General features: G+C 37.1%; 2 protein-coding genes and 1 long non-coding RNA gene across 3 annotated transcripts; 2 read left to right on the top strand and 1 right to left on the bottom strand.

The window, feature by feature from the left end:
• Window positions 1-19927: 19927 nt before the first annotated feature.
• Window positions 19928-31386, top strand: LOC124209968. Its single transcript, XM_046608220.1, has 2 exons — window positions 19928-22154; window positions 31226-31386. The coding sequence occupies exons 1-2, from the start codon at window positions 19928-19930 to the stop codon at window positions 31384-31386; spliced, it is 2388 nt and encodes a 795-aa protein (XP_046464176.1).
• An 8545-nt stretch (window positions 31387-39931) lies between these two features.
• On the top strand, window positions 39932-42381 carry LOC124208838. The gene is made up of 3 exons (XM_046606714.1): window positions 39932-40150; window positions 40549-40733; window positions 40802-42381. The coding sequence occupies exons 2-3, from the start codon at window positions 40587-40589 to the stop codon at window positions 41528-41530; spliced, it is 876 nt and encodes a 291-aa protein (XP_046462670.1). The 5' UTR covers window positions 39932-40150; window positions 40549-40586; the 3' UTR covers window positions 41531-42381.
• Window positions 42382-45484: 3103 nt separating this feature from the next.
• On the bottom strand, window positions 45485-45732 carry LOC124208769. The gene is made up of 2 exons (XR_006880583.1): window positions 45681-45732; window positions 45485-45570 (listed from the first exon to the last, which is right to left on the bottom strand). It is a non-coding gene; the product is annotated as an uncharacterized LOC124208769 (long non-coding RNA).
• Between the last annotated feature and the right edge of the window lie 22272 nt (window positions 45733-68004).

Below are 68004 nucleotides of genomic sequence, written 5' to 3'. Positions count from 1 at the left end.
TGGAACCTCTGCAACACCACGAACCAGCTCGGCGAGGTAGAAGGCTGGCACTTCCTGGTCATAGTCGACCAGTTCAGTGGTTGGCCGTCCGTCACCATGTTCGCAGTCAAAAACAGAACCGCCCGGCGTCTCATCAACGCGTTCCGTGCATTCTTTATGGACAATGGGGGGGGGCAGTAAAGATCTGTGCTGACAATTTGGAGCAGCCGAACTCCAATCTTTCCTGCGAGACTGGGGCGTATCATTCGGATCTTCCTCCCCCCACTATCACCAATCCAACGGCAGGGCGGAAGCGGCCATCAAATCTATGAAAAAGCTTGTCATCGGCTCCAGAACCGGGGGCCAACCGGATCCGGACAAGCTGGCAAAGGCCATTTTGCTGTTTCGAAAGGCCCCGCGTTATGGCGCGGCCTCCCCGGTCCAGCTAGTGTTCAACCGGCCCATCCGTGACAGCTTGCCCGCCCACCGACGATCTTTCGCCCCCGAGTGGCAGAGAGCAGCCGAAGTTCTGGAACAGCGGATGCATCGAGCATTGACGCTAACAATATCCCGTTATAACTCCACCACTCATCATTTAGCCGCATTCCCGCTTGGCGCTCATGTTCTCGTGCAGCATCACGCGAAACAGCGATGGAACACCCTCGCCGTCGTCTTAGAGGTAGGCGAAAACCGCGACTACATCGGCAAAACGGCATCATGACGCCTATACCGCCGAAACCGCCGCCTACTCCGCCAACGCGTGGTGGTCATGCCGGGAATTGCAGTACCGACGAACGTCCCAGCCCAAATTGCCCCAGCTCCAGCCCTGGATCCAGACATTGAGCCGCGCCAAAGACAACAACGTCGACCCAGGATCTACGGCCCGACAACTCGACGTTCAGCCAGAACACACAGCGCCCCGCTTCGCTACCCAGCCTAGCGCCGGAACATGCGAGCCGCAACACGGGTTTTTAATTTTTTTTAGGCCCCTCCCGCTATTTTTCCCCCTTCGTCTCACCAAACCAGCATTCTCATTTCGGCTCTGTTTATTTTTCATGCCCCCCGCCTCAAACCTAGTATGGCTACCAGGCCATGTATGTATCCAAACGCTATGTGTCCCTCAAACCAGTCTCATCCGTTTCCCTCGCCAATTGAAGCCCCCCCAAAAAAATAACAAACAAACAAACACGGAAAGAAAGGGCATGTATTGACTCCGCAGACGACGCGTCAAGCAGACGACGCTGAGAGGAGCAAGGCAGTTAGTCTCGGCTAGCTAGCCTATTCATCACGTTGTGCTCTCGTCCCCTCCCGATTCGACTTAAGGTAATACACTGTTTACCCCCATTACGCTGGTCTAAACAGAAACAGCAGCCGATTAGGAGTAGGGGATTTTTCGAAGTACAGGAAGACGTGGGATTTATCATCAACAGATTCCTCCTGATGTTTGTTTCTCCAAAACCTGATGGTAAATTTTGTAAATGGGACTTTGTTGAGGGGAAAAGAATGAAGAGATCATCTTCTTCATTAACAGAGTTTTATCTTGCCAGATGACATTAGAGCAATTGCATCCTAATCCAAAATCCCTGACTTCTTCTCTTGCTCTTTTTGCGTTCTACGAATAAAGGAAAGAGTATATATAAAAAACACTTTACAAAACAAATAGAAAACAAAACTTGAATTTCAAGTATTTCCAAATAATTGAGGCAAAGTGTTCCTTAAGGAAAGGAACCAGCAGCTTTGGGGGACACTTGTGATTTGGGAGTTGACTGTAAGATTTGGGATGGCTAGAGCAGATTTTGATCTGGATTTTGATTGTGCAGGGCTGTTTCTGAGCATTGTATCTCGTGGTGTGCCTAACACTTTGATGACCTCTGTTAGAATTTTAAAAACATTAATTAGAAAGAGCATGTAATACAAGATAAATTTCAATGATAATGACCTCAGAAAGAAATTTCATGTCCAGCTCAGGTTTGAGTTCCAATAATCGGACCTGCTGCCCCTTTGAGCTTTCACCTGGAGTACTGTACTTGGGCCAACTAAACATATAAATTCTTTAAAAAACTTTTTGACACCAAGTTAAAATTTACCATTGTTTTAAAGCAGTCCTCTCCGAAATGAAATTCATAAGCATTCAAATCTTGTCTTGGAAGAGACCAAGAATGACGAATATTTAGGAACAGATATGGAATCGTCCATAGTCCGAATATCTAGCTCATTTTCCACTTTTTCTAACAACGTAAATTATAGGATTTATTGTTTTTCCCATAACAGATACCAGTAAAACAATTCCTAGGTCCTAAATAAACTAATTCCTCCTTCAAAAATAAAACTCGTAAGAATGATTACCATACCATGATAATGACAATGGAGGTTTCTGGAAATGGCTGAAAGCCAAAACATGAGAGCATTGCAAAGTAGTATTTCCAATTAATTTTTTTAAAAGTAAAAATCAACAAAGTATAAAATAAAATAACTGCAACATTTAAAATATAAAAAAAATGCGAACTTGAATTTGTAGAACTTAAATTGCCTGTAATAAAGGAAACTTCAACGACTGCTTGACAATTTTTTTTGTTTTCGATGATTGCTTAACGAGTTCTAACCTTGATAACCGTTTAAACTTTTAAAATCTCTTAGGATATTTAACGAAATTCTAATTTGGATGATTGTTTTGTAGAATTCCAAATCTGGATTCTTTTTTTGATTCAAGTTATACATTTGATTAGGTTTGTAACAACGGTTGCTTATCAAGATTCTACCGTATATGAAAAAATGGTCTTATCGAAAAACACGAGTAAAAGTTGAGACCCTGCTTTACATGAAGCTACTTAGGAATTTCCTTAACCTATACCAATGTATTATTTTCAATTTTTCACTTCGACCTTTAATAATCACAAACTAGTTTTGGTGTGTTGGAAAATAATTTTTTAAACAAAATATAGCTGTTCTAATGATTTTCAGCGAAGCAATCGGCGGTTTTATAGTCTACTTTCACCAAGTTATCAGCAGTTTTACTATCATTTGAGAGGAAGTAATGTCGTCAAATGAGAATCTTTATAATATGTACCAGATTTGACTATTATTAGGGCGATTACATCAATTTCTGAGCTGCAACTCCCGCTTAAGTTCAATGCCGTGTTAATTAACAAAATTAAAACTAAGAATTACCTCAGCCTCTTTTCAACTGGAGATCCGCAAGAAATATATTCTACAATATTTGTTTTTAACATTCAATGTCTTGCTTGAGGGAGTCTTAGAACACAGTATTGAATGCTCAAGTTGTTGAAACCTGAGGAAAATAATCAAACAGGTTCAAATGTTATATTCAACATGCAACGATGACCAAACTTGTTTAAATGTTATGTCCAACATGCGACACTGGCTGTGAAGGAGAAACGGAGGCCATTGTATTTCCTATACATCCATTACCATGTTTGAGGGAGAGTGTGTGAGATAATATTCAACCACAATATTGAATGTACGTGTTGTTGATTCCTGATGAGAAATATCAGGTTTGTTAAATTTTAAAGACCACCAGAAAGCGCTGGTGGCGAAACGAACGCCATTCCATCCCTTTCTTTAATATTGGGCCTGCTCTTTGATCCAGAAGAGGATGAAAAAATGAAAAAAAAAATACTTCTTGAGTTCCGAAGATCTACTTGAATGAATTCTATCCTTCGTAGGTTTGAGCCTTATGTCTTTTTTAATATTCATGGCATATATTCTCTGTTTTTTTTATTAGTTGCCATAGGAAAAGTTCCTATAATGAGTTCTTCAGCCACGAAATGTTCAACGAAACTATTTTTCTAAAGGAATGTAGTTTACCTCACGATGTAGAAGGAATGAGTTTAAGAAACAATAGAATTCAAAATAAAAAAGGTACCACTTTGTCTCTTGTGTAGAGTTGATCCCTCTTAACTTAACTTTTGATTTCACCTTTACTGTGGCAAAGAGTGGATAAATTTCAAAGTTCTGGATTGGACTTTTGTTAAGAATTTCAGTGTACGTATACATCCATTGATTTCCCTTTCATGTGTTTTTTCGTGAAACATTGTTTCACGAATCTTTCGTGAATATTTTCAGTAAATGGAAAAAAATCATGGTAGTTACCAACTAGAATACAAAGTAAATTACCGTAATCTATGGTTCTTTTTTTCATGTCTATTGTCATTCGTATTTTGCGATATTTTTGTTTTTCCCTACCTACCTGTCACATCAGTAAAAGTGTTATCATGAAACAAAAACGGTGTTGTAAACATTAGAAGAAATCACATGTCTTCCACTCATACAATTGTACTAGTTCAACCAATGTATAAAAAAAGTAGCTACCCTAGTACTGAAAAAGAGTATTTTGCCTTTGCCTGAAGTGAAATGGTTTTATTTTACAGATTTAAAAAGATTTATGAACTATTGCTTGATTTTAAGTACATTACGATCTGAAAGCGAATACTAGTCACCTAATTTATCTTACTGGAATTGTTACTCGAGAATAGTTTTGCTTTACATCAATCGAGATTTTCTTGGGATGACTTGTGTCCAACCTCATTTCCGTCCATATTGAACTGGAGAGAGAGACTTGTTTCTATAAGAGTAGAAAAACTGAGTGTTTTTAAATGAAAGTGTCAATAGGATTTGATTTTGGAGTCCACTTTCAATATCGAGGTGATTAACGAGATTAATCTCGAATTTAAAATAAATTACTTACAACAGTTGTTTTAAGGATTTTAACTCCGTTTTATTTCGTTGCAATTTAGACAAAAAATCTAATTTTTCTACAGATACAAATACCTAGTTTGTTTGCGGTTGTGTTCGGTAAAAACGATAAAATTTAACATGAAAATATCACATGAGAAAGATTTACGTTATAACCAATATTTTCAGAAAAATATTTGGTTGTCAAATACCGTGTTATGCCCGATTCAGTCAAAGAAGAGAACGGCTAAACATTTGCGAATGGCATTCGATTATGAATTTATAGTCTATGTGGAAATGTGTAAACAATTAGTTGGTATCGGTTATACCAATGGAATTGGGAAACACTTCATTGGGTTTTCCACACTGTAATTACTTCCGCTTTTAGACAAATGCCAGTGTCGATTAAAGCAAAAGCCTCTGTGTCAAAATTTACAATAAAAGGAGATACAATCGATAACAATCGTTAGCTGGTTTACTAGAAGTAAATATATGAATATATATTCTGAATTTTATTAATGAGAAGATTATAGACCAAATGCAATTTTCTAGACGTTGCTGATTTCAGCATCGCCAGCGAGGTAACAAGACATTTTAAAAAACTAAGGAAAACTTTGAACAAAAGGAACAAGAAAAAAAGGGATATTCTATGAAATGGCAAAAACTAGACTTTTGCAAAGTTTTTAGTATGCAGTTGTACTTATCCAGAATACGCAATGCGTACTTGGTCGCTGAATTTTTTTCTTCCTTCCCATTTTTTCCGATTGCTCTGCAGACTAGAACACCGCCAATTTGAATCTCATACTTTTTCCGTCTCCGAATTTTGTATCCGTATTCAATAACAAAATTCATTATGAGAAAAGCAAAAATAAAGACACTGGATCAATATGACATAACCTGAACTGTAAACAAATTGGGGTTTGCTATTTCGAAGTGGAATTTATAATATCCAAAGACTCAAAAAAAAAATGTAATTTTACAAATCCTGTTTCTTCATCACTAGTACGTTGTGACTGTAAAACAATAGGAATTAAATTTAGAAATTAAAAAGACAACACAATTCAGTCACAAATAAAATAACTTTGAATAATAAGCAAAATTGAAACATAAATGTGGATTGAAACTGAAAATCACCATTTACAACAAAGAGTGCAACACACAACCTGAGATGAAAATAGAGAGAAACCAATTTCATCCATATTCCTTTTCCAAATTTTCAAAAAAGTAACAAATCTCGACCTTGTACAAAATCCTACAGTATCCTGTCTGGTTTTGGCTGAAAGAAGTTTTGTTATGAATGAAATCTTAGCTTTTCTGACTTGACAGCTCTTCGAACCACCAAAAAACTACGGTGGTACCATAGGGCTATGATGCCAACGTAGTTTTTTCATCTTCTGTATTCAATTCAGTTTGACAGACCAAACTCCTATTCCGTGCCTCGTAGTGGGAGTGGCTCTCAAAATCCGTTTGACGTAGAGTATGAGTGTCTGATGATGAAGCACAAAGACTTGTGTTAACTCAAATTGTTCGGGAGAGGATCTCGATGGTTATCTTTTTTATTGGAATGTCCGCGAAAATGAAATTATAGATTTGATATATTTTAAAGATTGAACATAATTTTTTCGTCTTCAGTGTGAATGATTGAACAATTTATAGCGAATCAATTTACAGTGAAGAGCAAGTGCAAGTTCAACTGTTAAATAGTTATGTTGGAAATCTCTAGGTACTGTAAATAAGTAATATAAAAACTATTCAAGTCCCACCAACAAAAACAGATGTGGTTATCTGTCTTGAGTTAAATACGCGACTTTAAATGTAAACATAGTTTTTACACAGCAATTTTACGACGAATAAAAAGTCAATAAGTGTCATCGTAACGTTCACTAACTAAAGATTCACAAAATTCGTTTCATAAGAAAATATAATAATCTCTTTGGTCTTATTTATCTCTTTTTCTTTCTTTCCCCCTTTTTTGGGGGGTGAAATTGACGCCAACATGTCAAAATTCACGTTCACACCAAAAACGGACCGTCAATGTTCAATGTTCGAACTTTACATCAATCAACCAAGGGACCTGGAAAATCAATGGAAATGGTGGGACACGATTGTATACTCTCAGTCAAGGTGACGTTTAGGTATCAGCTACAGTAAATGAACCCAAAGTAACCTAAAGAAAGAGTACCGCAACGTCACATTAAAAAAGAAACTAAACGTGCCTGTCTCGTGGCCAATCTGCTGTCAGTCCCTGCTGCAACTGACCAAGGAACTACAGTCACTTTTTCCGAAACACCTGTCGTCTTTACTCAAGATCGAAAGACCTAGATGATCGGACAGCATCTCGGTGCTAAGCTCTACAGACTGGACTTGTAACTACTGTCAACTGACCAATCCGTACGACTAGCAGCCCAATTTTTCCCATCAACCGCCACTTCTCTCATCTTGTATTAGAGAATAGGTCACACCAACTATAAGAACATTATAAAGATGGACTCTCCTAACCTGGTGGACGGCTTTACCAGCCTAATCAAACCCAACATCATACCATCTACATCCTATCCTGGGTGTGCGTTTGGAAAAATGTACTTCTATTTCCCAAAGGACGAGCAGAGCCACCGCAGTAGGACGAATCACCCATTTATACCTATGCGGTCCCATGTAAGTTGCCAGCCTTGAAGGTGCTTTTTGTTTTTTTTTTATTTACAGACGACTTATGTAGCTGGAGATTTGTCGTTTCCCCATAACAGAAGTCGTAGGCTGCTGACCGTTTAAAGAATATGTCGCCCTACTCCAAAACGAGACAAGCAACAAGGTAAACACATTAAGGTCAGACAACGGAGGTAAGTACATCATCCGTAACTTCAAGGAGTGGCTGTCAGAGAGAAGCATCCGACACGAGATAACAGTTGCAGCTGTAAATTTTATGCTGATAGGCTCTGCCGTTACTGCTGAACAAATCAATTTAAATTTGCCTTAATTTTGATGTCTCGATAATTAAAAATTTTCTAATTTATTTCTTAGAAGCTGAGCTTGCATCTCTCGCTACCCAGAAATCACAGGACAAAAAACCATGGATTCTTCATTTCCTCCACAACCAATTACTGCTGCGGAATACATTGAGAAGATGCTAGGCTACCGTTTTAAAGACGAGAGTTGGTTGCATAAGATAATACAACAACCGACGGCCGATGTAAAAAACGCAGCCAAGGAGGCAGGAAAGTTGGAGATTATTGGCGATCGTGCTTTCGGTAATTTGTCGTAAGAGGTTAATTAGTTTTTCAGTGTATTATCTAGTAAGAAGTGTTGAGACCGAAGCGGCTGTTAGTAAAGCGCAACAGCCGCTTTGATCACTCACTCAACTCACCAGGTAATACACTGAAAACCATCTATGGGGGGATAAAATTAAATTTTAATTGTTTATTTTTTCTGTCTTTTTTTTATTTTTAAACTTAATAATAGAATAGTGAACGAATGCGAAGAGCGGAAGCCAGAGTATGGAGTGGGCCAATTGTCCACTGTCAAATTTGCTATTACATTTAACAACAAACACGTTAGCCGTTATCGCAATTGGAAAAAAAACTTGCATCTAGTTATGCATTAGAAATTTACAGCTAGACAAGAATCGATCTTGCAGACCTTCGTCGATCAACAAATTGGAAATGGGCGTATTTTCAGCCATCAAAAGGTATCTATCCAACACATATAGAGATCTTCGGAATCTGTTTTATTTAGCCGTTTTATCTGGCAAGTTGCCAGATAAAATTGCTTAGTAAAACAGACCCAGAAGATCCTTATATCCAAAGCACAAATATAACTCAGTTTTAATCAACTATTTTTTTTCAGTATGTACGAATGATTCCATGATTCGGTGATTTGAAATGGGAAATGGATTAACCGAAAGTATTTGCATATATTTTTGAGGTGTTCTTGACGCCTTATATAGTGAACGACTTGGAAACCACCCAATCAAAGTTGCCAAATTTCAACGTGACAATGTTTTTTTTAACCAATACAGACGAGAGTTTTCTAGTATTAAACGCCAGACCTTTTTCTCCCTTTCTTTTTTGACGAGAAAGAAGTAATGCTAACTATAATTTCATTTTCTTACAAGAAAAAAATAAGATGCTGCCACTGTTGGAACATCTCAATTGCAAAATATAAGGCCCTAATGGACAAGAATGACACATTACGGGAATTAACGCCAACAACAAAACAGTTTATGTTTTATAAGAATAGATGTAAGAAATTATTGCGAACAAATATCTTACCCATCCATGAAAGCTTCCCTCCACGAAGGGGAACAGCCATCTACGAAAAGTCCTATCCATCTACCACCATTTCCACATACTGTGTAAAGTTCTATTCTTCTACTACTATTTCCACATCCTGAAACCTTTCCATATCCTGACAACAAAACATTTTATGTTGTAAAAGATTAGATTTAAGAAATTATTGAAGTTTATTGGATCAATCAATAAAGAAGTACAAAGAACAGACGACAACGAGAAGAAGAACTGACCAATGTCTACACATCACAACAATCTCCTACAACAAGTATTAAAGAAAGATATTTCATCTACAGAGAGCTCCTTCAATAAAGGTACGGCGAAGGCTCCAGTATCCCTTACTGATATGGAAACATGTAGAATATATAAAAACTTCAAGATTCCAAATTTTTTTTTCCCCAAAATAATTTTTCCCAAATCTAATAATTCCCTTTAATAAGCAATAGCAGAATTCTGATAACAACAGTATATTTATTCATTAATTCATGGCTATTTCTGGCCTGTCTTCAAACTGTTCAAAAGCTTATGTTTAATGTTTCAAAAGTTTTTGAAATTCTATTGAATTTTCCAATCCGACCTCTTAAATAAACTAATAAAATTTCCTTGGAGTATATGTGTAAATAGTCACAAAAAGTATTGCTTCAGTAAAGTATTTATTCTTCGCGTGTTTGATGTGACCTTACAGTATGTTTCATTTCTCATAAAAGGGAATATTCTATCTTAAGAGACGTGAACTCTTTTCTCGACAATTTTTTTTAATCAAGTGGGGATTATTGCAGAAAAAAATATACAGTATTGCCAATTACATAATTGTAATGTATTGCCATCTACTGAGCACATTTAGTCGTTTTAATTTTTTTAAATTGAGGTCACTAGATGGCGCCATCTTTAATTTTTTCGCCATTGGTTTTAAAACATAGCATCAGTTTAAATTTTGCCCTTATAACAACATGTTCTGATAGATAAATAATCCAATCGATGCTTTGCAATTTGCTTAATTAAATTATAAAAATAAATATTCAAGCCTTCTTTTTAAAAATTCATATATTCGCGTCAGGCCGCCAGGCAAACGCACAACTTTTTTCAAAATCCTTTAAGGACATTTTTTTATCAATACGAGTGGAATAATCCTAGTGGCGATCAAATCCATCTAACACCATATAAAAAAGTTAAATCGACTTAATTTGTTCGGTAGATGGCATTCAAAGGTGGCGCTTCCTGGGGGAACTCAATTTAACAAAATCTTAAAACGAGTAAATTTGGTCAGCAGATGGCAATACATTAGAATTATGTAATTGGCAATGCTATAAGTTAATTTAAGGCATTTAACTCTCAAGCAAATGGCCTTGATTATTAGGAGAGATTGGTCACGTGGCCGCAAGCCATCCTCATTTTGCCTGGTTTTTTCGCTCAACTTGAGAGAAAAAGAGTAAAGGTCGTTGCTATGGTGACCAAAAATTAACTACACACGATTACTTTTCTTCTTATTCCAAGAAACATGATCCAACTCACAATTTAGTTGAATAACATATTCAATTTAATACATTTAACGCTTTCATGCCAATAAACAGCTGATTTCTTAGTAAATGAAAAGAGTTTCGTTTTGAGGCTAAATCAACGTCTATTTCCGAGACGTTGACGTTTCTTTATCACATTCACCATCACGACTTTCCTTTGGTTTACGAACCATGTAAATATGAATGCAATTGTTGTAACAACAACCGATTTACTTCATGGTCAACTAAATTTGTTAACTGCTCGAAGCTTTTTAAAAACATAAGTTTTAATCATTTTTCGATTGAAACCATGATGTCAATCAGAAATATTCTATTTATCTTAACGTCTGCGTAGTCTTTTAGTAAATCTGAGCATCTTTTGGTAATAAGATATTCAGTTTAAATAAAATAATTGATTACATTGCTGACCGTTAGATGATACTAATGGGAGAGCTTCCGCTAAGTAGTCTCCGCTTATGCTCAAAGCTCGCGTTTTTTTAATAGAGTGGTTTTTTGCTCGTCGCTTAGTGAAAATCATGGGCCAAATCTTTTTTTTGCAGAAGTGCAGAAAAGTGCAACAACAGCTCAAAATTACTGGTTTGGTTCTTTTCAGTTCAGCAGTCAGCCAGAGGGAAGAAAATAGGGGGAAGAAAGATTTTTTTTTTAACGGTTTCGTCTTTCTGATCTTTCCTCTGATATTAAACCGTCGACAGAACATTCCCTCACCGTATAGAACTCCACACAGTTTCATTGCCGCCCAAATTGTCCTTTAGGCGGTTCAAGTCTTCCTTCTTGGGTTGGGTTTGATTACGATTAGGATAGTATTGACGAGACCGAACAGTAGCATGAATAACTCAAAAGAAATGAGAACGAGACAGGGGGATTGATAAAAACACATATATTGGGGACACTACGCGGAAGTGGCCAAGTTTGAACCAAAGCCCTCCCTTACAAAGAAACACGAGGGATTAATAAAAACACATATATTTGGGACACTACGCGGAAGTGGCCAGGTGTAAACCAAAGCCCTCTTTTAGGGATCTGCTTACGAACGTAAGACTTACACACAACCTACAGATGACTAACTGGAGACGAGACGACCAACGAGAGACGGCGACTGACTCTACACATACGCTGGCTAGCTTACGACATTTCCCCCCTCTGATGGTACATCTACACAGGCCCTCTGGGCACCTACAACACAACAGTGGTACACACATACGCACATGGAGAGACGGGACAGACCTAATAAGGTGGGAGACAGAAGAGACGTCAACAACAAAGCTAAAAAGGAATCTGGATAAGTACAATACAAATTCAGTTGATTCGAGGCAATATAGTGGCCAACTAAACGACAGAAAAAGAATTAGAACTTTTTTATTTCAAAACGAGAATTTCGGAACCGTGCTGAACCCGAAAACCTAAGAAAGATATTTTCTGTAGTACCCCCTTTGATGACGTTGAATATTGTGATTCAGTGGATGGATTTTTCTAGCCTGAAACAAATTCACTTCGTTCAATCCACAATGGTCAAACAAACTGGCTGCATCTTCTGGCCTATTGAACTCCACGAAGAACAGTTTTGTCGCCATTTTCTTTCCTTTCTTAGGCTTCAAAATCGAGAAGTTCCTAATGGATCCAGAATTTATAAGAAATAAATAAACTGTACTGGGACTCTGCTGGGATTCTTTCCAAGAGAAAAAATTTTGCCCTTTCATCCATGGTCAACATATCCAGTATTGTTTCCGAGATCGGAAACTGTTCAATTTCTTCTGTTCAACTCCTCCATGAAGGTGGAAAATTAAAACCTTCGAGCGCGATCAAGATATATCTGTAGACGCATGTTGACCAACTTTAATCTGAATAACATAAAATTAAACGATTTTTTTTCATTAATTTAAAAATTGCACACTCTCTCTCAGACACTTCCCTCACTCTCAGAATCTCAGACACTTATTTGCATTCCAAGAAAGTAAGAGATCACTTTCTATTTTCTGAAAACAGTCAATAAGAAGTAAGAGACCATTTTCTAGATAATAGAAAGCGGTATTAAAAATCAGTAAAACGTTGGAGTTTGGTAAAACATTTCTGCTTTTTGCTTTTTGCAACAACCATTTCGTAGAACAGATATAGAGAGTTTTAATAAACCGTGTCATATTTTCATTGCATTAGCAATAGTAGTAGCACAAATGTGAAAAGGCTGTTACATTACTTTCACATACTTAAACTTTCATTTCATTGGTGATTTTACTGGTAAACAACCCAGTTTACCACTACATATGCAATTTCCCAGGATGTCAATCAAAGAAGAATAAACATTGCAAAGATTAAGATATTATTGTTTCCAATGAGACCAGAGTTAATGGACTTCGTCACTTTTGTATGCGATTTTAATTGCCTTTTATGCTAGCTGCAATATAACTGATTTCAATAATGTGGGACCACGGGACCATCATCCGGTGGGCATAATCATGAGAAGAAGTGGAAAGATTCTGTGAAGGCTTTAAAGGGACAGTCGTGTGCACTAAATCTTAACTTCAATTGCACACAATCAATCTTCAAGAAGATTATAGTCACACAGCATGATTTACACAATTGGGCCTTGGTAAGAGTAATATATATTCAATGACCAGTTGTTTAACTAATTAAACGAATTCTTTTTTAACTGTTTATGTTCTGTCATGCCTTTTTCACTCCCTAGAGAATAAGGATTTCAAAAACTGGTCACAAATCAAAATCAAAAGTTGCTCTCAATCTCAAGCTTTTATTTACTAACACTGCTACATTCTCGGGACATCAATATTATGTACAAACACATGGTAGGTAGAGGGATGATTCTGTCTGCTGTTTACTTTCGCCAATTCTCCGTAGACACCAATAATATACGGTATATTAATACATATATTATACACCCCGTACATAAAATATATACCTCATGCATATTTCTTACTGTTTTTTTTTTACTAATATTCATTGATGTATGTAATCTACCTCCCTTAACTGTATTCCTTCCATGTCCTATATTTAAAATGTTCTTATATTAATTTGGATCAACCTAAAAATTTACTCACAAGATGGTATGGCCTATTTCAACGAACTATAAATGTATAAACCAGAGGCTACAATGTCAATAATAAAATCGAAATAAAATTTAAACAAAAATTATTAGAAAACGCATTCCACGTCAGTACACGACATGAACACACATTGTTTTTTCAATCAAATTATTCCAGTTAAAACTGTTGGTCACACAACTTTATAAAAATAAAGTGGGAAGAAAACTTCAATCTTAATAAATGAGAAATAAAAGAGGAGCGATACTTTGTTCCCTTCTAACCATATCATAATCCACATCTTCACCACTCCGTCCAATGTCTGTTTCCAATTGTACGTTAACTAATTTTTATGGATTTTTATTGTAAAATATTTAGGAAAATGTTTTCCATTAAATTGGCTGTTATAGAAAGTCCTGAGCCATTTCCAACGGTAACTGAATGCTGTTCCCGAATTCCTTCGTTTTCCGCATGTAGAACAGGTGAGCAACGAATTCCCCGTCATCTTCTAAGGAGAGGAGAAGGGGGGGGGGGCGAATAAAGCGAAACAACACGAAAATTGGAGATCGGATTAGTTAATCAAGTTTTTTTCTGTTTTCTCGTGCTGTGTGCTTTTGCCTTGTGTCCTGTAATCAATGGTAGTAATTTTTTAATAGGATCTAATCCCAACATTCCTATCTGAATTCTCTCCAATGTATTTTAGTAATGCTACCTATGAATATGAAATACAAATATATATTCGGAAAAAATCTTGTAACAGAAATAATAATAAACTAGCAAATTTCTTTTGGAGATCAGATTATGCAAAAAGAATCTTTGTGGTTGCGCAAATACCGTGAGGCGTAACCACAATCTCTTCTTTGGCTATTGGATTTGCCGTCTGCAAATTCTGTGTCCATGTTTGTATTCCACATAAGTGAAATGTATGATCAACTCTGAAATAAAAATCTACTTCACATGGGAGTCTCAAAAGCTTATGGGCCCAGTGCACAAATCCGCATGCTAATACAAGTTGTCAAATTCGTCCCTGAGAAATGTTAGCTATTTGTTAAAAATTTATGGAAAGAAAATATGAATACTGGTTGCTACTCAAGAAACGCAATCTTACTCACAGTGGGGATGGAAGTGAAGTTATCCACATGAGGTAATAATTAGTTTATAATACTAATTTTCTATTCCAACAGATGTTAAAAGCATTATTAATTTTATGGTTAGTGAACAAAGATCAATAACCAATCAAGATGCAATATCAGCATGGTGTAACAAAGTCACAGCCAGAAACTTACTTTTAGTCACAATCAAAAGAGTTCAACATAGCCCACTGATCAATAAAACGACCGTGAATGACATGTGGGTCAGACTATCAACACAATGTCTGCACGATGCAGTCGAAGACCAACATGTCCTCTTGCAGAGATTTTTTGATTATAAGGTTCAACCAAAACATGCGCACATCATGGAGTCATGGAATTGGCGGTACACGACTATATGCTCTTGGTACAGAAGCATCAGGTTGGTGCAGTACTACAAATAATCTATTCAGACCTATGTGGACCCATGAAAGTTGGGAGGAGCCTTTTTTTTTGTTTTAGTGGTTGAAGAGTTGTCCATTTTTTCAACTAAAAGTCGGAAGCTTCTGACCGTATCAAAGAATACGTTTCCCTACTCCAAAACAAGACAATCAAGATGGTCACCACATTAATGTCAAACAATGGTTGCGAGTACACCAACCGTAACTTCAACGAGTGGCTGTCAGAGAGAGGCATCTGGCACGGTGTTAAGTGGTCCACACACACAACAAAAAATGGAGTCGCAGAAAGAACCAACAGAACCGCCAGGGAAACAGCACGTAAAAACGTAACGTAAACGTAACGTAACGTAACGTGGCACGTATCATGCTACACGAAAATAAACTACCTCTCTACCTCTGGGGGATGCTGTTGTTTGTGCGTTATATACGCTGAATCAAGTCAACAGCACTGCGTCACTAACAACGCCGTTCTCAGCCCTACAAAAAAGAAAACAAAATATATCACACCTGCGAGTAGGCTAATTAGGATCCTGGGCATATGTTCACATCCCAGCCATTGAACGTCAAAAAATGGACGCAAAAAATTAAGTTCATATTCTTAGGTTAATGTTAGATCCCGAAAGCATATAGTTTTTGGGACCTAGTCTCAAAAAAAGATCAAAATTAACCGCGACGTCATCTTTGATGGAACTCAATCGTCAAACACCACCACCTAAAACCCAAACGCCTCTCTCACCTCCAACGATGGTACATTATCAACAGAACACACCGGTTTACGGGATATACAACGCCCTTGGATTCTCGAATAAGCCTGAACCAGAATCGAATCCGTAAGACTTGGATCAGCCGGGATTATTATTCTTCCAACAGTAACAGAAAATACTCCGACTGATTAACATTCCCTACAGCACCAACCTTCTCTACCTGACGGAGTACCAGAGACAAGTTTGATTTCTTCACAGACAGTACAGATGCAGTTTCTCCGAATCAACAGGAGTTTGGACTATCAGCACGTCGTTGCCCACTACGAGTAGAGGAGCCCAAATTGCAATAGATACTTAAGACAAAAACGTCATGAGGAGTCAAATTCTATTAACCTGCCGTCGCTGCCTACGGACGCGATGTCTTCACCAGCCATTGGAGACGAGTAAAATTCGCTTATTAAAAAGAACATCTTGGACATAACGGAGTTGCCACATGGTCGGAAAATACGCGCCGCCAAGAGGCACTGTATCTTCAAAATCCAACCCAGTTCAAATGACGAGGCCCCACGCTACAATTCCAGAATGGTTGAAAAAGGTTTTACGCAGCGGCCTGGAGTTTACTTCAAAGGAACGTATGCTCCAGTCATAAAACTAAACTAACTAAGATCCGTTGTGTCTCTAGTCGTAGCACACAACCTATAAAATATACAACTACCTCACATGAGAGTCTAACGAGTAGACTTGTATCTCAATATTTGGTTCCATCGAAGTTATCGAAGTTTTCAAATGTGTTGGTTGTGATAAATTATAACCTTCCTCTTCTAGTGGGGTGCGGGATCTACTCGAATGAAATTTTTGCTGGAAAAAAGTTCTGTATATCATGTAATTCCTAAAGCGGAGTCGTAGTCGAAGTCGTAGCTCCAAAAAGTCAAGTGATTTATTTAAATGTGCAGCTTCTCGATACTCAGTTTGCTAAAGACAGACTCTAGTCAGAATGACAGTTCCTCTCTTAAGTTCATTCCACCTATTTAGTTAAAGTGCGAATTAAAGGTTGATTATTATTTAAAAATTTATGGTAGACGACTTGAAATTGGAAAAAGAAATAAGTAATCATTGGCAGAAGAGCTGCTTGAAGAAATGTCTCAACAACATTGTGTAATAATTTCTTCCATTTTCTCAGTACAATAGCACTACCTAGTCTGGAAAATTTACAAGCCCCACAGAAAGCCACGTGAATTTTACGCACTGACCGTTGCTAGAATGCAGATTTCAACGCCAATTGAGACCTCACTTCCACTCAGAGACCTCACCTCTATTCTAACTCAAGTATAAAATTGGCGGATACTTTGGTGGAAAATAATATTTTTTTTACAAGTTGAAGAAGACTCGTGTGATTGTTTTGAAATTCAATTTACATAAAATCAACTTCTGTAACATTGTGGATTAAACATTGGTATTTTCTCTAACCTTTGTTAAGTTTTACACCTAGAGCCACAGGTAAATTGTATAATCCCCCCTTTAGTTTTATCCTCAGATAAATATCCACCTGAGATGAGATGTGATATAAAAGCCATGGCTCTAGCAGTCTAGCTCTTGTTCGAGTTCATCAAAATCTATCTCAGCTGAAGAATTTGTGTAGTAAACTTAACGTCACAGACGCCTAGTGGCTGTTCTTGACCTAAGTTCAAAACGCATTCGAAAATATTCTAAATCCAATTTTTAATATAGGCCATGGTATAAAAGATCATTTAAAAATTAACTATGCCATATTTACTTGAACCCCTTTAATGGAAAGTTTATTGGTTCTTGGACACAGAACTTGCGCCTTGGGCAACTCTTAAGCCGAATATCTCTTGGGGCCCCTTCCCTTCTAGAACTTTTGCCACAAGTTTAGAGGATAGATCTTTCTGAAGTTTAAAACAAAAAACCGTGCGACAGGTCGACTAGTGCGCATCGGTTGTTGCTACGACTGTTGTCACCAATGTTTATTGATTCTTGGTTGACACTGTTCAACTCTGATTGGAAAAGATTATAAAGTTCTGCTGATTCCTGTTCTGCTGATTCCTGAAACTCCCGATGTTGAAATGACTTGACGTGAAACTTTCGTCCTTACTAGGACTATATCTCCATACTAGTTGCTAAACTTACAATTCCTCCTGTTTTGAGCGAGGGAAACGCATCCGACGCATCCCCTAAATTCAATGTTGATATTGCGTCAGCTTTATCGTCCGTTTATAGAAATAACACAGACATTTTTTTTTACTTTGTAGAAATAAATCTTTATTGACTTAAAGTAACGATTATAAAGTAAAGTTAAGGAAAAATAAGGAACGACTGTGTCTTCTTCTTTTTAGATGCAAAATACCTATCAGTGTGTAAACGATATACACAATACAACACAAACAACAAGAACGACTAAGAATAAGGTACGCAGAGCAACACATACGTTGAATAACGTTTGTATAGAAATAGGCAAACGTTGTTTACAATGGACAAGACAATGAATCTTTTGTTGTTGTGTGTTTTAATGTATTCTGCAAGTGCTCGTTAAATTCTTGTTTTGACTATAGAGTTTGATTACATAATTTCATAGTTGATATTGCCCTACCAATCGTTTCACATTAATATGTGTTGAATTTATTTTTCTTAAGTTGTCTAAGTCACAGCTTTCGGTTCTTTTTGCAATCCATGTCTATTAATAAATTTATGATAATGTCAATAACAAAAAAAGTACTATATTTGAATTTGTTTAACCATTACCTGGCTTATTGTAATGGTGTATACTCTTCTTCCTCTTTTTGAATGCTTTGTGTTTCTTAAGGCCTTCCAGTAACTTCTCCTATCTCGTTACCAAATCAAATGCCTTGGTTGGTGAAGTGACCAGTGTTCTATTCGCACAAATTAGTTTTGTTGTTTTTTCTAATGCTCCCAGCTGTTGGTCCCACAGGAGTCCAAGATTTTTCTTTTACTATTCGATTTCTACTTGTATCTTGTGAAGCTTATCGAGGTCTGTCTTTGCTCCTCTACTTGAGCCTCTGATTCAAGAGTCTATTTTCAAACTTCCTTTGGCATGCCTTTTCTTCTTCCAGCTTACACAATTCTTCCCTCTCTTATATACTTTGTACTACTTGTCCCTAGACTTTGATTAGAGGAGTTTTATAGTTAAGTTTTCAATTCTTATTGTTATACTTACGTAGAGGTATCAATTTTGGTGTTTAAATTTCAGTTCTCTTAATAATAATTTATTTTTCTTTTAATAATAATTTCACATTCCAGCAACCATAAAGAACATGGACACAATTCAGCCGCAAAAAATTAAATTTTCTCTCTTCGTTGGCGTGTCAGCGTCGAAGCGTCATTGCGCCATTTAGCTAATGCTACCGCCAAGCCGGTGTGTCAAAAAAGGCTATGCCTACAACTCAAGAGTGATCTTCTACATTCATGCTTCCCAAATACACTTCAACTACAAATATAAATCCCGCAGCTATACAACCAAACAAGAGTATTCAAATTAAAACATCTGAAAATTAAAAATTTACATTAAGTGAGATATTGCAAGGGACGGTAGCTACATCAATTTAACATAAAACTGTATGGCTGGATATAAACTTATCCCTGCTCTTTATTATACGAATAAACATGCTTCAATTTTAAGTAAGGGGACTTGTTCTTGATGACGATGACATCTGGTGGCGCCACTTCTGGCTGCACCTCTTCACAGTCTCTGCTTTTAGTCACAGTTTTTAAAGTTTTTCTTCATCTTTCGTCTTTGTGTTTGTGTGGACTTGACTAAACTTGTTGTCGTGCATTCGCTGAACCAAGTTTCAAATTTTTATGTGCTGTGTGAGTTTTTCTATGAGTGATAGTCTTTCTCCCTGTAGCTGCCATGCCCATTGTTTACAGTCGGTCTGAGATACTTGCTTGTCGCCCGCGGCAATGCCCTAAGTTATCTCTATCTCTTCACAGCTATCGACTTCTTCGGCTTCGTTGTCTCCTGACTCGACTTCGTACATCTCGTTTAGTGAAACGTAGGCGTCGAGTTGGCACTCGTTTCTGTCTCATCAATACTGGCTCTGTAGTCAACAAACTCGAGTCTTTCACCACCGTTTTCAGTGATCATTCTCCTGATGTCGTTGCACTTACGGAAACCTGGCTCACTCATGACAATGGGGACCATATTCTTTCAACGATGGTTCCTGGTGGATTTTCGTTCATCCAGGTACCTCGACCTAGCTCCCGGCGCGGTGGTGGTGTCGCTGTCGTCTTCAAGTCAACTACTGCTGCCACTCTTGTTGCCGACTCGCAGGCTTACGATTCGTTCGAGCATATGGACGTTCGTCTCAAGTTTGGCACTCGAACCCTACGCCTGTTAGTTGTCTACCGTCCACCGAGGTGCTCGGAAAGTGATTTCCTCCGTGATTTCTCCCTTGTTCTAGAGATACTCTTAGTTACCCGCGATGACGTGCTGATTGTTGGTGATTTCAATCTTCACGTTGACGATGAACATGACCAGTATGGTCGTTCGTTCATGTCTCTCATTGACTCATGTGGTCTGCAACAGCACGTTGTTGGCCCCACCCATGAGCGCAGTGCCACGCACAAGCGCCACACTCTTGATCTCGTCCTCTCTCGTCAGCGCAATCATCTTGTCTCCAAAGTGTGTGTTGGTCCCCGCGTTATCAGTGATCACCATCCAGTGTTGTGTGTCCTCGACCTTCATCCTCCTCGGTGGCTTACCAAGAAGCTCCTGACTCGCTCGCTGAAATCTATCGATTGGGATAAATTTGCTACTGCGATCGCCAACCTGCCTCTTCTCTCTGCGCCTTCCGACAACCTCGACGGACTTGTTGAGCAATACAATAATGGTTTACGTGCAGTGCTTGATCTTCATGCTCCTGTCCGGACCCGAATTGTAACTCTTCGGCCTGTCAACCGCTGGATGACGTCTGAGATTCTTGACGCTAAGACGAAGCTTCGTCATTTGGAGCGCTGTTGGCGTTCTCGTCAGCTGGCGATTGATTTTGAAATTTTCCAGACTCATCTGCTCACCTACTCGGAGATGCTCAAGGCTGCTCGAACTCTTTTTTTCTCCACTGAAGTCCGTCAGTGTCGAGGTGACATGCGCGCATTATATCGTCTCGTCGGTGACCTCATGGGATCAACGACCAAGCCATCACTTCCCACTCGCTCGAGTGATCAAGAAGTTGCAGACGACCTGAACCAGTTTTTCTGCTCCAAGGTCTCTGCTCTCACATCGCGCTTTCACTCCGACACCGATTCTCCTCGTTGCTCACCACGACCAGCTACCAGCTCCTTCGTCTCCACTCATGGACACGACATGCAGCTGCTCCGCTTTTTCCCGGTTTCGAGCGACGATGTTACTAAACTCATCAACTCTTCCAAAACGACGTCCTGCAGCCTTGATCCTCTTCCCACACAACTGGTGAAAAAATTTGTCCACCTTCTCGCTGGTCCGATCTCTCTCATCATCAACTTATCCATCACTACTGGCTGCTTTCCTTCCACCTTGAAGCATGCTGTCATCACACCCCTCATCAAGAAGCCTGGACTTGACCCTGAGGATCTCGCCAACCATCGGCCGATTGCTGGACTCTCCTTTCTTTCGAAGCTGATTGAACGTGTAGTCCACCGCCAACTCTCTACTCATCTCGGGGCTTTCAACCTTCTTCCTGATCGTCAGTCTGCCTATCGCACAAATTACTCCACTGAGACTGCGCTTCTTGGACTCTACAATGACCTTCTCTGCACTGTCGACGCCGGTCAGGCCACTGCCGTTTGCTTCCTTGATCTGACAGCTGCCTTTGATAACATCGATCACACCATTCTTCTCGACTCTCTTTCAACTCGTTGTGGCGTTGCAGCTGATGCCTTACTCTGGTTTGCATCTTACCTTTCTGGTCGCACCCAGTGTGTTCGTGTTGGTGACTGCTTCTCCTCGAGTGTTCCAGTTCCTTATGGTGTTCCTCAAGGCTCTGTCAATGGTGCAATCCTTTTTATTCTTCTAGTCTCTGCCCTTCCTGACCAAACCGAAACCGATGGTGTCATCATTGATCAATATTCTGATGACACAAATGGCCGAATCACTTTCCAACTACACTCTAAAACCAACCATTCTGGCCAACAGGCTGCTATTGCAAACCTTAGTCACTGGACTTGTCGCACTGATCGATGGCTTTTTGATCAACACGTCATCCTCAACCTTTCTAAGTGTCTCTTCTTTTACGCCGTCTCCCCTCATCAAGACCACAAACTTGCCCCTCTACCGTTGGAAATGGGCTCCAGCATTCTTCAACCGTCCGCTGAAGTCAAACACCTTGGCGTCACTTTTGATTCTCATCTTTTGATGTCCTCCCACATTCGCAATGTTTGTCGGTCCTCCTTCTTTCACTTGTGGCGTATTGGCAAAGTTCGGCGCTTTCTCGATCCTCTTACTACTAAGTGCCTTGTTCAGTCTCTCGTCCTCTCTCGTGTTGACTATGCCTGTTCTCTCTTCGTTGGTCTTCCTAGCACTTTGCTCTCTAAGCTGCAGCGCGTGATAAACGCTTCCGCTCGTCTCATTCTTCGTGTGAGGAAGAGAGACAGCATTCGTTCCCATCTGCGCTCCCTTAATTGGCTCTGTGTTAACGACAGAATCACTTTTCGTATTGCCACCTTGACCTATCGCTGTTTAAATGGCTCCGCACCTTCTTACCTGTCTCGTCTAATAATTCCTCTAGAAAACTCACGCAGCCTACGCTCATCTTCATCTGCTCTACTTCGCGTTCCTCGCACTCGCCATGTTAATCTTGGTGATCGATCTTTTGCAAAGGTCGCTCCATCCATCTGGAACCGACTCCCTCTTGCTGTTCGTAATGCCACCACACTCCCCAAGTTTCGCTCTCTTTTATTCAAACACCTTTTCGATTGATGTGTCTTATGCTTTTTCTGTGACTTTTTACCCTGACTGTACTTTCCGCGTCATTAGAACTTAATTTGGATAATGCGCGTTATAAATAAATCAAATCAAATCAAATCAAATTGAAGACGCTAAATAATAAGTGTCCCTGGGAATCCCCTTATCTGACATAAAAAGTCATTTCACTTGAGGATTTTGTTGCCTGAATCTGTTTAATGCATTGAGATCACAATGATCAAAGAAACTGGCAGAAACTGACTTCTCAAACTCCCAGGTAGCACAGCCCATCTCCTGGATGTCCATTGGATATCTGGACATCTGATTTCCGTCCATGTCCCAATGGACGTAATCTAGACGTTGCTCTGAGATATCTCTTGGAACGACCATTCATGGATGTCCTATGGATGTAAATCTAAGATGAAAAGGGGATAAGAAACTGCATTATAAAATAACATCCTATGGATATCGTCTGGATATATATTGCGATCACTAATTGTTTTCAGTGTGTAAGCAATCTTGTGCACTATAAAGTAGTCTATCAAAACTTAATATCTAACCATATAACCAATGTGGCGTGCTGGTATCGCACTCGATTGCCACCAAAAAAGTCCGGGTTTGATTCCCGAGAAATGCAAAACTTCTGTAAATGAATAATTGCTATGAATGATGAATGATACCAATATCAATTAATAAAACGAAAGAAACTTGAAACGAAATATAGTAAATACAAAAAAGAAATTCAATTGAACCATGCTTTTGAGAAATTCAAAATTAGTTGTCTTCAGACGTCTAAGTAACGTCCAGTCTACATCCAGTTGGATATCCAAAAAGATGTCTCACGGATATCTCATTGTGATGTCATACGTAGCGACATTTGGATTATCGCTGGATGTTCAAGGGACATAACACTGGACGTCGAGTTCGTCTGTCAATCCATCTCCTGGATATCCAAGGGATATATCTGTGCTACTTGGGCTCCAAGAAACGCAATAGTTTTTTTTTGGGGGGATTACATGGAAAAGTCCCAAAGTAATCCGATATATTAACTTTACGAAGAAGTGTATTTAACTTCTACTTACCTCTGCTTAAAATTTCACCATAGAACTTCGTGAACGGTATCGTCAACGATGTTGGTACACACACGAAGAAAAACTGAAACTGAAATGATTGAATCACTAAATTAAGCTGTGCTTGTTCCGCCAAATAAAAGTATGTGTTCACAAACACTTCTTGGGTTTTTTACTTTCATGTTTTCAAACACAATTAACAGAACCGTTGTAGGTCTTTCTTCACAATTTTGTTAAGACTCTTCAATTCAAGGGCCATTTTTAAATTTTAAGGTCACGTTTTATATTATACTGCGACTTCTTTGTTTAAGATGACTACCGGGTCAGTTTTAACGTGTTAGATTCAAGGTCATGTGTTACGATATCTAGATAACTTTAAAAGATTGGAGTTTATCCTTTGGATGTAATATTTGCCCCAAAAAAGCCCAATCCCGATAAAAAAACATAATTTGTTTACTCTTGAAGAAAAAATACTGGTATCATTTCCCCAAAATTTTAACACAGTTTAGGTGGTAAATTTCGTTTTAAAAAAATTTGGGTCTCTTGGGAAATGTTCTATTGCAAAGGATAGACAAAAAACATGAGTTTCATTTTTGTTTCTTATAGTTCAAGTAATCAGAAAATGCTAATGGTTAAGTTCACCACCGTTGCATGTTTTTTTAACAGTTTAGCTCTCTTATGGTCTTTTCAATTGTATTACGCGAAAAAAACCAGCTTCATTTCTCTTAGTTTGAGTTCAAGTTATCATAAGATGCTGATTTTTTTTTACTTTTTAAGTCTGCGATGGTGTCCTTTTCAAGATGTCAATAATTTTTAATGGTTAGAGTTAGATTTTATTTCATTAAATAATTGCCAAAAAGATGTAATTCCTGTTTACGAGCTTACGATTTATGTGTTACCCAAAGTAAAAACAAAACCAAAACAAAACCAACGTTCTACTTTACATGAATCCCAAGATATATTTGCCTACTTTATCAAACCACCACGGGTCTGTAGTATGGAAAATACTCAACTCAAAAGAGCTCTCTCTAGCAGTTCCATTGCCGTGCATAGACTAATAGGAAAAGGACGTGGGCGCAGTTTTGTTTTGAGTTGCAAGATTGGCAATAAAAAATGCGCATTTGTGACGTAATACATTATCTGACCCATCCATTTTTCTAGTTAAACAAAAGATGTATCATGGAGGATGAAAAAGAGAGAAATTATTCTGTAAGCCACTGCAAAAGGAATTGGACCCACTCTTGACCCTCTACAAAAAGATGCCAGATTGAGTAAATTGTACTAGATGACCAGTGTTTTAGGTTTTCAAACACTGTCTTTCCTTAAAAAGTCGAAAAATTCTGCTTCCATGACATTCATGATGATGATGATGATGATGATGACAGTCATTTCATTTCTTCTATGACAGTCATGGAAGCATTGATAGTCTTCTGTTCCAAGTGACTCGTTTTGTTGTGTAATTGGCGCTATTGATGTAATAAAACAAGCAAAAGACAACTGTCATAACTACCAGATTTTCAGAGTCAGACTCTGAATGCAATTTGCACAAATCACAAGTCAATGAAATGATTTTGTTATTTGACAGAAGCAAAGAGTTACGATAATACTCAAGTAAAATAGGTTATTATTTAATAAGTACTTCAACGTGTTCATACTGTTTTCCACATATGCCTTAACGGAACTTATGTGTAAATATTTTTTGCCTTGTTCATCTTTTAAGGTAACTTTTATTGTCTGGTAAATTTCCAAACCGCTACCCCTTGAGCCAACTGTTGCACAACTGTCACACAAATTGTGTGTTTTCAGATTTTGGCATTTCTCTGCAATTATAAAACCACAACACAAATACAAATACAATACAAGTAATTCGTCAAATAACAATGAGATGAAGTGGAATTGTAATATTTTCTTACTGATTTTAAGTGGAAATAAAATCAATAAGTAATTTCAAAGCGTTAATTCCTATTGTTCTTCCTTTTGATTGTCGTTAATATTTTACAATAACATTTTTAGGCATCGACGTTGACGGTTTTAAAAATAAATGCATTAATTGGATTTCTTGACGAATGTTTGAACTGAAACTATAACCCTTTTTTACATTTCCTTTTTATGCCAACTTCATTAAAACAAAGTGAACACGTAATGCCTATGAGAAAATCATAAAAGTCACATCCCAGAAAAATCTTCAGGTAAGCAGCAGTAGTTGTCTCAGCGTGTAAGTCACTAGGCTTGGGATAGAAGACTTCAGTTTTTAAGTTTCTTGTGCTTTCACTATTACCATTAATAAAAAATTTCGAGAATTCAATAATGCTGAACACCAACGCTGACTGCAATGACCGTCTCACCACCTCACTATTATCGATGAACACACTGTTCCAATTTTTATAACTTGACCTTTCATTGGATGTATAGCCCTTCAGTGGATGGAGCTCTAATATTTTTAAAACACAATGGAACAAATTTTATTCGTCTACTTTGAAAGTGATATCAATTGACAATTTTTTTTGTTTACATTGTTGATTGGTATAATTGTAATGAATTTTGTTATTGCTAAAATTAGAATGCGGAATGTAGTATTTTGGAATTAAAATTGAAAGATATTCGTGCAAAATTTCTCTCTGTTACCCGCCTACTCCAGAAAAAGCAAGAATTATACACAATGTATTATTCTGCCCGAAGGAAAAATATAAACCCTTTTATCTCTTCCTAGTCTCTTCTTTGTCTCTGTTTTCTATTCTTTTAGGAAATGGCGATTTTTTTAACACTGTTAAGGACGCTAAGAATCTATTCGTCTATTGATAATAAAATTTTTGTAAAGTTGTAAAGTTGCGAGCATTGCAATTATTTCTGCAAAAGTTGAAAATGATGGCAGCGATTATTAAAATCTTGCTTATCTATTTTACAATTTAATCAATTAATTGTTATCTAAATTTAGTAATAAGTAAGTAATAATCAATTTTTGTAGGATTTTGAAAGCATAGCAATTGAAGGTAATTGAAGCTACCACGGTAGGACGAGACTGTTTAGTTGTCAAAATAAGAGCTGGTGGTAAATCTTCTTGCTTCGTTTCCCAGGATTAGGCTACTACGAAAGGGTATCATATTTGTCGTATACCCATAGAAAGCCTAAATTATCGATCAAGTTTATTTGAAATTTTTCGGGGTAATAATTGATTTTTTAAATTTTAAGATTAAATCAAAGTATGGCTGTTCGGGAAGTGACGCAGAGCCGAATAAGTTATTTTCATTGTAAACTAGTCATAATACAAGTAGGCTATTTTTTCTAAAAATTTTTAATTGCAAATCGCAATTCAAAATGTTAATTTTATTCTTACTTATTTATGTCGAATTTGAGTTATTAACACCTGAAAAATAAGTAAAATTTTTGATCAATGCTAAGGAAAATGTAGAATCCGAAAAATTTTGAAGGCTCTTATTTAATTATAATTTTCTTTACTTTGTTGAATGTAATAAGAAATGTTGGGAAAATTGCGTACCATGTTTCCCTGAGTGCCGGTAATGTCGTTGACTACAACAACAACATGAGCCACACTGGCCAAGATCACTATGGTTAAGCGACCCTACTAAGCCAAACTTTTTTTTAAATATCAGTTATAATCTCTATTTGATATTTCTTTGATATCTTAAATTTGATATTTGCATTCATGTTTGTGGAAAAATCTGAGTTTACTCCTCGTAAGAAATAAAATCCGATTGCACTTCAAGAAATACAAAAACACATCACCAATCATTACAACGATAAGAGCGGCATAATTTGTTACCTTTAAGATCTTCAACTGATTTGTATTCCAATTTGCATGATTAATTTGATTGAGTCCAATTTGTAAATGAGTGCGAGTTTTCTGCCGTAGCATACCATGCCCTTTTTGAGAAGTGTTTTGCAGGCAAAGTGGTTGCCTGCTGAAGTTCAGGTATTGTTTGCATAATGATAAAAATATTACGGATCTGTTACGATTGTCGTAGTAAGGGACCCCGCAGTTCTATAGCCACCGTAGAACTGTCTGGACGTGCATTTTTCTCGCTCTTTATTTTTTTGATCTACAACCATGGAAAATCTTGAAAGACAAGTTATTAGGGGAGTTGTGTACACCCGAGTCATCCGCTTGGATGGCAGAGGTGACCTCTTCCTTAATAATGACCGGATGTTCACGCTGAACCGCGAGACCTTGGTACTTACATGTGCCTATGATAAGGTAGACATGCGGGACAATGGGAGGAAGATCGATTCCCCGTGGTGTGACGCTGGCCCCGGGGTCATTTGTGGCCACATTTTGGCCCCACATGCCCTGGCCTACATGGATTTCTGGTGAGCCTTACGGCTTGCGTTGTATTACCTACTGGCTTATAGCTACTCATCCCTATTAAAGGCCGAGGTAGATACCGTTTTCCGGGCTATAAAGGTGGAGTTCTTTGGGATTTACCAATTATCATTACAATCATGTAGTGATTGTAAGCTTGAAGTGGGACAGGGAATAGATGGGGTTCTTGCTTCGTAACGGACGAACGTTTTAATCTTTCAAATCACACGTAATAGCGGGATTTAGCTTTAAATATATGCAATTGTATATGCAATTTGGTAGATTGATTCGTGCCTCCAATTTTGTCCATATGATCATATCTATCAATAGAGCTTTTTTACCATGCCGATCTGACAAAAAATTCACACAGACATTTAATAATCTTTTAATGAACCAAAACTCATGATTAAAAATTATGTTATTCACCATGGTGATTACCAACACATTATCAGACAGTATCAAGTGATGGATGGAAGAAATAGCGTAAATTTCCCAGAATGTGAGAATGAACAGATGTGTTGGAACACATCGGCAAAATAGAAAGTCGTCAGGCAAGAGAGGTGACCAGAAAGCAATACACCCATAAAAAATCACATATGAGCATAAAATTGTCATGAGACAACAAAGACAAAATACAGTACCCATTGGTTTAAAGTTTGTAAACATTGGCACACACGCCATGTGTTTCCGTGCTAGGTGGGGCACTTTAAAAATTTCCAAAAATTCAAATATAAAAATTTTGACTTGAAACTTGCACAAACGGTATATTACAAAGTCATCTACAATTAAGGCAAAGTTTCAATTTTTTAAATAAAATGCTAATTTTGGAGGATTTAACTAATATATTGAATTTCTTTTTATGTGTTCAATGAATTCAAATTTTTGAATTTCAGAAGGAACCATGAATTATTTGCCTCAAAGGTGCTTGGTTCAGAGCATTCAACGAAAATATCAGAAATCTTTTAAATTAACGTGTTATAAAATTGACCTAGTACTAAATTTCGTTTTCTAATAAGGATTTTTTTATGTAACAGGGAATAAAAGCTCTAGGGAACGACTTACGTTTCGTTAAAAATCGATGAAGTACTTATTAGCCGAGGCGTTACTAAAAATGATTGCTAAGAGTGCCGCTGCTAAACACTCATTCATATATTACCAAAGTAATTTATTGCTAGCGTTTTTCCTACCATCCTCGAATTTTGTTTTGTTGCCTGAATCTGCCGAAGTCTGTGAAATTCTTGTGTTCTTCACACTCTGAAATAAATAATTCTCGACTAATTGACACCTGGACCGACAGCACACACTTTTCATGCGCAGCGTTAAAAAAGGGGTGGTCGGCGTTTAGGTTTTCATGGGGTTTTCTGCAAATTCCTCTTTGTAGCTTTCATAACTATTTCTTAACTTCCTTCAAAAGAAATTTATTAATCACACGCATCTTTAGTATGGAAAAGTACACTAGGTAGAGAAACTTTCAATTATAATGTCGTACGAAGACCTCTTCTTATAGAGAAATAGATATTTAACATACGTAGGGCGGTTGTTGTCTTTTGTGTAGCTCAATGTTCAGTTTATTCATGACGTTTACAACTACGCACCGGTATTTTTCAATAAGTTTTGTTACTGTTGTCATTGTCTTTAGCGACAGATTTTCCGATGTAAAAAATGTTGACTTTTGTTGTGTGTTTTTGCCATAAGATATTTGGATGACGAGAAAAACACTGGCCCGAAAGCCGATATACACAGTCCAGTATTATTGAAATTTAAATGTTGGAAAGACTGGGATTGATTTTTCGGATACCAGACTCCTTTAAACTAAGAGTGAACGGTTAAACTGGTTTAGCCATTCGGGCTATTAATGAATAAGTTATTTTCAGAGATCACTGTAAAATATTATTCATATGATGAACTACCAAGATCAGGCTTAAAAGGTTGAATTACCATATTCATGATATATTTGTACATGAATAAATTTCTATTCCCGCTTAAAATAAATGATTTTTTATCGCAAAAATTAACAAAAAACACGAAAAGAAAGTGGTCTCAGGTGAAGGAGAGGAGGGAGAAGAGGAGGTACAATGAGAAAGCTAAAACTGCTATTTCAAAAACTAACTCGTAGCTAGACCACGGATAAGAATTATAAAAGAAACCTAATTCTTAGCGCTTTTAATATAAAACCCAAACTTTTCAAATATAGATTGCAAAAACGAAGACGGTGAAAGTGAAGAAAAGACGAAGACGAAATAACCCGATGAGATGTTTGACAATTGGCTCTAAAAGCATTCATCTTTTCGAAGTTAAACCCCACAATTGTTTTACTGAATTGATCTCTCCTCCTTTTATCACTTGTGAAATTGAAGTATTTCCATTTTCGTAATTTTGTTTTAGGCATTGTAGTAGTGACGGTTGCTCTAGTTTTTCAAGTTTTTACCATTCAATTCCCCTATTTTCATTGTTTTCCGTTAGTTTTTTTTTAATTTTTAGAAGTAATTTCGTTCCAAATACTATATTTTATTGAAAATGGGAGATATATTTGGTTGAGGGGTTGTGGAATTTGTCTTGAAATTTTTTCCGATAGATCTCAACTGGCTTTCGGCCATTTCTTTCTGCTTTATTCTGTAATGGTGTATAGTAAAATGGTTATTTCCAATTTGCTGTTTCGTGTTTCGCGAAGTTGTGCATAATTTTTTGGGGGAAATGCATGACGTGTTTACTTATCCCAACGCAACCCAAGTGAACCCCGCCACAAATTGTTGATATGGTTTTGAATTTGAATCTTCCTGAGGATTCGTAGGAGAAAGCAAAGGCCCGCTCAAAGGAGACCTAGGCGCGAGTCCAGAAACCGTGCGCGGTTGATCAAATACGGTCGTATCCGTAACCAGGATTAGTCTTTATTTTCTCAAATTAGAAGAAAGAAAGTTTTCAGAGTAAGAAAAAATAAGTTTAAATTTTCATTGATTTTGATTGAATTCAATACGCTTTGAAAATCTTCACTGTGAAACTACCCAGAATTTATCTTGTCAAGGGACAAGGGGGTTCCTAATCAACCGATTTGGCCAAATGCATTGTCAATCCTTGGTCAAACAGGTAATAAAATTAGAAGGTGATTTGTTTTGATAAAATCAAATTTGGCTTAGGTCCATTAACTTTAAACTATAATTATTATAATTATACTTTAAATTAAACCAGATAAATCCGCTCAATACCTGGAAGCCGCTCAACGACATTCATCAAGGGGATCTATCCCTGTAATGGTTGAAGAACCTAATATCATATCTAAGCCGGATGATGAAAGTGAAGATGGAAGTGAAGAAGAGAATGAAAGAAATAGCGTGGAGAGTGAAAGATAAATCGAAGAAGAGAGTGAGCACAGTGATATAAGAGGAAGTGAAGAAGAGAATGAAGGAAATAGCGAGAAGAGTGAAAGAGAGAGTAAAGAAGTGAGTGAGCAAAGTGATATAAGAGGAAGTGAAGAAGAGAATGAAGGAAATAGCGAGAAGAGTGAAAGAGAGAGTGAATAAGAGAGTTAAGGATAGACCGCATAAGTCGCGTGGTGGTGGTGGTGCTGACTTCCGGAAACCATCGTGCTGTATGGTATATATTGCTGCATTCGGATGAATTAGAGAAGACGAACAAGTTGAGGGAACAAAAAGATAAGCTGCAGCAAACTAAATTGGTAGTAGAAGGCAGTGAGGTACAAGACAAAGAAGATGAAGAAGAAAATGAAGAAAAAGTTGAACAGGTAACAGATGCAGAAGAAGACGAAGATGAAGAAAATTTAAAAATGGATGGAGACAAAGATAAAAAGGGAACAGATGGAGAAGAAGATGATGGAAATTCGAAAATAGGTGACGACAAAGAAGCAAAGGAAACAGGAAAACAGGGAACAGATGCAGAAGAAGAAAATGAAGAAAATTTGAAAAGAGGGGAAGAAAGTGCGGCGGAGAAGAATTTAAGACGTATTAAAAAACTAGAAAGCAAAATTGAAACTTCGAAGAAAGAAGGATTTTATGCACCTCTGGTACATACTTACATTATTTACATTACAATAATTAAATATAATATTTAAATTTTCTTACGTAGGATTCTTTTCCAATAAAGGAATCTCTTATTTTGAAACTAAAAAAAGAAAAAAAAGTGAGCGCGGTTTTAAAACTAAAACTCATTTCAGAACTATATCCGAAGACATTTAGACTACTGCACAAGAAAACGTCCACGAAGGCCAAAGTTTGAGACGGTCTTAAAACTTCAATCGACGGGAAGGAATTGCGTCAGATTAGACGTAATTCATTTTTATTTTATTAAATAAACACATTGAAATAGTGATTTATTTTTTTCAGGAGCCGTTGCAAAAACATTCAACATCGAACTAGAAGATGGTCGGCTTCCCTCTGATCTCGAAAACGCAATCGGACAAAAATTCCACGTTTCAACTGAATCAAGCAAGGAATTTTACAAGTTACATTGAAGGGAAGTACGGTTACAAAAAATCAAACAATCAATGTAATTGCTTAAAATGCAATGTTGAATCATTTGTTTTTTCTTCAATAAATAAGTGATATCCAGTCTTTGGTGTACAGCACAACTATTTATCTCTAATGAAATTTAAACAAATACAAAGGATCTACCAAACATCATTGCCTTTCAAGCAATCGTCTCAGTCCTCCCAGACAAAGTAACCCCAGAAGAATTGAGAGAAAGGTACAGTATGGTCCAAAAAAATCCAAACAGTGATTTTATTTTGAAAGCCACCTACCCACATTGCGGGAAACTATGTTTAACTTTGGGTCCTAATTTTGGGTGGCTAGGAACAAAGAGAAAGGTGGGAAGAAAGAAAAAGGAGAAATAGGCGTATTTAGCCACTGGTTATGTCTTTGCGATGGCGACTTGGCATGGGCGACATGTCCCATGAAGGTGAAACACGTATGGTTTCGTACCAGAAACCAACAGCTAGCGCCACTAGTGGCCTGATCAAAGTGTATAAAGTTGACAGGCCTGTTAAGTACCGTAACTTTCAGGCCACTGGCCTGAATGTCCGGCACCCCTAGATGACTTGCAACAAAATTTGTTGTTTTTGTGCCAAAACGGACACAGTTGGTGCCGAAAAAGACACAATTGGTTCCGAAACTGAGAATATTAGTGCCGAAACGGAGATTTTTTAATAAACGAGGATATTTTACATACAAGGGAAGACCAAGCGTTTTATATGGGTGCAAAAAACACCAAAATCGAAAGTGCCGAAACGGGTGGACACCGACAAATAGTATACAAATTAGGAAAAACTGTAACAAGAATGGTTTTATCACTAAATTAAGCTGTGTTTGTCTCACCGAATGAAATCGGTGTTTAAACAATACATCTTTGTTTTTTATCTTCCGTTTGTTTGAACGCGATCGACCGGACCGTGGCTGGTCTATCTTCACATAATTTAATCATCAAAAGGAAAAAAATTTCCATATTTATGCAAGATTCGCTAAAACAGGTGGGTTTTTATACCCCGAAGAAAAAATAAAATGTTCATAGATTCTCGAAAAAAATCTCACGAGATGTTAGAAAAATTAACTAAATTTGTTTATTGATTTTATATTGTTTTTTATTTTTTATCTCAGATAAAATACAACTTTAATCTTGAAGAAAAGCTTAGGAGGTGTAAGTGCATGTAGTCAATTTCTTTTAAAAGCAATATCCTCCCTTATAGGGATTTTTAATGTCAATCCCATTGGAAAAAAACTAAAACTGTTGTTTCTTGGAATTCAACAAGTCAGAAGATTCCGCATATTTTTTATTATTATTGTGATCTTAATGAAGTATCACTTTTCATGCGAAAAAACCTTAAATAGAAATCCTTACATAAGATAAAATAAGATTTCGACAAACATTTTAACTAAAATTTAAAATGAATGAAAGTTTATTTATATCTTTATTAAATACATCTAATTACACAAAAAATATAATTTGTGTTGCTGTCTAAAACTAAATTGAAATTTGCTGTGACCAGTTAGCACAAAGTCTCAGAATTCAGACTCGAATTTTAGCCCCTTCCCCTGTAGTAGATTTTTATTCTATAATAATATGATGGAAACACCTCAGAGAAGACTACTTTACGTCAGGTAAGAGTACTTTCCCTTAATAAAGACACGTAGTGATTAGATAATGCAAATACATATTGTGGAATTCATGTCAAGTAGAATCATTTTTTCCTTTTTGGCCAAAAATTTCTTTTTCGTTAGCCGGAATCGATTGCAGCAAACGTTTCTGAAATTAAAATTGGAAAATAAGAATTAAAATGTTTTCCCAGTAATAAATTAACTTTTTCATTTTTTCACATTTTTATGGCATTTAACTTTTTTTTTGTTCAATCCCAACAGCAGCTAGGTGAACCAATGTTACAATAAGACGGTGTTTCCTTTTCCAATCGACTACATTCGCAGTAAAAGAAAAAATTCGTTTCAGATTATTTGATCTAGCTTCTACAAGAGTAAATATTTCATTAAAAATGAAAGATAAATCATTTGAAGAATAGATCGGGTTTGTTGATATCCATTCCGAAAACAATAGTTACACAGACAATCTAAACATTTAAAAATCCATTTTACATTTTAAATAACTATAAGCGAAACATTGGTAATTATAAAAAATTATAAAAATCGAAAGAAATTTTTCAAAACATCTGTAACTTTACTTCCCCAGCTACCATTTTGTCCGAACATTACTTCGGATTTCATCTAATAGATCAGCATAGTATGGCATTGCTAAAAAACCACAGTCACAGAAAACAATTCGCTGCCTCATTACAGCTATTTCTTGCAACTTGCAAGGCAGTAAAATATACCAAAATTATCTTTGAATTGTGTGGAAATCAATACTTTCATTGATTCGAGTGCATTTTCGTTTGAAGACTTTTGAATCACTGACAGTTTAAGATTACCCCGGACACAGGAAGAACACAGATCTAAATATGAAACGTAATAAAAAATATTACTTAAAAATATAATAAAGATTTGAACTAAAAAAATGCTTGGTTGGTTCCCTTATATGAAGCATTGAAATAATCTCGGATTGCGTATTGAGAGCGGAGGTTCCCGTTAAGGCCATTATTCAGGTGAATTATTGTGCCTTAGCCCACTCTTTCCATGGCTAAACGGGAATAATTTTTTTCACTCTCGGATGTGTTAACATCTGATCTTAGGGTCCATATGTTTCATTATTTTTGTTAAAAACATTCTAAGGTTGGCCTAGGAAAATCGAAAAAGCGTGTCAAAAACGTTGAGAATAGTGTTTTAAAAAAATAATTCATTTAAATCCAATACACTTGTCACTGGTGTCGATAATACAAGAATGGTAGAGTGGAATAGGAATCTGAGTGGAAACAAACGCCTTCTAATTGTATTCATGAGTTTAATTGGAAGTATTAAGAACTTATTTCGTGTAAACTCAGACATGCTGGTGGGTTTGTAAAATGCGGTATTCCTTAAAAGATTTAGTAACTTCCTTTTTTCATACAGATATTACAAATATTTGGACACTAAAAATAATTGACAACTGGCTGGTCAACTTGGTGCTTCTGGGTAGGTAGATTCTGTGTGTTAACTGGGTGATAGAAAAAAGGTAACAGTTAATCTCAAGTTGAAATTAGAAAGCAGCCAAAACAAATCAATTTTTCGTGCAAGGGCACGTTCGAATATTTGGCACAATTTCTGGCTGATTTAACCCCAGGTGAGGAGGAGTCAACGGAAAGAACAAGATGGAAAGCAGCTCCAAAGTACAGAATTCTAGCAGGAACTGACGATTCAGTGGAGGTGTTGAAAGTTAACTGTAAAACATTAAAAAGATGTTGGCGGCTGTAGATGACTTTGACAGCTCTAAATAGGGCTGAGCAGGTGGTTGAAAGGAGAACAGAGGAGAAGAGAATTAATGTCAGACACAACCACCCTGTAAATCACTTATTTATCCCAATGAATTTACATTTGGAGCTCATATTCCAGAACCTCTACAGATTTCACACAAAGAGCATTATAGACAACCTCATATGGTCTTTATATCCGGTGATGGCTCAGATTACTTTTGCTGTAGGTGGAAATTTCGCTGCAGCAATCTAAATAGCGTCATCTTTTCTGGCAAATGCATGAAGTGAAGAAGTTGCGGTGGAAGGAAGAAGTAAGAAAGAAAAATAAAGAAGGAACTTTCTCGACTTCAAGCGTCACATTTCAAAACTGAGCCAGCCGATCAGATTGAAACCGCGCCATTTCATGCTCCAACGATAGAAGTTTCATTTAGACTACTCCGCTCTCTTTCCTTAAAGTTTGGAAATTGGTTCAATATTTATTACAAACACATTAAACAATTAGATAAAAGTTACGCATGCTTTGACCTGTAAATGAAGTGCCTTGCCCCAATAATTTTAACCGGATCATGTGGGGCTTGTTATTCCGTAGTTCTGATGAACAGGTTGCCGAAAGGTACACTAATCTCGCATTCGGCAATTTTTCGCAGTTTTAGAACATTTATTCGTCGAGGAGTTTTTCAAATGATAAGTTTTGATATCTGTGGATTGTAAAGGAAAACATTTTTGTTATTCATACAACATATTGTCCAAGTAAAGGTTGTACCGTCTGCAAAGAAAGCAAGGATGTGTGGATAACCAAAGTATTTGGCAACATAAAATGAGATGGATATTACCTTACTGAAGAGAGCTTAACTACAACCTATTAATCTGAAAACTTATCGTTGGAACCTTACATCTGAAATTTGTTTCCAGGCATCACATATTCAAATTATATTCGTTGCGTCTTTAGTAACTCCTTTGGCGTCCAGGAGGTGAAATATAAGTTTCACAAGATTATCAGAAATTTGACAAGAGAAACGCAAAGACTTTGTCGACTCGTTGTCTGTAAAACAGAAAGAAACCGGACATAAGTTTCCATCTGATGATATTTACTTTTACTTTTTTCATGGCTTCAATTTATAACTCATATCACAAAAGGTGGTCATAATTGAATAAGATGCCTTTTGTTTACTAGTACTACAAAACTGTTCAACTTGGGAACCCTCCGATGATAATTAGTTAAATAGTGCAGGGACAGGTGGTTCCAAAGATCTAAAAAAGTTGAAAAGTGTCGTAATCAAACGAGTTTGAACAACTTACAACTAACTGCCTACAAAGCAGTCCTCATCCAGCTCGGAATTTAAGTAAAACTAAATATCGGTAAAAGAAGAAACCGTTGTTTCTAAAATTTGATTTGTTTTAGAAATTGAATTTTTCTTTAGCAAGTATGTCTTTTTAAAAACAAATTCGAATCGTTCATTTCAAGAAGTTCCCTTCCTTTGTATTTTACTTAATTTATTATTTATGTTACATTATGTTGGCAGAGTTTCATAAGATTTTCTTTACTGATATTACGAAAAATTCTTTCCAATAGAACACAGGTTCTGGGTATATACACCTCGTCTGGGTAAAATAAAGAACACTAACGTAATAAAGATACTGCAAAACTACGATAAAAAAATAATTCACAGGCAAGCAATCACAATTTCAACATTTCTAGACGCAATAAGACTTGACTTATTCATATTCATTTAGAATTTTTGATGTTTTAGAGCAGTACTAACTTTTTCTAGCATTTCCTACTTACTATAATTTTCATTTCTTGATCCAAGTCTTTTCGACATACTTGAAGGGAAAGGTGTCAAATCAACGATGGACAATGACAACGGGGTTTTCTCTTCTTCGGCCCGTTTTTGTTTATCTTGTGTGGAAGCCATTCCATATTAGATTTCTCATATCATATCTCTATATAGAACTCACGCTCAACTAGGTCACAATATTGGAATGTTGGAACCTTTATAAAAGTCCAGATATTTGTTTGATCTCCATCAAACTGTTATGTTTTAAGATAAAAGTAATTGTAGTTAAAAGTATCATGTCAAGTATTCGTCGTTCATGTTTTTTGGAAATGAGTGAAACAGTTTGCCAAAAAAATCACAATGGTTCTGATATAATAGATTTGTCAACCGGTATAATAGATTCTGGGATTCTTGGTAACACAGCGACAGATTTATCTAAGATAACCCTATTTATTTAAAAAGGTTGTGTTCTTGTTTTTTAGCTTATGAAAATATACTTTGGTATTTAACTGTTGACCTTTATGTTATGTAAATTTTACAGTTTACATTTAATACAGTAAATAAAGAACTTTCTGTGTTGTCCTTTAGTTGGAAAAATCACCTCGAATGTAATTTGTCCCAACATTTCTTGGCTTATTCATTTCTCCCAGTAGACCGCTCCAGGCTGATATTTTTAGGGTGAATGAGCGGGATCTGAAAACAAATCTAGCCACCAGTATTGAGTTATTGCTGAAACCTAGTAAAACAAACTATATACGTAAATACAGTTCAGGGACAGAATGTTAATACGATAAACAGCAACCCTTTAAGTATAATTTGAATAGATATACATTGAATATATACATCGTAATCTTGAAGAAAGAGTTTACATAGCAATATTGCCATAGAGTCTTTCGAGGTAACACCATCAGTTCTGGTGATGAAAAGCGTTTAAACCGGCTTCACACCGTGGATCTAAGACAATGCTAAATTACAAAAAAGTGTTTAGCACATCGATTTTTTATAATATTGACAATAGAAAGTGAAAAATTTTAACATACCTATTTGATTGTTTGACTACTGCTGCTGTCTTCAAAAACAGATGTATGAGTAATATTATCATTTTATGGCCTTTTATTGTTCGTACCAAACTAAACACAACTCGGAATCGACTTTTAGTGAAAGACTTATTTGAGAAAATATCAATTGCATACTTTAAGTTCAGGGGGTAACCAGTTTTACGAAAGTCTGCCCTTAATGCTGATAAAGTCTCAGTTTTCTTCTCAGAAAGAAAAAGTCTGTCCCTTATTCCATGGTATCCATCACCAATTCAATTTTTTTGTTTTCCCAAAGGAGAATTGTATGATTGGCAAGGAAAACTGGATTTGGGAAATTACTCAAACAAGAGTTGAATTGCCGAATTTAGTAAACTTTGACTGTGGACCGGAACGAAACCTTTCCGGAATTGCTCTTACCTTCCCAATTTAATAGAAATTTTGGGCGAGGGAAAAGTTTGAGCCGGAAAGGTTGGGTCCGGATTGACTACGTTTCGGTTCTTACATACTATATTTATTCTTGTATGAGCAATCATAATCCCAAGCCTGATTCTGAAGGAAGGTTTGACAAGTTCCAATGAAATGCAATTTCTTTTGTATCCTGACTCCTTTCGTTACGCATTTGTGATAGCCACACTATGCATTGGGTGAAACGTGGTTTGAAAAAAAAAACATCTATAGTTGGGACGTCATCACGAGAGCCTCATTTTAAACTTCAATTGCTCCGTCACTATATGTAAAATAATGTTTTAGAACTTAACCCACGAAGTCTTTGTATATTGACGTCTCAGGCTTTTTGAATCCATGATATATTCCGTCGACGATAGTTTTCTCATAGCCATAAATAGGGGGAAATCAAGAATTACTTTCAAAAGAAGCCAGTACCAAGACGCCACATGTAGATCATCCAAGAAAACGACACGACCAAGATTTTGTTTGATATTATGCAACCTGATCTCCTTGTCCTATCTGGCAATGCTATTCTTTCTCTTCTCGTCTGCTGTTCTTGTTCTGATCCTTGTTCTTCTTGAGTAACTGGTGGGCGTACTCAGGTCTTCACTACTGGTAATATAATAAAATTCCCTGGATCATATAATATTGGGGGGAGACCGTGTCAATAAAATCCAACAGGTTATGATCCCAGCTATACAAATGCTCTCACTAAAACTTGCCACCATTCCTCTTTGTCTCTCGCCTCCCAGAGACAACAAACTCGGAATCTGCCGCTGATAGTGTTGGAATCATACATTACTTCAGAGTGAGAGGAACGATTAATAGATGGCGCAGGTTGACCATCCCATATAGTCGGCCTCCTTTTCTACACATCAAGTTGCTGTTTAGTATCTTTCTCTCCCTGTCTACTCTCTCTTCTTTTCCCGACCACGCTAGAGAAAGGTTCTCTCTAGACCACGCTCTGGTTTCACTTTTCCGTTCTTTTGTGCTTCACGTTTATCTGGTAACTATATATGTGAATCAAACTCTAAATTCTGTACTTGTGAGAAGATGTAATTGCTTGAAGTGCAGAACGTTATCGTTGAGTGCACAAGAAGCTTATCATTATGTTGTTTAATTATGTCGTCACTTGTGAGAAGATGTAATTGCTTGAAGTGCAGAACGTTATCGTTGAGTGCACATGAAGCTTATCATTTGTGTTCTTATGTTATCAATCATCTATGTGTGCCGAACCTTATCGTTTCCCGTATCATACATGTTTTTTCCATCCACACGTTCATGTTGTCTTATCCTGTTAACTCAGAAGCTCCACACAAAGTGGAATGAATTATCCTGTTCTCAAGAAGAAATACAGAAGCCTCTAGATAACTGATTCTGTCTATTTTGTTCAAATTCCAACAGGTTATGGGCCCAGTCTTACGCCTTACGACGAACAAAAAATGGCGAATTCCAGTTTCAGAGAAGTAAGCCACATAGCCAAATTTAATGGAAACAATTTCTCACTTTGGAAATTCGGATGTTGGCTATTGCTTGAACAACACAATCTTGTAGGGATTGTAAATGGAGATGAACTCTATCCTGCTGAAGTATTTATCTTTATCCAACACAAGATTACCAGCAGATGTTAATTCCTTTTTCCTCCTAATTATGTTAGAACATTAATCCTGAAGGAGAGATTGTTAACGAACAACAAATGGAGGATTGGATCAGGCGCGACATTCTGGCCCGAAATTATCTTGTTGCAACAATTGAAACGCAGCAACAACGATCGCTAGTAAACTGCACTAACGCACGCGAAATGTGGATCCGCCTGTCAGCTCAGCATCTCCAAAATGCCGGCGAGAACCAGCACATCCTGCAACAGCGATTTTTCGAGTACCAGTTACAACCTGATCATGACATTATGTCCCACATAACTGAAATCGAGACGATGGCCATTCAACTTCACGATGTTGGTGCACCTGTCACTCCTCTCCAGATCATGACGAAAATCATTTGTACTTTACCTCCGAGTTATCGCAGCTTCACCACAGCCTGGGACAGTGTACCAGCTAACCAGAAGACAATTGCTTTGCTCACATCTCGGTTACTGAAAGAAGAGACCATGGCAACACGCTTCAACGGAGGGCAGCAAGATTCGATTGATGCCGCCTTTTTTGCTACACAACGTTCTCCAGCTTCCCCGGAATTCCGCCCATCCACACGTGGACGAGGAGGTCGTGAAGTCAAACAAGGCGAATCATCAAAACATCATCCATATCCAAAATGCGAATATTGCGACAAACCTAATCACAAAGAAGAAGTGTGTCGTATGCGACTTCGAGATGAAGCAGCAGCAAAGCGATTTTCAGACAGACTTGCTGCATCAACACTTTCCCAATAATATCTTCTTTCTATCCAGGAATCCAAGCAGAAAGAACGACAATGATTGCCCTTTTTCTTTTTCTTTTTTGATTTAGTTGCCTCAAACCGTTTTTTTCATCTTGTTTCAGAGGGAGAATGATCGATGTTGCGGGGCCACTGCAACAAATTATCACGAACAATCATCCATTATTTATTTTCTTTTATCCTCCTAATGTATGAGAGGGGGTGTTGGAGCATACATTTTCTCTCTCTCTTTTTTCCTAATGTATGAGAGGGAGTGTTGGAATCATACATTACTTCAGAGTGAGAGGAACGATTAATAGATGGCGCAGGTTGACCATCCCATATAGTCGGCCTCCTTTTCTACACATCAAGTTGCTGTTTAGTATCTTTCTCTCCCTGTCTACTCTCTCTTCTTTTCCCGACCACGCTAGAGAAAGGTTCTCTCTAGACCACGCTCTGGTTTCACTTTTCCGTTCTTTTGTGCTTCACGTTTATCTGGTAACTATATATGTGAATCAAACTCTAAATTCTGTACTTGTGAGAAGATGTAATTGCTTGAAGTGCAGAACGTTATCGTTGAGTGCACAAGAAGCTTATCATTATGTTGTTTAATTATGTCGTCACTTGTGAGAAGATGTAATTGCTTGAAGTGCAGAACGTTATCGTTGAGTGCACATGAAGCTTATCATTTGTGTTCTTATGTTATCAATCATCTATGTGTGCCGAACCTTATCGTTTCCCGTATCATACATGTTTTTTCCATCCACACATTCATGTTGTCTTATCCTGTTAACTCAGAAGCTCCACACAAAGTGGAATGAATTATCCTGTTCTCAAGAAGAAATACAGAAGCCTCTAGATAACTGATTCTGTCTATTTTGTTCAAATTCCAACAGATAGTGCCCCTCTATGGATTCTATGGAGCCAGTTCTATGGGTGCAATTTCCTACCTGGACAGACAGCGGTGGAGTTCATCACTGAAATCGAAAACGTAGTTTCTCGCCTGAGAGCAATCAATGGGATCGTCCTCCAAGATGACCAAATCATTGCCAAGGTTACCATATCGCTGACACCGAGCTTGAAGCTTATCTTCAAAGCAGCATGAGAGAGCATGGCCGCTGCTGACAAGACGATGAGGAACCTTACTACTCGTCTCCTCCTGATGGAAAAAGAAGGCAAGGAGAGCGAGAAAGAGAAAGAATCTGACGCCCTTCTCAGCAAAAGAGTCAACCTAACAACTTCCTTTTAACCCCGAGATGACAAAGAAGAGAATGGAAGAGCCGTCCAGAAATGTTGGAAGTGTGGCGACACGAGTCATTTCGTTCTTTCTTGGATCAAGGGGAGGAGCGGATTGCAGTACTCTTATTCATCGAAGATGGCTTCATCTGCGGAACCAGCAGAAAAGTAGTAGAAGACTTTGCCGATCATATTAAGACGAAATTTGAGATCGGCACCTTGCCAGCAGGTCGATTTCTAGGTATGACAATCAACCGGGACAGAGTGAAAGGGGAACGAGCATCTCACAGCCTGACTTCATCCGCGCCATGCTGAAGAAATTCAAAATGGAAGGATGTAACCTTGTGGAAACTCCAACTGAGCCAGGCTTACAACTCTCGTCGAACATGTCACCTCAACAAGATAAATAAAAGGAGGAAATGAAACAGATCCCCTACAAGGAGGCGGTTGGTGCCCTTCTCTACCTTTCTAATACAATGAGTCCCGGCACATCCTATGCAGTAGGCCAGGTGGCAAAGTATACTAAAAAACCCGGGATCCAGCACTGGAAAGCAGTCAAACGCATTTTCCGCTACAAAATACGCGAACCTTCGGGATTCTCTACTCTCAAAAGAAAAGAGAAACGGTGATGGGCTACATGGATGCTGACCATGCTGGACACCTGGATGACAGGGTCTCCACATCCGGATGCGTGTTTCTCTGCTGCGGTGGGTCAATTTCCTGGTTTAGCTGCAAACAAGAATGCAATTTCCTCTCCACGACAGAGTTGGAATTCGTTGCAGAGAGTGAAGCAGCTAAGGAGGCTGGAGGCTACTTGGATCCGATCATTTATCAAAGAGATCTAAAGAAGAGAACCAAAGCCGATTCCATTCTACTGTGACAATAAAGGGGCCATCCGCTGTGTTCACAACCCTGAGCTGCACCGAAAAATGAAGCACATTGATATAGGACTCAGGTTTGTGAAGCGAGCCCAGGCGAGTGGAATTATTGATGCTCGATACGTTAATACCAAAGAAAAAGTTGCGGACATCTTCACAAAGCCTTTTTCCCATCGAACGTTTCAATATCTCAGGGAGAAGTTTGGATTAACCGATGTAGTCCAACTGTCGAAACAGTGATGTATGTGATGACTTTTAGACTCTGTGTGTACCCATTTCTCAAACATGTTGGCTGATTCCCGAGGTAAACTGTTTGGTCATAATTATTTCCGTTTGCCTATGCCCGAGTCTTGGACCTGGTGACTCAGTTTATTTGATATCAGAAAGAATTTCACCGGAAAAGGAGCAGATGTTGGAAGACCTGAATGCACATTAATGAAAACGCGATTAAAATTTGGTGCGTTTGTAGGTTTGTTGTCAATGCTTATACGAACTCGAACGAGCTGATGCTTAATGTTGAGAGATATATTTATAGAATATGTAATTGAACGCAAAAAGAAAGCTAATTTGAAAAACGTGACAGGATTAACGTGAAAGGAATGATAATGAGGTAAACTATATATATCTTCAGTATTTCTTTTCTTTAAAATTGACGAATCGCTGTTGTTTGTGTTGCCTATTTCTTTAGTTTTTCTCTCATCATTTGGAAAATTCAAATTCATTTTAATGTGCATCAAACGACATGAAGAGGATGGGTTTATTCTGTGTTCCTCCATTTTCTTTTGTCGAGGCAACCATATTTAATTCCAGGCGAGCGCAAAGCTTTCTTCTCTGTTATAGAATAATTTACTTCTGCTGTAGAAAGAAGACGACTTGCGTATGCCAGAGGATGCTCTACGACGTTTATGAACTGGGATATAACAACCAGAATTCCAAATCCACATGCGTCTGGAATGATGATCATCAGCCAAGTGTAATTTAGTTGAAGTAATATCGTGCCGTAGCCAATAATTCTTTAAGTTTGGCTTTCCTGTTGTTTTCCCCCAGACAAATGAATAAACTTTTTATAAGACAAATCAACGGTATGGCTATTAACTATTAAGTTGTATTTTGAAATTCTCTTTTAAAAGTCAATTCAATATATATATATGAATATCGATACAATATTATGCGCGAGAACGCTCAGAGTTCCGCATATGCAGAGCCATCGACACATTTGGCTACAAGAAAAGAATGAGAGAGGTTACCACGGGCCTCAGAGTATCTCCAAAAGCTACTTTCATTTGCACTGCCTCATCGTTAAAGCACCAAATCTTATTAAGGTTATCTCATTAAAGGTGGAAACGGGGTCATTCTTGAATTTCTACGCACCATTCAGATCCACCTTGTATGGGGATTCCGGATTCCATATATTTCTTCATTTTTGTTGACATACTGGCTTTACTGGCAGAGGCCAATGATTGGTTGGTGGACTGACGTGCAGCTGCGATGGTCATTATGGATAATTTGAAATCTCTTTCTGCGATGTAAACAATGTCTGTTTGTACCCAGTGTGTCACTAGGGGTGCCAACGTCAGACTTATCCATGGCCTAGGCCAGAAACATGCAATTCATAACATAAATAAATAAAAGGATCACCAAAATCAGCATGAAAAACTTATTACTAATGAAGTGCTGAATAGAATCCGAAAGTAACGATAAACACACAACATAAATTACAGTGCCGGTCCACTTATGCGACCACTTTGTGCAGCGGTCGTATAATTGGATGGTCGCATAACCGGCCAAATGAATTAGTAGTATGTAGAAGGTGATGACTGAATCTTAGTAACACTTTGCTTAAGGAAAACAAATTGTTACGACTGACGAAATTCATCTTTGTTCGAAAAAGTCCAACCCTTTTTCAATAATGAAGGTCAACGATGATTTAAAAACAAAATACCTTGAAGTGGATTAAAATAATTCAAGTCGCGGCATATTTATCGACAGAAAAATTTGAACTAGGGGCATCTCGCGCCAGAAAGTGGTGCAAGCAAAAGGGTGGTCGTATACCTGGATTGGTCGTATGGGCAGGCGGTCTGATAAGTGGACCAGCACTGTAGTATAAATGGGAGACCAAAAGAAGAATAATATATACAGGGATACAAAAAAAATATACCTATATATACAGAAAATAGATTATAAATAAATGTATACATAGAATAGAATATATGTGTATAGAAAGTAAAACAAGGCGGAAGCAGGTCTGCGAGAAAGATACATCAACTCAGGAAAATAAAAAAACTAAATCAGGAGAGGTAATAAAATTCATTTTAAAATTCTTTGTTTTCTGTTGCTTTCCAAGAAATCCATGATTTCAAGCGATTGACGAGGGCTGGGAACTAAAGTCCTCCATTAACAGTACAGTCTGTAAAAAAGGAATAAGATGGGCCAGCGGAAACCATGAATTCTCTCTGCTACTTGGGTGGTGACCTGCAAAAATTGTTGGAAAGAACAATTTCGGGCACCGGAGCAAGAGCTGGGATGAAAGATGGCAGTCGAGCATATTAAAAAACGATTGGCGGTGATATAGGACTAAACCAAATAGGACTGGTAGAAATAGGACCAAAGATTCAAGTTTTACGGGGCTGACGCGCAGCCCCCTTTAGGCCGGCTTGGGTAGCGCGTCAGCTCCGTTTTGAACGCGTTTTACGGGCAATCCCACTCATTTTCACAGCCTCAACCCTATATTAGAAATGATCAGCGCAAAAAGATCTACAACCCTGTGTTAATCGTTTTCACATAGAAGAAAACTTCTCTTGCCAGAGAAGAGCTGGGGGTCCCAAAGTAAGCGGGAGAAAAATCCCTCAGAAATATATTATTTCCAAGTTAACCTTAAATTGTATTTCAAATTAATATTTCTGACAAATGGGCTTTGTTTTTATGATTGCATTCAACCTTTTCATTAAAAAAAAGTTTAAAAAATTTTGAAATATAAAAGTTACAAATGAAAAACGAACCAGACTATTACTAACATGGTTCATTGTTTGTATAATATATGTACGGTGCCGGATCTAAATGACAATCAATTTCTAGCGAATCCGACAAGGATGCCAGATCTCTTACCTGGTGAAATAGGACAGGTAGAAAAAGGACTGCTGGATGGTAGAAATAGGACTGCTGGATGGCAGAAATAGGACTGCTGGTAAGGATATAAATAGGACTGGCAATAATCAGTTGCCGAAAGTATTCCTATTTCGACCAGTTTTAACTTGTCCAGTCCTAAAATGTAGTCCTATTTCTACCAGTCCAATTTCACCATCTACCGTTTGAAGGCGAGGCGCTCAGTGGCTGTGATGAAAATTGTTAGGGAGTTCAAAATCTTGGTAACAAACGTTGGTGGCCCCCGCCGATTCTTTCAAGGAGAGTCTTTGATGAAAAAAATCCAAGCACTCAAATAGGAAGTGAAAATTGTTTTTTTACTGCATTGACAGGCTGGTGTGACAGAAAAGCCAAAACGATGCTGGTGGTTGTTCAACGCACAGTGGCCAGATACTAATTGTTGCAAGGCGAAGTATGAAAACAAGTTGAATGAGATTGTTGTTTTCGAAATTCATTTTTAAGTCAATCCAGAACATGTGCGTGTCAATTTATAAGGGGAAAAATGAGGAAGAATAAGAATGTTATATTTGAAAATTAATCTGTAAAACTTAATTTAGAAGATATGTCAAGTGATGAAAACAAGGAGTGAGGGAGAATTGGGTGGCATTTCAAAATTCATTTTAAGTGTAAATCCAGAAGATCACTAAATTCACAAATATATTAAAAAATTATTGCCTTGTGAACCTATGAATACACAAATCTAATAGATTGGTAATTTTTACCTCTGTTTCCTTATTCAACCATTCTTTGCAAATTTATCATAAACTCTTGACACAATAAATATAGGTCCATAACTGCATGTTCACGATGGCATGAAATCCTGTATATATGGCATAACATTCTTGGTATATCATACATGATTTTGCGGTTTCTACAAAAAAAAATTTGGGGGTTCGACTTTTTCCACACCATAAACGTCTGTATCTTTTTCTGAACCCCTTTTGTAACAATGTAATTTGATTTCACAATCAGAGTTCTAGTTTTCACAAGTTATCCAAATTGGAAACTTGCCTGCCGTTTTTTGTGCAAGGTACTTGGGGGAACAGAAGTGGCTGTGAAAGTTTGTGACTTTCCTCAGTAAAAAATTTACAAACGTGTGTTTGCGAAAGCTGCCCAACTTATAAGCTAAGAGTATCCTTCCTTTAACGCCCCTTCAACGCCTAGACACCACAATAACACCTTTTTTAGAGAGGAATGGGCACATGGATTTGTCCCGATATGTGTTTACAGACCAATCCAGCCAACTTTCCCGACAGTTTATGAGGGGCTATCATCGTAAAATGTCTGGGAGAGTGTTACGAGGAAAGCTGTTTGGTTTTTGCTCTTGCGAAAAAGAGAGTAAGAGTGGATAATATCTTCACGCCATATATATATTACATAACTATTTCTGAAATCTGAAAACTAATGTTGGTTAACGATTGAAATGGTTAACCAAGCAGCGATATAATATAACAATTTCTGAAGTTTCTCAAGTGTTCTGTTTTTGTGATTGCAAAATTTAGCGTTAAATTTAGAGACTGTAAAGGCTAATCAAGGGGGTGTCGTCTGTTGGTTAGCGATCAAAGTTTCTTATTATCAATGGGTTATATAATATAATGATTTTTTAAATTTATGTGCTTAATTGCGATTGCAATCGCTAATCGAGAGGGATAAAATGGTAATTTTGTATTATTGTTGTAGAATAGGTCTTTGTTCATGACTGTCGTAAGGTCTAGAAAAGGGTACACGTTCATGACGTGTACCCTAGCTAGCTTGTGATCTCACCTCAATCTGCCATCTAGCCCGACTGTTTTTTTTTACATTGTCTTACATTGCAAAATTCAGTGCTTTTTTTCTTTCAAACAACTTTGTAATTTTTGTTTGGCTGGATTTTAACAACCTCGTCGGGCAACGCGTCGTTCAAAGACACATCTTTTAATGCATAGTTTGTTAATAAGGTTTAACTTTTTTAAATGTTGTCATATGAAACTTAATTATTCTGTTTAATCTGTTTATTCTGTCTTAATACTTGAATTTTTTTCTGTATTAGATCTAGTAGAGTGCTATGAAGGCAGTTTTTCTAGTCGTTTCTATTTTTCTCTTTAAGCATCCAGGTTGCTGGTTGTCCAGTTTGGTCGCTGCCTAGATATCGACCAATTTAGAGGGGGGCTGATAGTGTCATTTCCGAAGATGCTATCGTGAGGTTGAGCGTAGAATTTTTTATCAGGTCCAATTCTACTCTAGTTTCAAGGTCCACTAAGGTCATGAGGCATGTGGTCTGGCTGTTCAAAAGGGCGTCGTAAATGGATCTTTTTCCGACTTTGTTTTGAACGGTTTCTTGGTTTCTAATGTTACTTTATCCACCTTTTTCTATGTTTTCTTCGATAGCTTTTATCAAGCTTTCACCGACTACGTTCCCAAAGTCATCTCATCACCCAGCGTCACCATATCGTCTGCACTTTATGCAATCTGTAATGCCACCATCTGAACGAAATGACGGAATCGCTGTCCAATGTCACAGTGACAGACAACTCAATAGCACTCAAAATTGGTTTCCTACTCTGACTAACACTTAATCAAATTTCTGTATACAAGATTCAGGAAATTTTAAGCAATCTACAAAAAAATAGTCAAAATATGAATAAGAACGTTACTTTGAATTTTGGAATCGTGCTGGACTTGTAATACCCAAAATAGAAATGTTCTGGTGATTTCCCTCTTATGAGGTGGCAAACATTTATTCCAATCAAGATTTTTTACAGCCTTAAAAATGTTTACTTCATTAATAATAAATAATAATAAAAAAAAACTGGCAGCATGTTCTTACTTCTCATTCACCAAGAAAATAGCCCGTTGTTGTTTCTAACGTGACGCTCCAAATTGCTTTACCAAGGTGTATATTTTACTAGGTTTTATTTCCGATGGCTTTCCGGTGGAAGCCAAAAGGAAAGATTTTTTTTCAGGTTAATCTATTCATCCATGGTTAATATATCCTTTCTTGTTAGCGAGGTTGAAAATCTACTTTTGCTCAAACTTTTATGAACGTGGTAAATTTCAATACCTTAAATTTCTTTTACGAATAATCATGTTGCAATTATATGAGTAAGCAAACTCTTGTTCTTGAAGCCGAGAAAAAACAAATTTTTCGAGGAATCCCCTTATCTGACATAGAACGTCATCCAACTCTAGGATTTTTTATTCAGCCTGAATTTAAAACATGGCAAACATCTCTGATGTTACTTTTCCCGCCTTCTCTCCGACATTTCTCAAATTGCTTTTCCCAAGCTTTCACCGACTAAGTTCCCAAAGTCATTTCCCAAAAAATCTCCAAACATTTGGCCAACATTTTTACCAAAGGCTTTATCCATTCTGGCTCCTACCTCGCCGGATACTTCATCACCGATAACCTAATCTATTTGATCACGCATCTGTTTACGAATTGCATCATTCAAAGAGTATTTTATTTTATGCTCGGATTTGCACTGATTTCATCTGATTCGTCATCTGGATCCAAAGAGATAAATTTATAACGAAATAATATTTTTTAACATTTTTCACAGCGGAATGTCACATGGTGAAACAAGGGAAGTCGCTGGCAGAGAAAAAAGAATTGATCCGTCATTTGGCAATTTTAAATCATTTTTGTTTCGCATTTTGGATTCAGTGATATGAAATAAGATATGTGAAAAAGATCCAACTTTCATTAAAATATTTTAATAATTATTGAAGACATCATCCTGGAGTAGCCATATTTTATTCTTGATTTTAAGCAAGGCCTGTTGGTATTTTTAAGTAATTTTAAAGTAATTAAGTAATGGAATTGAACTTTCATGAATGTAACTTTGAAAATTTCAAGAAGTGTAAAGATTTGTTAAGTAGTCGTCTGCAGTATGTATAAATAAAGATTTTTTAATTTATTTTCCAGATTACTACGTTATTACAAATCAATATTAAATTTCAAACGAGGCTTGTTGTTAAATACATCTCTTGGAATCATATACTATTAAAGCTTTATTTGATTATATCATGTTAGCCTATTATATCCATATCGCATGAATCGCATCTCTTTTGAATATTATGATTATTTCATCTGGTTTTTTTGGTCCAGACCCTTCCCATCATTCAAAACATCCCATGACAATAACAGACAACACAACACAAATTGTTCAAAAAAAGAAACCTCCAGGGACAATATTTCACTAGGATAGGCGGATTGATTTGAGCCTCAGTTTTTATCCATACAATCAACAGAGCATTTAAACCAAGTATAAAATTCAAATAAAATTCACGCAGACATTTTATAAGCTTTTAATAAAACAAAAACTCGTGGTTAAAAATGATGTGATTCACCATGGTGATTACCAACACATTATCAGACAGTATCAAGTGATGGATGGAAGAAATGACGTAAATTTCCCAGAATGTGAGAATGAACATATGTGTTGGAACACATCGGCAAAATGGAAAGTCGTAGGCTATACCTTTCAGTTCAATTGTTATGAAATCGTTCGTTTAGTAGTTCTGAAGAGCTAAATTCATTTGATTCAGCGTCAATCATCGAAATGAAAACGTGAAAAATTTGAAAGGGGGATTACTTTTAAGTTATACAAAAAAGTCTAAAGACCATATTTATTAAAATTAAACAGATGATTTTTTAACATTCTGCTACGCCACGTAGCTCAATGAGAGTTTGGCTGAAAGAAGTTTTGGTATGAATGAAATTTTAGCTTTTCTGACTTAACAGCTCTTCCAAACCCCCCAAAAAACTACGGTGGCACCATAGCCCCTATGGTGCCAACTTAGTTTTTTCATCTTCTGTATTCAATTCAGTTTGACAGGCAAAACTCCTATTCCGTGCCTCGTAGTAGGAGTGGCTCTCAAAATCCGTTTGACGTATAGTATGAGTCTGATGCTGAAACACAAAGACTTGTGTTGGCTGAAGTCGTTCAGGAGAGGATCCTGATGGCTATCTTTTTTATTGGAATGTCCATGAAAATTGTATTATATATTTCGATGGTCGAATGGAGATAAATATCAGGACCACAACAAATTACAATACCAAAACAACTACCGCATCAATATTATTCCCAATTACTGAAGATTAAATTACTGAAGAAATTCCCTCTAATAACACAAGGCAAATTAAAAGTTAATATTAATCTTAAATCCCATCCAGCTTGAACTTTTACAACCAGGAGCACAACAATATTGGAAACCCATGACAGGTTTTTAAAAAATTCAAAAATTATTAGCCTATAAGGAATAGAACGTGAAACTTTTTAAAAACATTAACAGACAAAGTAGAAATGAACTTACACAAAAAAACAACATAATAATAATAAAAAACGAGTTAGTTCCAAAATAAAATTTGTATCGGAAAATTTTCAGCCAATGCAGACAGTTAAAAAATAAACGAAAACCATTAACGCACTAAACCAAGAGGTGAATTGCTTTTATTGAGATTTTTGGTTTCTTCATATTACAAAATGTAGGCTAGGTAAGGTTGATCACCTAAACAACAGTTGAAATCATCTTGTTCTTTAATTTTGGGCCGGAAAATATAGAGTCAAATGGTAAATTTGTTTTCTACAATTCCAGTCATATTAATTACAGAATTCTGGGACCGGAAAAGTCGGGACCAGATTGACCATGTACCCGTTTGAATTACCGTGAAGTGCTTATCGAGTCAGCTTAAGAGAATTCAGATAGACGTTCAATTAAAACCTTTCCTTTGTTTTAATTCATTATCCGTTCCCTGGTCAGGGCTTCATAGGATTTAGCAGAAGGAGATGGCGATTTTTCCATAATATAGAAAATCGCCTCGAAATATGGTTTGCCCTTACAAATGTCGGGAAAGATGAAACAAAATTCCCCAGTTTATGTGTTTTCTTCCATCATAAAACAAAAAGTACGGGGATTGTGTAGGTCTCGCCATAAAGGCAATGGTGTTGTCAGTTTAAAGATGAAACCTTCAAAGTAAACAATTCAGAAACTTAATTGTAACAATGAAGTGTTTAAAAATTCGCGCTGTCCAATGTTATTCCTGTCCAGGGTGATCCTTTCGCTCAACCGAGATTCCTGAGTGATGAGGCAAGGATTGAATCTGAATAAATTAAAAAAAAAATAGATAAGGACATAACGGGTAAATGACGTTCAGGCCCAATCATTTAGGCCCGCGTCTTTTAAGCCACCTTTTATGGGCATAAATGTCGAAAAATTAGGTCTAAAAGCCAGACTTGAATGTCATTGAGGCCCAAATATTATTTCTAAATTATTCCAATGAAAGCAGTGTTAAATAAATTTGGATGACATACATGAGAAAATATTAGTTTTAAATGTTTTATTTTGAGGAAAAATGGATTAAAAATTTGCCCCCTTCCATGATGAAGTTTTGAAGTGTATAAAACATGGGTATGGTTAGAAGGAGAGCTATAGCTCGTGAAAGGTCTATGGTTCAAATCCGTAAAATAAGTAGCAATCTGAATTTTTAGTTTCCCCTTTTGGCCCTTTAAGTTGTTAATATTGGCATTTTAAGACATTAAGTTTTCATTTAATATCCATATATAGTTTATTATATTTATAGAAAAGAAAAGAAGCTGAAGACCACATAATTTACATTGATTTCATAATTTTGTAAATAAAAAACTTGAACTAGGAATATTTTACTGGGTTGTGGTAAACGTAAGTGTATCATAAACGCAAGGTAATTTCATTATTATACGAACGCAATGCAATTACGCAAAACGCGTGCAAAAATGCAAAACCACAAATTTGTATTTTATTATTTAAAAATTCTTTTCCGTAGTTAAACAAATCAGAGATTGAGAATAACGTGGAAATAGAAAATGTATATCATGACCATTTTCTGACATTTGTCTTGACTCTGAGAACAACAGCATTTTCATTTAAATGGAAATTGACTCACAGAAGGTAAAGGCCCAACTTCAACGAGAGTGCATCTATTGATAATGACGTGGTAAAAATATGGAACTGTAGGTGAAAAAGCCAAAGAGTTTATCTACAGAATCTTTATTTCTATAACCCCACCCGACTAGCTATAACAAGGCAGGATAGCGAAGAATCCCGTCCTTAATTAGAGTAGTCCATGGTTAAGACCAAAAAATTGATTTTGAAGAGACATTCAACTGGAGCTAGGTTAGGAGGGTATAATGTTGTTGTATTTAATGAAGACTTTGATGGGCTTTAAAATATCTACTTATTATTGACATACTGGTGTCTGTTTATTTAAAATAAGCAGAGATCTCCCGTACGAAATATTCAGCTAAGAGGTCTAGCTTTAATTTTGAAATTGCTTGCTTTAGCTCATATTTCTGCTAGCTAAAGAAAAGAAGTTTCCCGCTAGCTTTATTTTAGCGCTTAATGTAAGAGCTCCTTCATCTTTTAGTTGGCAGGCAGCTAATAGGTTTAGCATTGTTTCATTGGTGCTATACCTTTTAACGCTATCGGAGGCTTTATTTTATCTTTAATTTTTAAAGCTAAATTATTGCCGGTAAGGCTACTTAATTTTTTTGCTATGATTGGTAAGGTTTAGCTGAGTTTTAGCATTTTTTGTTTTTGCACTGTTTTTTAACGCCTATGGAAACCTTTATATTAGCATTGTTTCATTGGTGCTATACATTTTAACGCTATCGGTGGCTTTATTTTAGCTTTAATTTTTAAAGCTAAATTATTTCCGGTAAGGCTATTTAATTTTTTTGCTATGATTGGTAAGGTTTAGCCGAGTTTTAGCCTCTTTTTTTGCACTGTTTTTTAACGCCTATGGAAACCTTATATTAGCTATTACTTTTTTGCTAAAGTGTTGGCTTATTTTTTATAAAATGTCTATTATAGCTGGTATTTGGGTGGGTTTAGCATTTTTTTTTTTGCTCAAAAATAAAATAAATCTAAGCCATGGAGCTGCTGGAATTATCCACGATAGTTCGTCTTTCTCTTTAATTTATTTAATATTTTTATTATCAGTTTAATTTAGTATCTGTGTCCCTAAGTTTCATTAATTCGATCATTTTATTTACTTAAATTGACTTGAATGACAAAATTTGAGCCAACTAGACTGGAAGGGAGCGAATTGGATGTGATGATTGGCAATGCAAAATTTCCTGCCATCATTTTATGTATACAAATGGCCGAAATCAATAGTACAAAATATCAAACGTCATTTTTGTGAAAAAAATGAATAAGGGCACATGCTCGCCGTTTTAGGAGAGCAAATTGAATATGATGTTTGGACATGAAAATCTCTAACTCCTAAAACCCCCCGTTGATTAATAACGGTTATTTAGATGCTTGTTAAATATCTAGAGTGGCACAGCGGAACAGCATCAGACTGTGGTACGGGAGTCCCGTATTCGGATTCTACCGAAGACTTAACTTTTATTTTATGAAATAGCAGGTTTATAAATAATAGCTAGTAGAAGCCTATCCCCTACAGTAGCCATTTTTAGCTACTTTTTCTGAGCTACAGCTAGATCATAAAAACGGAGCTCCGTATTTCAAGTTTCTAGGCTAGATTTTAAACAGCTAGAGCATCCTAAAGGGGTAGCAAAAGTTAGTCATTTTTTAGCTGGACTTTTCGTACGGGCTATTTCATATTTTGTTTACTATTAAAAATATAGTTGTAGATATATATTTTGTACGAAAAGGGATCGTACTAAAATAAACGCTAAAATAAAATATTCCATCTTAAATTTATTAGATTCACGCGTGGGTTCTGTCATATTTATATTACATCAACACGAATTTGAGTTTAAGATCTCGTTAAGTTTAATGTTCGATCAAAACAATGATTGTAATTTCAAACGAATTTTTTTTTAAGACGTCGATCTTCTTCTGATATCTCACATCCACACAACATGAATATCTATTTACAAACGATACTGGTAAAGTTTGATTATCGGGCTGTTTTTTTCTCCAATTTAATTGCTTCAACTTCACACCTATCACTAGACGTTGTAGCCAGCGCAGTAGAAAGCCCACCAAAACGTCGTATATTGGACATAGATACAAAACCCCCTACACCAAACTTAGTTTTCCAACAAATTTTCCTTCGGAACAATTTCTGATTCATTAAATTGGGACAAACCCTCCTCCAATTTCCGGGATTTCACAATTCCTTTTTACAGTGTTTTCTGTCTGAGACATACAAACACCTTGGACTCAACCGCCAACTCCAAAACCAACTAAACTGAATGAAAATACTGTTGCTCTGAAGAAAAGTAGAAGACCTCCAGTTAGAACGAACCACGCTAGTCAAATTCAAGTATTTTGCGAGAAAGTTAACAAAACACAAGTCCCAAGTAGTCGAGGAAAACAAACGGAGTCGTTGGGGCTTTAGGGAAAACCTCGTATTCCCTCAATAATGCTAAATCAATTCTGAAATCATCCAAATCACTGATACTTTCTTATCCAATGCAAAGTAGATTTCATTAAAATTCCTGGTAACAAAAAAGTAAGGCATTTTGTTCATCATCGTTTCAGCTCATTTAATTTAAATTCATCATAACAATTTACACGAAGTGAAAGCAGCTAAAAATCTAATTTGATTTCTGAAGAATATTAAAAAGTAACCAAAATAACTAAGGAATTAATAGTGTATTTGATTTTACTTAGTGTACTTGATTTTGCATTCTTCTGCTGTTATGTTTTGAAATATTGTGCATGTATTTTTTTATGAATCACACAATAAGATTGTTTTATTGGTAGTTAGTTCAGAGATGTGGGCTATACAGACTAAATGGCAACCTACTAAATGGAATAAAAAATATAAGTATGTAAAACATAAGAAATAAATCCAGTGGTATGTGACTTAATGGTGACTCTGTTGGTGTGAACCACTTTGTCACATATGCAGAACTCGGGTACTGCAAGATGTTGAGGTTCGTGTTGAGCCTACATATATTCAAACGGAATTGGAAGTCGACACTTCTTCATGTCAGACAGTTTGAAAGAAACATTGGTACTGACTTTCGTAACCGACACCAAACGCGCTATGGAAGTAATGAATTTCACTGCTTAGGTATTTTTAGACATAAAATTCACATTTGACAGAGACCGCCATCAGACCGTACACGTCCTTTCTCAACAGCAACTGCCTCTTAGTCTTTGGTACGAATCGTCACTAATTTTCTTTCAAAGTTTGGCGTGATCCTGTCAAAAAAAGAAGAGATCGAATGAAACAACATTAATTTGGGCTGTCTACAATGAGAAGTGAATAACCAATGTTATGGGTTATTGTAACTGCCCAGGTCCTGCGGCGTACGTTCCCGTTACTCATCTAACGATGTGCCACTTGCCACAGCGCACAAAGATCATTAAACAGGCCACTAACCATCCAAAAAATATGTGAAGTGGGATAGCGTCAATCTGCTCGAAGCTCAGAATGTGTCGGAACGCAAAGAAATCGGAATTCGTGCTCTTTGGAAAAAGATTGATGTGCAGCCAATCTTAAACTGTTTAATATTGATACAGCAATCCTTCCGTCCACTGAGATATTGTTTCTTGGATTCATCCTGCACGACATGCTAAAATGGACTTCGCATTTCAACAATGGGTTCCGTCACGGAAAAAAGATGCTCTAATTTAATATGATTGGCTTCACGCATTATAATGTACCAGTTGAAAAAATTGTGTCATCTCTATCTCACAGTAAAAAAAACTATTTCTCCTCTGTGACTGCTCGCCCACTTCACTGAGAACCAAAGGTAGATTGAAGAACGGAAGAAATCGGCAACGAATTTACCTCAACATCAACTCACACTCTTTCAACAGCATCTCAAAGAAGGCACTGTGTTTGCTTTGCTGCTCGCCCTCCCTTAGACGGTAGAGGAAGGATAAGTCATAAAAGTACTTGCCAGCGCTTTACACATCGTTCTCCTCGGCCAACTTCATACGACTCCCCACTATTCTTCCCGCCCTGAAACCCGTGCCAAAAAAATTCACCGAGAAGATCCCCCAGCTTTCTGATTCTGCTGGGAACTGTTTTATCTACCGTCCACTCTCACTGAAAACTCGGTGTTCAGGAATTATGGTCTGGCAATTAAACTAACTTCACCACGTTCAACAAGCTTTTTGTTCAATGAAAACCGAAACAATCGGAACCAAGTAATTTGAATTTATTTTTAAACCTGAGCGTACGATTGGTATTTCGAATATTAAAACTTCGATAAAAAAACCTGAATTCAAAAATGTTGTATTTTAAAAATATATGTATAAAATTTTTGCTGCAAATCTTAAACGTACTGAATCGAAATCAACATACAGTAACGAGAAAAACAGCTTCGATCACATTCCTTCCGATACTGTAAACGATAGTAAGGGAGCCCTTGTCAAAATTACCGCAAAGTCTTTTAAGTGAAGGTTTGACTATAATTTTTTGGTTGGGGTGGGGGGTGGGGGTGGCCAAACCAAGAGATTGCGCGAATGACGATTCAGACTGACCGGATTTGAGAGTTATTCTAGCGTTACTTAGTGAAAATCCCGAGCCATATCATTTTTCACTGAAGCTAAGAGCGGCGTCCACCCGACTCTGACTGGATGAGTAATATCCAAGTTTAGTGCAACAGCAGCTCAAAAGCATTGGTACGTTTGGTTCTTTTCAGTTCAGCAGCCAGCCTGAGGGAAAAATACAGGAAGAAGAAAGGCTTTTTCAAACGGCTTCTTTTTACTATTCTTTCTTCTGAAATTTTTACGTCGGAAGAACAGAACATCTCCGTACAGAGATCCCAACAGTTTCATTGCCACCCAATACAGGGAGGCTTTTTTAAACGGCTTCTTCTTTCTATTCTTTGTACTGATATTTTAACATCGGCAGAACAGAACATCTCCGTACAGAGATCCCAACAGTTTCATTGCCACCCGAATGGACCTTATGTCGTCACGCGTCTTCCTTCTATGATGGTTGGGTTCGAATAAGAAAAAGATAGTCTTGTTGAGATAAAGAATCTTGAAGAAAAGTTTTATTTTGCCTATTTTATGGGTCGATATTGGTCGTGGAAGCGTGCAAATCTTTATCAGAGCAGCAAGCAAGAGACTCGTACAACAGCAGATATTCGTTTTTCCCCTTTTAACAACTGGTAAGATTTTCCTTTCTATTTTGCTCTGAAATACTCATCTCTTGCTATTGTTTTATCTTGTGAGGTAAAGTTCGATGAAGTACACATTTTGCTACTAAAGTCAATCTTAAGAAGAACAGGTAAAGATTTTTTGCTCGAATACTGGTATAAAAGAACGAGATGATCGACTCAAATAAGATAAACTCGAAGTTGAGCTAGAGCTAGAACTATAGATAGGTAAATACTACTGGAGAAGCCTACTGGAGAAGCTGTACTCGGGAGAAATTTTTAAACCAAAAATGTCTGAATTAGGAAAAGAATATATCTATGTATATATCTATATCATATATCATTGAAATCTTTAGTTAACCCTGTATGAAAGATTGATAATAAAACCCAAATCGATAGTCAAAGTATAAAAAGTCAGAAAAGCTGTTTCAACACTACAACAGCAAGTTTTTTTATTTCATTTACTGTTCTTTATAAACCAATTCTTGTTACCACTGCTTGTTCGTAAGACCTGTTTTGAATTTTCACGAATTTTAGACATTCAAATACATTCTTCCTCTCCAACTTGTTTTTAATTGAATATCAATTGCCACCAAAGTTCCCGTCCATCTTACACCTGGTCTGCAATACAATTGCAAAGCTCAGAGTTGACAGTTTCAATTCCAGGAGAGGTGAAACAAAGCCATTGAATTCCATAGTCTGTGACGTTCCGACAAGTATCCAGATTCAAAATCCTTGAAAACAAAATAAAAAATTTAATAACCTTTTTTCTCTTAAATGTAAAAATAAAATAAAAGTGGAATACTTTAAATTTTTGCAACAATTTCCTATTGTTTGTAAACTATCATCTCCAACGTTGCTACATTTTAAATTCAATTCCAACAAATTTCCAAATTTTGCGAAGAAACCCAAGTATCTTTCAACCAAAATAAGAGCAAAGCGGGAATTTGCAAGTTGTGGGGTTATCATGTGCTCCAGAACTGCTACCGGCGTCTTTATGGTTGCTTCGCCAAAATAAGTGCAAGTAACGGAAGTAATAATTTCCTGTAACAGACTAGTAGCTTCAAAGTCAAATTTTTTGTTAAAACAATGCAAGGAGATCCTATAGTTTCATATTTACATTTTAAGCCTAATGATTTTAAATTCCTATGTGTAATTTTCATCTATATATATATGTAAACTTACGAAGATTGGTGAAAAGGATTCATTTCCAATTTTGAAACGCTTGCGTCTGTCAACTTTCTCGCTGATCTGAGTTTAGCTGAAAAAAATCACTGTTTGAAATTTGAGTCCCTATACATATATCACGCAGTAGGTTAAAAGTGATGGTACTTTTTTCAGCCTTGGCATCCTGACAAAATTTAACAACACTCAATTCAACTAGTGCGATTGAATAATTAAACTGTAGATTGTCGACGCTTTTAGGAGAAACACATCGTTCAGCGAGTGAAACAAGACTATACTGGTTGGTTGGTTGGGTTGCACACAGCACTTTTTGTTGTTCTCTATTCAGGGTGGAGTAGTAATTAATTCCCACAATGATCAGTTGTTCCTAGAAACAAGTATTAGTATAGGATTATAATATTATACATCCCATATGGGATTTAAATACAAAAACACCGGCATAGGCCTACTGAATGATTAAATCCCAATACCGTCATTACATAGATTGCGTTTGGAAAATTCAAATCAATTCTTGGAAAATATAAAAGACTCATTGTGGGTAAGTAAGCCAAAAATTGCGTTGATTTTATCTCTTTGGTTGAAATTGGAGATTGACGAAATCAGCATTAAAAAAAACTAAATTAATTTGCCAACTTCTGAGGTCACATTAGGAATAAACAAATTTATTTATTATTATATATTTATTATTTATTATTTCCACCCTTTTTGGGCTGCTATACCCCCTTTTTTGCCCTTAGGGCCTCAAGGTGAAAGACGAAAATGGGTGAAAATGGGGGAAAAAGAGCAAAATTCATCACATTTTAAGGACAGCCCACCAAAAATGGCGTGGGGTCTGTTTTAAAGTGGGGGGAGCTAATCTCAACTTTGAACAGAGATTACGGGGGGAAATTATTATTTTAAAAATAAAAATAAATACCATGAGAATCAGCGTGAAAACTGATTCGAATGATATTTTTTTCAAAGGATATTCATGCAATGACCCTATTTCATGTAAAAAGTTATTAGGTACAAAGCCTTGCATGTTTGTGTTGCAAGCCGTAAGTTATTTCCAAGGTTATTTCTTAAAATGAAATGCTGTGCCAAAAATTTGTCACCTTTTACCATGCCGAATAGATCTCCGATGGTTCTGAATGACTCTTGGATACCAAGTGTCCAAAGCAATAACAAAATTTTCACATTGTGTGGGACAATTGCATTGTTATTTAGAGGAGGTATTGACGAGTAGAATGCAAATCTCTACAGCAATCCCGGAACCAAATAAGATAATTCAAGTTCATATTAATGAGTAACGTATGACTTTCCCCACACCTCGTAAGCTTATCGACTCATTCTAAATTGCTGTTTGAATGCATCATTGGAGTATCTCCAAACTGTGTCTTGGACATAATTAGTGAATCATCATCGTTTATCATTACTAATACAAACATAGCTGGTAATTCAGCCATTGTAATATTTAAAAAAAACTGTGTATTATCGGTGAAGTCCCTGCAAGAACAGACATAAACAAAACATTCCGCATTGTCCAATGTGACATCTTACCACAAGATGTTCTCACATGACACCAAAGGACAGAACTTGGATTCTGCTTGAAAACCGTCAAGTGGAAAATCGGTCGAATCCGATGAATCCAGATTTTCGGCTAGATTCGCCCCTGCCGTGCGTCTTGCAGGCGTTCAACTTTTATTGGATTGAGGGGCAGATTGCGAACACTTGTAAGAGCTTTTCGATGAGTTTATATTGAGAATTCCACCTTGTTTTATTTATCATAGGAAGCCAAAAGTGAACATGTCTGTCGAGTGTTTCTCAGTCCAGAACGCTCTTTCGAACAGAACTCACTATCTTTGAGGCCAGTTTTAAGGCTGAAGAAAGTGTTTTTCCCTGAAATAAATAAAAAATTTTTGTTAATGATTTTCCACACAAATATTTCATTAGCCTAATTGGTCTTACAATTGAGGCTTTTAAACCGCCTTTAACAGTGGGTTGAATAGTGAGTGCAACACATGACGAACGGAATCGTGAAACGAGAAATTTTCGGAAATCGTAAAGTATTCATCAAAGATTTCTTCAAGATCCAACTTCAATTGCATGCATTCTGGATCTCCGCCATCAGCCGACACCAACAACTCGATTTCTTCGTCGATCTCCAACTCCAATTCAACCCATCCGTCGTCATCGTGGTGCAGCCTCCCAGCTGGGTAGACTGATAGAAAAAACAGACTTCATATTCGATATGTTATGTGTCATAAAACGAATGACCTAAGTTTTAAAAAGTAAATCATTTAATAAAATTGTCATGGCCTTCGTTTTTATCCTTAAAAGGGAAATATTTATTTACCTTGTTGGTGAAATCCCAGACTTCATACTCGGCAAAAATTACTTCACCGGTATGACTTCCTTGCCGTAGAGGTCGGAAAGCGTTGAACGGCTCGTAATTCTCCGTCAAGCCCGTGCAGGAAATACCTAGGTACCCTCGCATAGTTTTGGAAGACCACAATTCCATTATAATGGAGGTTGAATTGACACGTTCCAGTTTGCCCCTTAATGCAGCCTTTGTTCGTTAAAAAAAGCTCGTCGATAAGATTTTGGAGCTTTTCTGAGGACGGTATTTTGTAACCAGAGTACAAAGCCTAAAACAAGAAAAACTATGTATCAACAGTGCTCATAAATAAGTAATTTTGCGAATGAGGCCTAGTTTTACCTACCGCAATTAACGCTCGGAAGCCTTTCCTCCTGAAAATATTGAGCGGAAGATTGTCTGTGATGATCATCTGGCAGAGAAGCCTATCCAGTTGCTGCTGCCTAGCACTGCTCGCAACTCAAGGGGAGACAAATGACGTAATTGATGGTTGCTTTGACTCCTTAGAGGACTCAAAATTACCCCATTCTTCTTTGTGGAATCTTTGGAGGAGTCGAATGAAGTTAAAAATGAAATCTTGCTACCCATGTTGTCAAGGCAGAGGTTGCACTTTGTATAGACTCTCTCATCCTTAGTCTTTCTCCAGTCTAAAAAGAAGTGACTTTAGGAATTGGCTGTGGGAAATGGACTGCGAGTCTTTTTATATCTCAGGTGCAGCTTCAGTTACAGATTAAGACTCTGGTCCAGCTTCATCGACTCTTTCACAATCATCTTCCCCATTATGAGCTCGAGGTTCTGTCACTGAACTCAAGCTAACCTTCTTTGCAAAGCTGGCCCCTCCACGGGGACGGGATCGTTCTTCAATTTAGAAAAAAACTAAAAAATATACCAAGCAGATTCGAAATTTTAGCACATGAGTCACAATAACATATAAAATCTTAGATTTTTAGTGACGTTAAAGTAAAGATATGGCTGCATAACGGAGAAAACGGTTAACCTTTTAGTATTCCTTACCTTTTAAGAGTCTTAACACGATAACAAAAATGTTCAATATAATAAAAAGGCAAAAAAGTAAAAATACAAACAAAATCCCCAATAACAAATCTTTATAAAGGATTTGGATTTTATTTGAAAAAACTGGCTTTTATTTGTGGGGATCAAAAAAAGCCATTGAAAAATAAGGCAATTTTTTTTCCCAAATCCCTTAAAAATCCGGAGAATTTGGATTTGACTGGATTTGTATTTGATTTGGAAAAAAAATCCGAAACACTGATATACAAAAAAGTTGAAATGTCTTCTAAAGGCGATTATTCTCATATTCTGATTTTGAATTAGAGCCAGAAAATGGTGAAAAAATTAGATGGTGAGTGCTGTGAAAGTTATGTAGCTGTTATCTGGAGCTCTCCCAAGTTTATCGAGAATGACTACAATTCTGTTGATGTTAGGAAAATTTCAACAGTAATGCTTGTGAATAGAAGGCTGTTTGTTTACAAGCATTTTGGTTGTTTACAAGCATTGACTGAAGAGAAATACATAGGAAGAGTATTTGCTACAGGAGGTATGAAATATATTTTTATCTCATTTTATTTGTTAACATTTTATATTCGTGTCCCCTTTTGAGGAAAAAGATAGAAGGCTTAAAACTACTGTAACTGTTGTGTGCAGTGGTTACTAACACTGAAATTTATTTTCAACTTAATCAGAGATAAGGAGATGGCTTACTCTGTGTAAAGTCGAGCAGTCGACATTTTGCCCCCTCCCCCTCCTCAAACAACGAATTCGACTGCGCTGCTTCTTTCGGCGAGCTCCAGAAGATCTGTCTTACTTGGCGGTAAGGGTGGTTCTGAAGGGGGAGAACAACTGGGAAATGCTTCCGGAGCTCGCCGAAAGGCAAAGAAATCATTTGTGACCAGTAGCTAACTAAACCATAAGTACAAGAACTGTTTAATCGACTAACTGTTAGGTCAGTTTAAGTCAAGTTTTCTTGTTGCATTGCAAGACCAATCTTAAAACTGGAATCTGGATTCAGAAATATGCAAAAATGCATAGAAATCCTTTAAACATTTTGTTTTCACTTATTAGTGGTTATTAGTCCGTTAACTAATGTTAATGCAATTTTTTTGTAAATAATTTAGGGCCATGTTTTCCCTGAAATTGGCCGTTATAGACAGGAAGTGGGCAACGGTAACCAAACTTTGTTCATGGTCTGAATTTCCGGATGTAGAACAGGTGAGCAATTTCTTTGGGTCTATCAAAGCGATTTCTTAGAATGACTTGAAATCCGTTACACTAGATACAGGAAGTTTTCAAATGATATCTCGACAACATTGTGCTTAAGAGCATCAACTTCAAAGATAAAGGAGTATGGATAAAGGCGGCCTTAATTGGGCTGACTGATAGACCGAAAGAATAAAAACATATCAATGCAATCGGGATATGCCCAAACATGGGATAATATCCAGCTGATATGGCTTCCTCCTACTAACTCTGGCTTTTGCATAATGGATTGTGAAGTTCTTCTGGTTTTTTAGTACAATAGCTTTTTCCTAGTATGGAAAATGTTCAGGACCCGGAGCCTGCCACGTGAATTTTACGCTCTAGCCTTTGATATTTTAATTACAAGTTGAAGAAGACGTATGTGATTGTTTTGAAATTCAATTTACATAGAAAGTCTGTTTAACGTGAAATTCAAAACAGGTCATTTCTCCTAACAATTTTTAAGTTTTACACCCAACACCACAGATAAATTGTAGTCCTTTTTGTTTAAAACTCCGTTCAATATCCACCTGAATTCATTAAATGAAATTTGATATAATAGTGAAGGCTATCCTATTGTTGCACTAAACATGGGATATTACCCATCCGAATGGCAGCCTCGGACTGGATGGATTGGGACAATGTTGCTATTTTTCTGTCTGTATTTACAATCTCGGGGCTTTTTTTGACAAATATGACTAATAAATCCTCTCATATCCTCTCATATTCAGACACTCAAACTAGAAAGTTCTTCCTCAAGACTGCTCCTTGGGTTCTGGGTATTACAATACTGAAGCTTGGGCTCAGAATCAAGCTCTAGCTTAAGCGCATCGGACGACCCGGCAAGTTAAACTGCGACATCGGTGAGAGTAGACGAGACCTCGATCTTACCAACCACTCCGGAAGGTAAAAATCTTACATCCCCAGATATACCAGCACCGAACCTCGAAGCTATTGACAAAGGGACAAGAGAGTCGGGGCATGAAGAAGAATGGCAAGAGAAACAACGGAATAGGCTAACAGACGAAAATCTGGGAGTATGCGTGAAGCCTCACTGGAACTAATCCGCGTGGTGGCTAGTGTGCGGTAGGGCAGTTTTGAAATTTCCATAACTAGTGAGAAAGGGAAATTCGCAGCCAATGGAAAACAACGGAAAGTTTAATTTGGTCTGAAAATCATTCCATGTCCTCAAAGTAAAATGAACAATTTGTCCATTGAAAAAAACAGAAAAAGAATATGCAATAGTCAAATTAATGAAACGTTGTGTTCTTATGATTGAAATGACCCACAACTTGCTTTGTTTTATCTTTGAATGACTTTCTGCCCTTTTTTTCTAAAGATTCGCGTTTTGTGTTGCAGGCTACACACTTGAAATAAGTGATAATTAAATCATATATTAGATTGACTCTCCCCCTGCGACATTATACAGGATGCATATACGGTGATTGGTTGAGCCCAAAAATCGAGTAATGTACGGAACATGAAAACTAGGCCGTGGTTAGCAAGCTGTTATGTACAATCGTCGATGTTGCGCCCTAGATTAACGAACCCTTCAAATTGGAAAGTTGTCAAATTAAATTTTAAGTCTTCTTAAATAGATAGCTCATAAAAACACAGGACGCCGAGTTTCTGAGCCAATGATTTGCCAAGAAGAATTTTCTTGGTGGCTTCGAGAGCTTGCTTGTTGAATCCAAATTCGTTTGACATTCCACCCAAAAGAGATCGGAGGGTAATGGTAAGAGAAAGTAGTAGTACTAGTATCCCAATTTTGAATAGATGATCGTACACCCTAGTGCTTTTGATTCTCAGCGTTAAACACTCAAGCAACCAATTTGCTTCGTAGAGCATTGACTTCTTATTTTTTACTTTGGCCTGTTCTACGATTGTGTTGACGGTCATCCTGGCCTAAAAGAAATTATGTGTTCAATAAGTTAATCGAGATTCAGAAAAATTATGAGTAATAGGCCCAATCTCACCCTACAATGGGACTTGCGCAGGTAACTAAATACATTTCGGGGTAATTAAACAGTGCGATTTATTCTACAATACTACTAATTAAAAATTTGTGTAAATCGTGGCTCTAGTATACGGTCAGTGGATGTGTTGGGGAGGTGAAAATATTATGATTTCGTTGGGTTGGGGTGAAAATATTCCGATTTTGTTGGGTTGGTGAAATTATTTGCGTCAGTCAAATATGTGAATATACCTCAGTGCTAAGTCGATTGAGATGTTTTTGGATCGCCATTTTCTCTATCTCGGCCACTTTTTCTCTTCAGAACTCAGCAATCTCACCGAATTCCCACCCAAAACAAATTACTGATTGTATCCTTGGCACTTTACAGATGAAAATAATACCTTCAACTTTGATTGCTGGAGAGATAGTTTTTGCACTGACGAAACACTTCTTTTTGTTGCATTTTCCGCTTTGACTTTGTTTCCATCGGGGTTAGATAACGAATGTTTGTTTTTTTTTATTTTCTTGGACTTCTGCTTCGTCTGTTTCTCTACAAGGGCTTTCCTTTGAAGCCGCTGGTTTAAAGTACGCCTAAAGTCACTGCAAGATTTTCAGGCTTCTTTACAATCCTCAAGTATCAGGCGGCTATTAAAAAACAATGTTTTTGAGTAAATATTTAAATAGGTGATAAGGCACATGAACTCAATTTTTGGATCGCCATACTCCATCGCTGAAAACTCCGGTTGCCATGGGGACAATTTGTTGATACATTAAATCACGTAAACCCTTGCACTGTTGTTGTCTGTCGAGTTCTGTTAAAAGCCGATGTACCTGTGATTGGTCGCTGAAATTGGACGGATTGTTTGTGCCCAGGTAAAGCTTAGACATGAAGTAACGCGTGAACGTTTTACTTCCTAAAATTGATAGATACTAACTTAAACAGTATCAGTACAGCGTCACACATAACAATGTTACACAAAATCTGTTTGTGTCTGTGTGGACGATTCAACGATGCGTCCAGCCACTCAATTGACCCAGGCAAAGGCTGCAAGAAACGGTACTGAAATTCAGACGTCAATTCAGAACCAACTGATGCGGAATTCTCTTCCGGCTGGACCATTTGTGGAAAGTCATCGTCGTCCAAATTACCAGACAAATGAGGTGATAACGATGCCTTCTCTAACTGCATCAAAGGTGGAGTAAAGTCTTTATCCTCCAAAAGAATAGATAGAGTAGGAGAAGATTCCTCCAAATGAAGCAAAGGTGATTAAATTTAAGCTTTTTTCCTCTGACGAGAGTCGATCGTTTCGCTAGTCCTTTTCTCTTCCAATTTCTTCCATCTTCTCCCAATTTTTCTGAATAGTTCGGATGAGCTGATACTGTAACTGCATGGTGGTTTCTCTGTTTGATAAGTACTACGTATATGGC

The sequence above is a fragment of the Daphnia pulex genome, chromosome 12, assembly GCF_021134715.1.
Source record: "Daphnia pulex isolate KAP4 chromosome 12, ASM2113471v1".
NCBI lineage: Eukaryota > Metazoa > Arthropoda > Branchiopoda > Diplostraca > Daphniidae > Daphnia > Daphnia pulex.
This window is presented reverse-complemented; position numbering and strand designations above follow the sequence as displayed.

Excerpts from the sequence above, each read along its gene's own strand:
- LOC124209968 (XM_046608220.1), top strand. The coding sequence starts at position 19,928 with ATGGTTCCTGGTGGATTTTCGTTCATCCAGGTACCTCGACCTAGCTCC. Across the intron at positions 22,155-31,225 it reads CTCCTTCTTTCACTTGTGGC|ATAAATCCGCTCAATACCTG; the intron begins GTATTGGCAAAG and ends AAATTAAACCAG.
- LOC124208838 (XM_046606714.1), top strand. The coding sequence starts at position 40,587 with ATGGCGAATTCCAGTTTCAGAGAAGTAAGCCACATAGCCAAATTTAAT. Across the intron at positions 40,734-40,801 it reads ATGAACTCTATCCTGCTGAA|AACATTAATCCTGAAGGAGA; the intron begins GTATTTATCTTT and ends TAATTATGTTAG.